Source organism: Mastomys coucha, unplaced genomic scaffold (assembly GCF_008632895.1).
Source record: "Mastomys coucha isolate ucsf_1 unplaced genomic scaffold, UCSF_Mcou_1 pScaffold16, whole genome shotgun sequence".
NCBI classification, from domain to species: Eukaryota; Metazoa; Chordata; class Mammalia; order Rodentia; family Muridae; genus Mastomys; species Mastomys coucha.
The window spans coordinates 57,327,296-57,388,439 of NW_022196898.1; the positions used below are offsets into that span (position 1 = coordinate 57,327,296).

The following is a 61,144-nucleotide window of genomic DNA, read 5'->3' on the forward strand; positions in this document are numbered from 1 at the left end:
CCTTAGTCAGTTTGGAGGTATGGAACTCTGAACATATGCTCATATTCTTAACTGCATTTTTGTCCTAAAGCCAATTTTTAATTATCCTTTTTTGTGCTCCAACTTCCTCAATGTTTCATTTTGAACTGAGCTCTTTGGAGTTGAGAAACATTTGCCCTCTGCATTGTATGAAGTCTTGAAATTGTGGACCCTACTTTCTCTCTTTCCTATGAAAGGATCAAATATTCTAAACTCATTTCAGCCCTCTGGCTCCTTGTTGGAAGCAGCCAGCCGTAACAAAAACATACAACTAACATTTTGTTTTCTGAACTCTTCACTAAGGCATATCCATTCACTTGACAGGTGATCTGCCTTCCAGGTTACTATAGTGACAGCTTTACCCAGTGCTTCCCATTGTGTAAAATGGATGACCATTTCAGCCTCTGAGTATAGTTTCTCTTTTGATAGCCAAGAAAGTGCCACATCTTCTGGGATTCTTGTTGCAACAGAATCCCACTTCTGGGACCAATTTTTGTGTCCACCAAAGTCAACCTAGGTTGTATGAAAGGGTCACATTCTTTCAAAAATTTGATGGTTTAAACACACTGTCACGGGTTCCTTCAAGGTCATCATTTTTCCACGCTAAGAATTTCTCTGATCATAGCAAAGGAAAAACTATGGATATCCTGGTCATTTGCCTAATTGACATGAACTTATCTTTATCCCTTCTCTTCCTTATTGTACAATGCAAGAAGTGGATATCAGTAACCTTGTTTCTAAGTTCCTAGTCAGCTGACTACTTGGGCTGCTAGTGGGAGGCACTGGAGGAAAATCAGGGCAAATCTTTAAGATTGGAAATGATGGGGACAAGTGTAGTACAGCAGCAGTTGTACCAGGCTTGACTGTCCCAAGGCTTTCTCTCCGCCCCTCCAGGTGTCCTCAGGGTCACTTTCCAAGTCCCGCTTGAGTAGGTCTTCTTTTGGTGGTGTTGAGTATTTGTCAACTTTTTTTTTTTAAAGAAGCTCAAATACAATTTTATTAGCATTTAAAAGAAAAAAAAAAAAGAAAACCTTGTAACGCAGGAAAATTGTAAATTTCAGCAGCTTCCAGGAAGATGGGAATGGAGAACAGAAGAAAAGAAATCTATTTAAGTGGACATGGAGGTCAGACAATCGGCAGACAAGCAGCCACATGATGGGATGGGAAACTTCAGAGAAAGAGTAAAGAGACAAAAGTACCAAAGAAAGCATCCCGAGGTTCGGGCCAGTGTCCGGAAGACAGACGGAAGCACTTTAGGTTGTTGGCTTGGATTTTCAGGATAAATTTGGGAGTTTCGGTAACTCCACCCCACTGCCATCACTCTCCTCAAGTCCTTGGAGAGACATCACACTTTATTTGTGAAATCCTGGGTCACAGAGTTTGAGTGAATTTAGATTTTGATCCTCCGTGTCTGTGAGATCTCAGGAGAGACTCGATTTCCTCTCTGTATCAGCGGCAGGTACAGGCACATGGTCTCTTTCTGCAGAGAGGGAGGCATTTGTTCCTCATCTCCTTTATTCTGAGCATGGTTGAGATTTCCTTAGTGTGCAGGGCTCTCCATGTGATTCTCTGTGTCGTGAAGGATCTGGGGTTTGCTATTCTTTCCTGGGAATTGTGAGTTTTACGACATTTGTCTCCAGGGTATTGCAAACTTCCTGCAGGGTTTGCTCTCTGCTTCCCTTGGCAGATTCTTGTTCTCAGCTCAGTTTTGAATTTCCTTTGTACCATCTCTGGCATGGATTCATAGCAGTTCATAGCAGTTCTTTAGAACTGCGTGTTTCATTTTGCGTTCTAGATGATTCATTTGGGAAGGTTGTTTAAGGTGACTAATGCTGAGATGACACATGGAAACCCACATCTCATTTCTCTTTTTGTAGCAGAGGAAATAAAAAACACACTCAGAAAATGGTATTCATTTTAAAATGCCCAGCATGGAGAGGATTGTGACTATCAGTCACATAGAGGCAGTGCCCTCAAGCCCTTCCACGTGCAGATGAGGCATCCCTAACATCTCAGACCAAGCCAATAGGAAGAATCTGCTGTCAGACTCCACCCCACCCTAAATCTGCATATAACATCCTTTCCAGAAGGAATAAAGGTGTGTGAGAATTACTCCATCACCCGGGAGCATCTGCCCTATAAGACTGTAACACTGCCTGGGAAGAGAACGTTCTCCTGAAGCTTTCACCACTAGAAGTTCCCCTGCACCCCTCTTGCTAGCCTAGCCCTCTGTGCTGGCTCTTGCCTTTTCCTCTTCCCTTGAAGGTTCAGCCAGGCTGAGCCAGAGTTCTCTGTGGATAGCGCTCCTCGATCCTCGCATTCCCTCCCACATTAACTCTGCTTACTTTTCTGTCCCACAGCATCAATGATGACAGCATTCCTCTGAGAGAGTAAAATACGTCTTCCCAGTTCTAGAAAAAGGTTAGGAATAGCATATGCTGCTGTCTGTCCTGTAGAGTGTAGATCTGAAGAAAGCCACACTACTTACTGAGGGTGATCCTGGGGCCAATGGCTCTCTGTATATTTGGATTAAGAAATCTCTCTTAGTTGGAGGGGAGGGCGGGGCGGGGCTGAAAGACCTTATGTAAGTTGAGGAGGAAGCTCAATCCTTATTGCTCAGTTTTGTTTATCATTTAATTATGAGTGAAACTTCCTTCCCTTTTAACTAAATCAATAAGAAAATGAAATATTGAAGATAGAACAAATTGCATTTCAGCACAAGGAAATTGTCAATAGCCACAGAGTAATGGCAAGTTGAGTTGAAAGTGACCCAGAAATAACTTAATCTAATGTGTCATTCATTCTTAAGAGAGTGGATCTCTCACCAAACAGCCCAGCAGGTGGAAGCATTAGTACTCCTAGAAAATTCCAGCTTCACTCCCCAGGCACTCTCAGGTTCGGGATGTGATACTTTGCAGAAAAATATATTACGGAACTATTCTATAAAATCTTCCCTTTGTGAAGAGCCACGGTGTACATTAGAACACTGAAAGATCTATAAAAATCCAGAGGAGGAAAAAAAAACCCAGAGGAGGAAAACATTTTTTATTTGTTTAATCCAGAATGTTCATTGCTCACAGAGGTTGTTCTTAGGATATATTTCTTAGGAGGGGGTGGGAAGAATTGCAATTATTTTTTTGAGTATTTTTTAGATTTTATTTTATTTATTTATTTTTATTACACCATTTAGTCTAACCAATCCAGGCCATAAAGGAAGATGACAGATAGCTTGCTGTCTGATGGTCCCCTTAGGACTGATGAAGTGTGGATTGGAATTAAGAAGTCACAAGGGAGAGAGAAACTTGTTAGCCCAGTAATTTGTCTTTCTGTCAGGCTTGATGCCTAAAATCTGCCCTAACTACAGCGCTTGCTCAGAGAATGGCCTTTCAAATCTGGTCAAATCAGAATAAAATCTGTGCTCTCAGAATCTTAGCACTCCCCATCATGAAATGTACAAATTCAAACTTTCTGAGGTGGTATTGATCAATAGATGATGAGGCCTTAAATAGATGGCATGGAAATAGAAAAAAATGAACAAGAAGAATATTAAAGAAATATATAGGTGATTAAGTGAACAGGACTTTGTCAACTGATCAAATCCTCTAGCTGTGTGGAACCATCTTGTAGGAAGTGTTCCATTAAATGGAGCTGTTCTTGGGGCTTTGAGTGGCCCTGATTCTTTGATTAATTGACCCGTCACTTTGTGCTCCAGATGGTTCATAAAAAGATAAGACTCAGACAGGCTAGGAGCATAATCTTTGCTTTGCTAGAGTTTCAAATGCTCAGTTAGAACACCCATGCACTTTACAACAGACTGTTGAAGAAGAATGAGAATGACTGTACAAGATCAACCCAGAATTTCAATCAAAGTTGAATGAACATTGTTCTTTTGATGATTACATGAAGATTAAAAGCATCCATGCAGGTGACAAAATTCTGAAGTCCTCAATATAAGATGATGGTTTATGATGTTGGCATCAGTAAATAACAATAAAGTAGAAAGAATAGAATATAGTACAATTGATGTGTCCATGACAGGGCAAAGGCTTAGAGATGATGGAAGAAGGGATATCGATAATGTAATTGACAGAAACTGTTCTGAGGAATATGAGGCATGGGAGATAAATGGGAAGAGAATGGAAAAAAATGAGTATGTGATGGATGTGGAAGAGATGCAATAGAGAATAGATAGTTACTTGTATATAAGGAATGAGAAATGTGGCACTGTTGCTCCATTATGTAGTGCATTGTTAATATGCCTGAGAAACTGGGTTATTGTCCCACCACCAGAAACAAAAAAATTAGTGTGAGAAGCAGTGATTGATTTACAGGGTACTTGAAATGGGTGGGAATCATTCCATACTGTCCATCCCATCCCACCAGGCAAACCAGGATTGTAGATACTGTCATATGTCTATACTAGACTAGGCTAGACTAGATATGGGCGACTGAGATAGAAAGAATAGTAGATGCTTCTTGTTAGCAAAGAGTGATTTGATAGGTGTTTTTTCTTTCCTTTTATTTATTTTTTCTTTTTCACGTCTTAGAGAACTTTCCCAGTGAGTGAAGGATTGTACAATGATTATCTCTCAGAGAGTTACGTGTACTGAGGAGGCTAGGAGCTATTTTGCTCCTTTAAGGGTTCTTCCTGGTTGTTGTCATGCCAATTTTTTTTTTTAAGATTTATTTATTATTATATGTAAGTATACTGTAGCCGACTTTAGATGCACCAGAAGAGGGTGTCAGATTTCATTATGGGTGGTTGTGAGCCACCATGTAGGTGTTGGGATTTGAACTCATGACCTTTGGAAGAACAGTTAGTGCTCCTAACCACTGAGCCATCTCACCAGCTCCCATACCAATTGTTGAATTGTTAACTGTCATCACAGTGTGATGGTGCCATTTAGCAGCAGGCAAGGTTATAATGAAGCTATCGGTCACCTGCTGTCTCTCTGGTAGCTGTCTTGCATCTAGTCAGTTTTGGCCAGCCTACTTGTTTAAAAGCAAGCAAGCAAACAACAACAAAACCTTTTGGCCTCATAGGTGTCCTGTCCTCAAAAATAGACAAGCGTGGGATAAGTATGATTCATCTAGGTCATCTAGGCAGTGTAAGATTAGAGGGGGGCAGCAAGTCTCCCATTTTTAAATTTTACTTCTTGTTTTTGAATGATGTTGAAGGGAGGTGTAACTTCTTAAGGAAGAATTTAGGTGCCACGAAGGAATCCACAGAGGAGTTAGAAAATTCTCAGGATTCCTTTCCTCCTTCTCTTAATCCTATCCATCAGAAATTAAAGCTGATGTCAACTTTGAGTGAGGCCACCTTCAAGGCTTTGTTAGCACTCATGACTACAGATGCTGCTATTTTGTAGGTGTTCAAAGACGATTCTTTAATACCTTCCTTTTGCTGCATTTTTAAAGTACTTTTATTACTTATTTCTAATGTGTGTGTATCTATGTATGTGTCTGTGTGCATGTGTTTACATGTGTGTATGTGTGTGTGGGTTCATGTGTGTGCACATGCATGTGAAAGCCAGAGGTCAACCTTGGCTGTTGCTCTTCAGGTACCGTCCATCTTGTTCCTTGAGTCAGGGTCTTCCAGTGGCCTGCAAACTACCAAGTAGGTTAGTCTGGCTGGCCAGTAAGCCTCCTGGGTACCGGGGTTTAAATGTACAGTATCACATCTGGCTTTTTTATATGGGACATGAGGATTGAATACAGTTCCTTATGCTTGTACAGCAAGTACCTTACAGAGAAGACATCTCCTCCGGCCCCACTGTCCTTCTGTTGGTAGGTATGTGATGCAGAGGACTTGGAGGGAAGAAGAGGAAGAATTCAGATAGAGAGCCAGCTTAGAATGAATTTATATGTGAATGTTAGACGTCTCTGCTTCTCTGACCTTCCAGTTTTCTTTCCAGGTCACTGCACAAAGGAGAGAGGTCATTGTTACTTTTAGTCCTGAAAAGAGACTGGATTTCATTTCGGTCTCGAACTCTCTTCCTAAATGCTCTCATATTTCCTTAAGGCCAAATGTTTTAATTAGAAAATAGAATGAAAGGTTTTTTTCATTAGTTAATTAGTTTTGCCCTAGTTGATCTTTTGAAACTCCTCAATCTCAAATTTCAGTAGATAGAGACGAATGCAGAGTATAAGGGAAGAGTATATAGCACTATTGCCCCCAATGATAGCAGGGCTCACGCTGGTTACACACTAGATTTCTATACGCTGCATCCATTTGGTGGCTTGTCATCAGGCTGATGTTCTCAGAGCTAAAACAGCTCTGTAGAGTCTCATTTGTTGACTCAAACTTTGGGCCTTGCTGGTTTTCATGAACTCAATGCATGGATTTTTTAATGTTGAAACCACACATCTTTCTATACAAACCTCATACTGGGTCATCATGTCTATACATCTGAATGTGCTGGTGTCCAAAATAGTCCATCCATGCTAGGCTAAGTAAATCCACAGGTATTTCATCACAATATACCCTCTCCTTGTAACAGGCCCGAGATATTCCTCTGTAATATTGGCTTTCAAATGTTGTTTATTATGGTCCAATGAGGATGATATCAATCTTTCAGAATAAGAACATTCCTGCATTCAGATCATACAAAGTGGAGGTTTGAGTGTACTTTAATGTACTTTAAGAGGGTTTGTAATGGTGTCGGGTAGGGGACTGAACACCAGAGTTGTAGCACTGCCCATTCATTTAACAGTCACTTAACTCTAACACCCTTTACTCCATTTCTGGATAAATTTTCTAACTGTCAATACTGAGTTGACTAAATGTCAGCTCAAAGGGTCTTTTTCTTTATGTGCCAGTGCTTCTTCACTCAGGGACTGTGATGTTTGGGTTTTGTCAGCTCCACACAAATCTAGGCCTATCTGGGAAGAGGGGATCTTAACTGAGAAAATGCCTCCATAAGATTGGCCTATGGGCAAGTCTGTAGCGTTACCTTGATATGGAGGGGTCCTACCCATTGTGGTGGGTTATACCGTCCCTGCCAGACAGTCCAAGATGGTATAAAAAAGCAGGATGAGCAAGCCACGAGGAGCCAGTAAACAGCATTCCTCCTTGGCCTCTGCGTTGGTTCTTGCCTCTGGGTTGCAGCCTTGAGTTCCTGCCCTGACTTCTCTGAATGATAGGCTATGGTCTGTAGGATGAAACAAATCCTTTCCTCCCTAAGTTGCTTTTGGTCATGGTGTTTATCACAGCAGTAGAAACTAATTAACAGAGGTAGGTAGTCAACCTTTCCCTAACACATGTGATGCTAGCCCATTTAGACGAGGAGAAAGCCACATTATAGAATCTGTGCAATATTGATTGTTAAATCTGTTTTACAGAGGATGATCCTTCTAAATTGTTTTGATAGAAATTTATGAATAAAACTTATTCTGAAATGTATGAATTATCATATGTAAAGATGAGAACGTTGGTTCTACATAGCTCCCAACTCTATTTGCAGGACCATCCCTTGTACCTGTTAGTCTTCATCCTTTTGCTTGGTATATTTTTAGTTACAAAAAACAGTACACATCTATCTTCTAGTTTGTCTTTGTTTTGGCAATAGGAGATAAAAGGAGTGATTGTAATCAAAACAGAAGTCTTTTGAATATAATTGTATCTAAAAACATCATTCATAAAGTCACACAACTTGGCAGAAAAAGAAAGAAAACATGATCTTGCTTGTGGAGTCTGCATTATCAAGCTACATTAGCAAGATATTTTTATCCAACATGTCATTATGTGTGTGTGTGTGTGTGTGTGTGTGTGTGTGTGAGTGTGAGTGAGTGAGTGTGATGTCTTGCTGGCTCTAAGGAGCCCGGCTGCAGCAGCTTTGGCTAACTTGTCCTCTCTGCTCTCTGCTCTCTTCCCTGCTTTGCCAGCTACTAATTTCTTAGGGACCAAATGACTAGCCAGGCCCGGACAGGTGTTTCCCTGCAGCTGATGTCAGTCTGTATCATTGTTAAGCCAAGGCCCTTCATATGCCAATATCCCCTAGGAGGCCACGGTTTATCTAGTCTAAGACGAAGTAGAGAGGCTCTGTTCATGACTGTGGAAACGTATGAGTCTTAAAGTAACTTTAGGATTCGATCTTCCCTTTGTGTTTGTAAAAAGGACCTGCTCACCTTGAACTTGCAGGGTGTTCTGTCATCCTCCAGCAACAGAATATTGACATTGGCGATGTGTTAATACAGCGAGGAGTTACCAGCGACCCCAGAGAAGCACCTGGCAAACACACTACTTAATCCTTTGGCAGCAGGAAGTTTATACTTGGTGATTGCATCAAGCTTTGGTCTTAAATAGATCATTTGCTGACAACCCAGGCTTGCTCTCCTTTAAGGATTCTAGACAGAGCACAGTTCCCAGTCCAGAGAGCTAGCAAGAGAGTACAGAACAAAGGTTTGAGAGGAAGATGTGCCAGCAGGCACACATTTCGAAGTGTTTCGAGCATTTGAGTGCTTACTCACAAAGCTCTCTCTGATGGGCTTTGCAGAATGGCTAGGGTGGTGGGAATCTCCAGGAGCTCCTGTTCTAGAGAGACTCCTTTTGTTTGCCTTTTAGCAAGAATGCCATGACTTGCCTTGACTCCTTCCTCAAGCCCTTGAACTTCGAGGAGGTTGTGGATTGTTGATGGAACTGGGCTGACAGTGATGGTACTGATGCTGCACTCCTTACGTAATCCTGGAAAGATTATGTGCTTCATTTTTGGAAAAGCGAGCCCTCATTAGGGTGAGGAAACAGACACACACAGCGGACACAGAGGAAACCCTCTGCAAGGCAGAGGGGCGACTTGGGAAGCTGTAGACTGTCCCTTTCCTTGATGGCTGAGGTTTATAAAAGAAGTCTTTGAGGGGTCTTCTTCCCATAGTTTAGGGACGGTCAGTTTGAGGGAAGTCAGGGTGGCCCATATTCTGTATAACAATTATGATCTGGCTTTGAGTCTCTTGAGTCACAAAGGACCTGTGTTAGTACCTGTCAAGATGAAAAGGGACTATGTTTCCAAATATTAACATAAACATTGGGTCAAATAAATAAAATGCCCATTTATATAATTTACATTATAAATCAGTTTACCCTCAACTTTTAAAAATTAATTATCTTCAAGGTCCCTTGGACCATGCTTTTAAGTTGGACCCTTACAAAATGGAGGTGTAGCACCACACTTTTTCTTTAGCACCTTGGTTAATTCTACACATTGGATAATACTCCATCTTAAAAAAGTCATTAAAAAAAAAACCTGAAAAAAGAAAAGAAAAGAAAAGAAAAAAACCCTGGACCTTGAGCATTTAGTCTGGTATTTACTAGGCCTGTTTAAAGAAAATTTACTTAAGTGTATTTATTCAGAGGATTGTAGTTCATGTTACATTTAAATCTTATTCTGCTTTTCTGTATAATCCAGTAAGAGCCTGTGGAGCTATAGGACATAGTAACAATTACATCATTAAAGCCGTATGACTTGTCTGGGGCAGTCCTAATGTTATGTCTATTATTTGGTATAAATATTAACAGGCCCTCTTTGATGTTCAAGTTATCATGGTTTAGATAAGAAAGGATATGGTCACCCTGGGAAGGATGATGTTAACCACTCATTCCAGTCAGATATTAACTTTATGCATGGCTCTCTTTCTGTGGTTCCACTTTCTGGGGAGCGCTTCTGGCCTCCCTGTCTTTATTCTCTTAGCCCGAACACAGATGGTGTCACCCAGGAAGGACAGGACATTACTCCTCGCTTGGTTTGCTCTCTATCTCATTCTTCCACTCTTAGGGTCAAAAAGCCCTTTCAACAAGTAATTATCTCAGTCTCAAACACTCCAGGGGAGGACACCCCTTCTGCCTTTTGGCACTCTCTGCACATAGGACAAGGATGAGAAAAATCCAGAGGGCATCCAAGTCTCTCACTTAGGGTCTTAGACAGGAACTTGTGATGGGCTGTGGCTGTCCCCTGTTAGGGAGGACAGAGAGTATCCCCTCTGTAAGGCTTGGAGCCCTTGCAGATCTCCAAGCAACCGTGTAGTTGTTGCTGTAACCCCTTCTTGCTCATCCCTATAGCACCATCAGGTCACTCCAACTCCACATGCACCCAAAGTAAAGAGAGGCGCTGGATGTGGGCACAGAATCCCGACCCCCAGAGTTAGTGAAGAGCATGGTTTAAGTGGTTATTATAGGATGACTCTAGAACCATGATCACGTCTCACAGCTAAGCATTCCAAATAACTAACTCCTACCTGTTTTCCTCAAAGAGCTAAATTTTCTTTCTTATTTCTTTTGAGCGTCTCATGAGTAAAATGTGAAAATAGTTTTAATGTCCTTTATGATTAGTTTCACTGAAGTCTACTAGTCACTGTTTGATCCGCACCTGTTTTCTTACAATACCGGGATATGGTATTGTCCCCGAAGTCACATCATTTCTTGGACATAGTAGTTATTCTCACAGCAAATGTACACTGGACAAATTAGTCATTCTGGAAGGCCAGCCTGCCTACTTCCAGCTACAGGTTCTCAGACAAGTTATTCTCATACGGATACTCAGGTTAGATTGACTCTTGAACATTGCTAGTAATTAATTAACAGGGAATCTAGCTTCCTCAACATGTTTATTCCCCAGGATCTTAGAGAATTATAGAACGGACTTGCTTGACCCAAGCATGAACTTTTTTTATTTGTAGGTAGCATAGAACCTGAAGTCTCCCTTTGAGGCCATTACTGAACAAACTTCAGATCTGGCTGCTAATGGAGAACAGCTCTGAAGGTGGCAGAAAAAAGACAAATGGTTTTGCTTGTTAACTGAGAGATCCAAATGCCAGTGAATACCAGTCACTCAGTTAGTCATGAATTTTCTGGGAACAGAATGGAGTCTCTAAGTGAGGTTGTTCATGCCAGTCTCATAAATGTCACCACTGATCCTGTGGAGGGTCTGTCAGCCCCTCTTGGATTCATCTCCACTGGACTATTGCCACATTCCTTTATTCAATACTACTAAGGCAGAGAGAGGCTTTTGTGGTATCTCCTCTCCAAGAAGGAGCTAGAGGTCAAAGTTTTTCTGATACAAACCCATCCCCACGTAGTTGAGTTTGGAAGAGCTAGGAGGAAAACCTGTACTGACCTAGACTCATGATCACCTTTGATCCTTTCTTTGTCGCCCTGGCCAATCTATTGCTCATCATTCCTTCAACCCACATTGTGAATTACTTTTCAGAGTTTTCGAAAATTCAAACTCAGTCAACACTCTCACTCTCAATCCATCAGACAGTTCACAAACACTTTGGAGTCAGAAGAAGGGGTTTAGGTTTTTAGGAAGTCTTTCCTCATTTATAAATTATGAATATGCGGTGGTCATGGGCAGGGACCAAATCAATCTCAGGTCTTACTGTGAATGGATATACTTGAAGGCACACGATGATGTAGGCCAACACTTGCCTAGCCAACTATGTTGTCATATATGAACTAATAATTTAAAAGTAGACCATGTATCAGAATATTCTCCTTTCTATCCCTATGTTTTTACCTAGCACAATGAACAGTAGTTTATAATAATATATGTGCCTTAGCAGTGTTTTTTGAAGGTGTGTGTATGTGTATGTGAGTGTCTGTGCACACATGCATGCATGCGTGTGTGTGTGTGTGTATGTGTGTGTGTGTATGTGTGTGTGTGTGTGAGAGAGAGAGAGAGAGAGAGAGAGAGAGAGAGAGAGAGAAAGAGAGAAAAAGAGAGAGAGGGATTTATTCACCGCTCCCGCACACTTATGGATTGACCATCCAATGTACTTTGAGTACACTGATTAATTTCTTGAAATCATTTCCTAGAAGTGGTACTTTCTGAGTGAAATGGTCACATTGATATCAACAGTATCTGGGCTATTCTGCAAGGCTGCACTGGCTCCCTTTAGCAAATGAGAATATCATCTTCCAGGTTTGCCTTTAAATGGTCTCTAATGACACATAACCAAGGCTCAAAACTGTTGAAGCATGTTTCTGAGTTCCAGAGCGTCAAACGAGATAGGACAGCAAACTGTTTGTAGCTCCAACTACAGTTTTTGAATTTGCTTTTCAGCAAAGCACAATACCAGCTGTGTCTCAGTAATGACCAGGAAGGGCTGTCCTTAGTGTTCTGTGTATTTGTAGGTCAAAGGAAGAGCTTTCATTTTTTTTTTTTTTCAAAAGGATGGATGATATAGTTGAGTGAGGGTGGGGACATGGTGGCATTCAAAAGACTTCCTGTTTTGAAGAAGATGACCGGGGAGAGGTTAAAGTATTGACTGGTTGCCGGGTGGGTGCATTATTTCCCAACCACTATTGTTGTGTAAGTAACCAATGCCCTCCATGGTGATATTAGTCCTCTTGGCTTTTAGCTTGTCACAGGGGATCCTCCCCTTGACCTTCTTACGGCATCCACTGATACTGCAGTTTGAGACTTGTGACATATGTCTTTTTTTTCCTCTACATAAATTGTACAGACCCACTGCATTTACTCTCTCAGTGGGTGGGAGACACAGAGAAGCCATTACTATTCTCCTCATCCCAGGTCTTTCTGTCAAGAAGTCTGTGCTAAATCGCGTCCCTGCAAATGTGGAAATGTGGCAGTTCCACAGCCACAGAGCCTGTCAGGGCTCGACACTGTCCCCAGGAACTTCAGACTTCATTCATAGAGCAGCAACATGGGGACAGATGTGAGCACCAGTTATTTGACCTGTTGCACTCTTTCTCTTCAAGTTCTACCTACTAGAGATGCACACTGAGATTCAAGGCTGAAGAGGCAGAGGTGGCCACAAACATGATGGAGAGGTAACTCCATCAGCTGATCTGAGCTGGTCAGCAACCTGATCTAAGGTTACAGCCATCCCCTAGGCACCATAGTGAGAGGGAGGTGAATCAGAGGTACATAGTCTCACGGCTCAGGACACAGATGCTGTAGTGAGTGGCTCTGTATTGGCGAGCTTAGCTACACTGAAAACATGTTTCCAAAAGTTCTTTTCCCTGTTAGGTTTTGAGTAAGGATTAGCCTTAAAATGTATTTCTACAAGCTGGGAGCAACGGCATGTGCTTTTAATCTCAGTACTCAGGAGGCAGAGGCAGGCCTGGTCTACATACTGAGTTCCAGGATAGTCAAGACTACATGGTAACTGCCTCCCTCTACCTCACAATTGGGAGGGAGACATGAATGGCCAGTAATGTTCATGTGGAAAGCTGGTATAGCACACATTCCTAGTCAGGGATGTGCTGGTTCTTAGCACAAGGGAGCATCTGGGGTTCAGAAACCTCTTCAGCTTCTCCAACTCCTGAGCCAGATAAGGGTTTAGACTGCGGATGGAGGGCGTCGGCTCCTGTCGTAGGTCACCCACACTGTGGAAGCTGACAGCTTGGTGGTGGCAACAGACTGATGCTCATTCTGGCTGGTCCTCTTGAGTTCCAACTTACTCACATGAGGTTAAGCCTGTCCTCCATCTCCACTTCCTGCCCATCTTTCCTTCTTAACTGCCCACCCTGCTGACTTGAAGCCAGCACCACGTGAAGAAGCAACAGCTGAACACAGACCAGCTAACACCTCCCACAGTTGCATGAGGTCAATCTCTACTCTGAAATTCTGGTCACTCAGTGGGTCTGCTTTTCTGATTGGACTCTGTCAGATATTGGCTATGGAGACAGTAAAAGCAAAATTGCAACTTCCTGTTTATCATATTATCTCCAGAATCTAGAACCATACTTGGGAGTTAGAAAAAGTACTAAATAGGTGTCTTTGAAGAGGAAGTTTTCAAAAGGGGGAGTTAATGGGACTTGGTGATTGCTCTGATGTAAAAGAGGAAGGATCAACTTATGGATATGTATATATATACATATCCATATATATCCATATATGTGTATATCCAGATATATTGTTATTATGAGAAAAAATAAATGTATCACTAGGGTAAAAACAGTGTTTATACCTAGATAGGGAATCTAAGAAGGGAGTTATTTTGGGAGTGCACTCCAAACAAGGCTCTGTTCAGATGATTCTGAGCAGAGTGGTCACATGGTAGCTTTTGTTCATTCATGTTGGTGTTCTTAGTTAATGCTTTTTTTCCTCATTTCTATATTACATGATGTGTATGCATGTTTGCATGTGTGTCCATGCACATGTGTGTTTGCATGGAGTGCGTGTGTAGCCATGAAGTTGATCCTGGATGGTCTTCCTTGATCTCTTTCTACTTTGTTTAATGAGGCAGGGCATGTTGATGAATGTCTCTGCAGTCTAGCCAGCCAGCTTGCCTTGGAGATCCCCTGCTTCAGTCTAATCAGTCTTGGGATTACAGAAAACTATCCTGCCTGCCCAGCTTTTCTGTGGGTTCTGTGGATCAGAACTCTGGTTCTCACTTGCAGGGCAAGCAGGCCAGTCCCTGAATCACTTTCCAAGCCTATGAGGAGTTCTTAAACTCACAAGTTGGAGCCTGAGTCAGATAACTTTGCAGAAGAATACCATTACTATGAGGTTATATTTTGAATGTATTAGATTTGAGAGGACTATGACGTATTAAATTCACCTCATACCTCAGGTTAAAGGTCTGGTATGAAGACTTAGTTTTGAATATTATCTGCTAAGAACAATACTTGAGGCAATAAGCAGGGTTGCAACACTTTAAATGCAAGCAAGGGTGTGAACCTCCTTCAATTGAGCTCTGATTCTTCAGATCTTGTCTTGCCACAGACAACCACGCCTCTCTGCCTGGGTCCTGCTAATTGCCACGCCTCTCTCCAAGTTCTAGTTTCGCCGGAAGTCCCGCCTCCAGAGATTGAAGGAGAAGTTGCTGATTGGGCCAAGATGCTGATAAACTTGGGGGAAGGGTTTTGCCTTACCTATTTTACCTGATTTTTGTTTGTAACAACGTGTATTGAATGAAAGATGGCTGATTGAGACACATCTGTGTTGGCTAATTTTTACGAATCACTCCACGCGGTTCCGGTACCACAAAATGGCTTTCCAGGTCCTTGACCCCATTCCAGAAAACCCATTCATACTTGTGGCTGCTGGCCGGCTACACAAGGGAACAGGCTGGAGCCTTAGAGCATGACAATTTAAGTCCGGTGGCAGGGGAGGAGTCTGCAAGGGACACCGAAAAACAGTGGTCAGTGGCATGAGAGGCAAGCTATGGGAGTGTGGCTGGGAGAGGAGATGACTTCAAGAAAGTCACACTGGGAAGTATGACAATGGTCAAAGATTAGAGATATCCCAGGCAAGGTAAAGCCTGTGACACACTGGTGAGGAAGTAGAGTACTGTGTGAGTTGTGGAGTAGACAGGAGATGTCAGAATGATGCTGGGGAATGAAAGTGGGTCTAAAGGTGTAGCTGTGAAAGAGAGAGATAAAGGGAAGGAGGGGGAAGAGTGCAAGCTGCAGAGGATGGGTGGAAAGAGACTGTGGTGAAAAGATCTAAGGAAGGACCTCCTAGGTGTTAATAAAGTTCGAATGTGGACTTGAGAGTGGCAAGTGAGTACCTGAGGGGAGTGGTCACTGGTTAAGCTAAGGAAGAAGTGGAAGCCACTAGGTAGAAACAGTCTGTGAATGCATTCCATGTCTATCAGGTAGCGACAAAAACAAAGAAAAACCCAACACTCATTGTGAAGGATGAAAAGGAGAGGTTGTCTTTCTCCAAAGATGAGCATCTTAAGGGAATCTAGGATCATGCATTCATTCAACATTCAATAGCAGATGCCTATACCAATAGCCTGGAGGATTAGTGGGCTATGACTAGGGAAGCCATCTACGGACCTGGAATTCTCAGTTGTTTGTCTCTTTGCTGTAACCAAGTTCTGGACAAGAAGTAGCTTGGGGAAGAAGAATTTATTTTAACTCACAGTCTCATGGAGGAGGAGTCACAGTGGCTAGGGCTCTGGCTGTGCTAGTAGGAACTGTTTGTCTAATTTTGGCATTTCCTGGAAGCACAGGCTGTCAGGAAGTAGGTTAGCTATAAATTTCACAACCTTCCAGTGACCCGCTTCCTTTATTGAGACTCTATCTCTGAAGGTTCCATAAATTCTCTGAATACCATCACCACCGGTGTTTAACCATAACAGCTTGTGGGGGCTAGTTTACATTTAAATCATAGTATCGTGAGAGAAAAAATATGTTTAATGGATAAGCATACTGTCCGGATGAGTCTGTATTTGCTCAGTGTTTTCAGTCTTGATGGCACATGAGGATTTTTGTTGTCTGCTTTCTTAAAGTACCATGCTAGTCCAAGCCAGTCTGATTCTATCTGAGCCTCTGTGGATACCACATGGGTACTCGTGGTTATCAGAATTCCTCAGGGATCCCTAATATACAGTCAAGTGGATAAAGTACAAATGAGCATGGAGTTGTTGGCATGGGGGATTGCTTTACTGATGATGACAAGATGGGTGGATGCTATTTTGGTGGGTATTCATGGCATCTGCTCTTGGCATCAGGGACCTCATAAGGCAGAATAATGCTTGGGAAGGCTACAAGATCTAGAGCAGTGGGTCTCAATCTACCCAATGCTATGGCCATTTAATACAGCCTCTCATGTTGTGGTGACTCCAAACCATAAAATTACTTCACTAGTACTTTGTAACTGTAATTTTGTACTGTTAAGGATTATAATGTAAACGTCCAATTTGTAGGATATCTGATAAGCAATCCCCAAAGGGGTCAAGACCCACAGGTTGGGAACTACTGGTCTAGAGTGTTTGCAACTGAAACCGTTTGCAGTTGAAACTCTTGGCTGGAAGGCAGGAATTAAGGCAGGGCCTGGGATGGAGCATCTTAGCATTGTCTGCAACTGGACACATACGTAAGAGGGTAATGCACAGGACAGGAGGCAGCCTGGTATGATTTTCCACTGAGTGGTTACCATAACTTTCTGAGTCTTCAGTGTGCCTTGAAGAACTGGACCTATCTTGAGTGGGAAACAGGAAAGTGGTTGAGTTTAGGAAAGCATGCCATGTTAAGAATGAAGGAAGGAACTAGGACCTGGAGGATGGAAAAGTTTCGGGTGACCTTGATACTTGTCATAAAGTAGCTAAAAGACTGTTGGGTAAAATAGCTTCAAGGCTTACTTTGCTTAGTTCCAGCATATAGACCAAAGGCTTGCTATTTAAGAGATTTCCTCTCCCCTGAAGGAAGACATCTTTGAAAACCCATGTCTACCAAGCATTTGAAGTAGGACATATGTACTTTTAGAGATGATCAAAGGAGCAAATAGAAAGATTCTCAAATGCTCTTATAAAATTATATTTGCAACTTATATAATAATATGATTATATTTAAGATTCTCTAGTTAAAATTTCTAGAAAAATTCTTTGATGTAACCACTAGGAAAATTAAATAAAAGAAAACTAAGGGTTCCCTTCATATGCGTTAACTATTTCTGGCAAAATGAACTCTTAAATTTTGTTTTAAAAATCTAGTATTACATAGGGAAATATAGATAGCAATATTAAAGTATTCAAGCTGGCATTTTATACATAAAAATTGAGGACTTGCTTCTTTCAATGTGTATATTTATAGCTTAGCACATTAATAAAAATGTTTATGGGCCCTGACATTTTCAGAATAATCTATTAGACAATACTCCCTGTGTTTTATAGAAGTGGGTCAGTATTTTTACCAAAAGATGAATTTAGGCGTAAAGAAATCTTTGGACTTGAAGAAGGTCATAGCTGAAGTCATTACTGCAGCCAAGAATAACCAGCTGTCAAAAGTAGACAAGGATGCATTGCTCACAGCTACCGCAACCCAGAGCCAGGTATGAACAAGTATGCCTTTCTTCCCAGCAGTTGGATGTAAAGGTAGGGGGATCATAAGTTCAAGATTATTCTCAGCTATATAGTGAGTTCAAGACCATCTTGGGATACAGGAGGTTCTGTTTGGAAAAACCAAACCGAACAAAACAAACAAAATCAACAACAAAGAGGTGACTATAAGAAGGTTGCAAGAAGGATAATCACTAGATAACTGCATGGAATTAAGTAGGAAAATGCTGATAATCCTCTCTTCCCAGAGCTGCAAAGAGTGCATGATGGTAACTGAGAGAGTTTGGTTGCCAATAATGCTGATCTTCAACTGGAAGCAAGTAGAGAAAAGGCAGTTCATGGCACGTATAGGTACATAAAAATGCATAACATATCTGGCCCATGGTTGTGATGGTGATAATGATGATGATGATTGTCTAATCTAAACGTTCAGAGTAAATAAAAAAGCAACAAAAAGATAAGAGAGCTACCCTTGCCCCTGATGAGGACCTGGATGCCACTGCTATTGCTGTTACTGGTGCAGAGAGTAGAGGAGGCAATGGACCCTTACTCTATGAAAGTGATAGTGTGCTTTGAAGCTCTTGACAATAGGAATTGATAAATCTCCAGGAAGAATGAGAGGCACATACCCCAAGTCATCTAAAGTTTGAGAAATAGAAAATTTCTTCTTACAATAAAAAGTAGACACAGAAATGATAACAAGGGCCATTGAGGAAAGGTAGATTTTTTTTGGTGTACAGTTATTTATTTGTTTTGTTCATAAGTATAAGCCTAATCTAAACTGAGTCTCCTGTACTGTATAAGTAGACTCCCACCTTCATTTTTTTCTTTTTCTTTTTCTTTTCTTTTTTGCTTTATAGAACTTTATTTTTTATTAGATATTTTCTTTATTTACATTTCAAATGATAACATCTTTCCCGGTTTCCCCTCTGAAAAAAAAAGAAATACCCCGTTCCGTCCCCCATCCCCCTGCTCTCCAACCCACCCTCTCCTGCTTCCTGGCCCTGGCAGTCCCCTACACTGGAGCATAGAACCTTCACAGGATCAAGGACCTCTCCTCCCATTGATGACCGACTAGGCCATCCTCTGCTGCATATGCAGCTGGAGCCATGAGTCCCACCATGTGTACTCTTTGGTTGGTAGTTTAGTCCCTGGGAGCTCTGAGGGTACTAGTTAGTTCATATTGTTTGTCCTAAGGGGCTGCAAACCTTTCAGCTCCTTGGGTCCTTTCTCTAGCTCCTTCATCAGGGAACCTGTGCTCAGTCCAATGGATGGCTGTGAGCCTCTACTGTATTAGTGAGGCATTGTCAGAGACTCTCAGGAGACAGCTGTATCAGGCTCCTGTCAGCCAGCACTTGCTGGCATCCACAATAGAGTCTGGGTTTGGTGATTGAATATGGGAAGGATTCCCAAGTGGAGCAGTCTCTGGATTGTCCTTCCTTCAGTCTCTGCTCCATAGTCAGTCTCTACAACTTCTTCCATGGGTAATTTGTTCCCCCTTCTAAGAAGGATTGAAGTATCCACACATTGGTCTTCCTTCTTGAATTTCTTGTGGTATGTGGATTGTATTTTGAGTATTCTGAGCTTCTGGGCTAATATCCACTTATCAGTGAGTGCATACCATGTGTGTCCTTTTCTGATTGGGTTACTTCACTCAGGATGATATCCTCCAGATCCATCCATTTGCCTAAGAATTTCATAAATTCATTGTTTTTTATAGCTGAGTAGTACTCCATTGTGTCATACAGACTTTTCACTTGTTTGGTTAGAGTTACCCCAAGGTATTTTATATTATTTGTGGTTATTGTGAAGGGGGTTGTTTCTCTAATTTCTTTCTCAGCCTGTTTATCATTTGTATAAAGGATACTGATTTATTTGAATTAATTTTATATCCAGCCACTTTGGTGAAGTTGTTTATCAGCTTGAATAAGTTCTCTGGTAGAATTTTTGGGGTTGTTTATATATACTAGAATATCATATGCAAATAGTTACACCTTTATTTCTTCTTTATCAATTTGTATGCCCTTGATCTCTTTTTGTTGTCTTATTGTTCTAGCTATCAATTCGAGTACTATATTGAATAGGTATGTGGAGAGTGGGCATCCTTGTCTTGTCCTCAATTTCAGTGGGATTGCTTCATGTATCTCTCCATTTAATTTGATATTGGCTGTTGGTTTGCAGTAATTTGCTTTATTTTGTTTACGTATGGGTCTTGAATTCCTGATCTCTCCAATACTTTTAACATGAAGGGGTATTGTATTTTGTCAAATGCTTTTTCTGCATCTAAGGAGATGATCATGTGACTTTTTTCTTTGAGTTTGTTTATATAGTAGATTACATTAATGGATTTCCATATATTGAACCAACCTTGCATCCCTGGGATAAAGCCTACTTGATCATGGTGAATGATGGTTTTGATGTGTTCTTGGATGCGGTTTGCAAGAATTTTGTTGAGTATTTTTGCATCGATATTTATAAGGGAAATTGGTCTGAAGTTCTCTTTGTTTTGTTGGGTCCTTGTGTGGTTTAGGTATTAGAGTAATTGTGGCATCATTCTATGAAGCATTCCTTCTGTTTCTATTTTATGGAATAGTTTGAGGAATATTGGTATCAGGTCTTCTTTGAAGGTCTGGTAGAATTCTACACTAAATCCATCTAGCCCTGGGCTTTTTTTGGTTGGGAGGTTTTTAATGACTTCTTTTATTTCCTTATGGGACATGGGCCTGTTTTGATAGTTTATGTGCTTGATTTAACTTTAGTATGTTGTATCTGTCTAGAAAACCACCCATTTCATCTTAGATTTTTCCAGTTTTGTTGAGTATAGGCTTTTGTAGTAGGATCTGATGAATTTTTGAATTTCCTCCATTTCTGTTCTTATGTCTCCCTTTTCATTTCTGATTTTGTTAATTTGGATACTGCCTCTGGGTCCTTTAGTTAGTTTGGCTAGGGGTTTATATATCTTGTTGATTCTCTCAAAGAACCAGCTTTTGGTTTTGTTGATTCTTTATATTGTTCTCTTTGTTTCTATTTGGTTGATTTCAGCCCTAAGTTTGATTATTTCCTGTTTTCTACTTCTCTTGGGTGTGCTTGCTTCTTTTTCTTCTAGAGCTCTCAGGTGTGCTGTTAAGTTGTTAGTATCAGATCTCTCCACTTTCTTTATCAGATCACTTAGTGCTATGAATTAGCACTGCTTTCATAAAACCCAGAATAGTGAAAACAATTCTTAACAATAAAAGAATGCCTGGGGGGAATCACCATCCCTGACCTCAAGTGTTACTACACAGCAACAGTGATAAAAACTGCATGGTATTAGCACAGAGACAGACAGGTTGATCAATGGAATAGAATTGAAGACCCAGAAATAAAACCACACATTTATGCACACTTGATCTTTGACAAAAAAGCCAAAAATGTACAATGGAAAAAAAGAAAGCATCTTCAATAAATGATGCTGGTCTAACTGGCTGTCTGCATGTAGAAAAATGAAAATAGACCCATATTTGTCACTTTTCACAAAGCTCAAGTCCAAGTAGATCAAGGGCCTCAACATAAAACCAGATATACTCAATCTAATAGAAAAAAAAGTGGGAAAGAGCCTTGAACTCATTGGCACAGGGGGAAATTTCCTATACAGAAGTCCAATGACTCCTACTCTTCTTAAGGGTTGATAAATGGGACCTTATGAAACTGAAAGCTTCTGTAAGGCAGATGACATAGTCAATAAGACAAACTGACAACCTACAGATTGGGAAAAAAAATCATCATTAACCCCGCATCTGATAGAGGGCTAATATCCAAAATATATAAAGAACTCAAGAAGCTAACTACCAAAAAACCAAACAACCCAATCAAAAAATAGGGTTTAGAGCTAAACTGAGAATTCACAACAGACAAATCTTGAATGGCTGAGAAACACCTAAAGAAAAAGTCTTTGTTGATCAGAGAAATGCAAGTCAAAACGACCCTGAGATTCCACCTTATACCAATCAGAATGGCTAAGATCAAAACCCCAGGTGACAACACATGTTATTGAGGATGTGGAGAAAAAGGAACACTCCTCCATTGCTGGTTGAATTACAAACTGGTACAACCACTATGGAAATCAATCTGGAGGTTCCTCAAAAAATTGGAAATGATCTACCTGAAGAACCAGCAATACCACTCTTGGGAATATACCCAAAAGATGCCCCATAATGCCATAGGGGCATGTGTTCTATTATGTTCATAGTGGCCTTGTTTGTGATAGTCAGGAGCTGGAAACAACCCTGGTGTCCCAGGACAGAAGAATGGATACAGAAAATGGAGTTCATTTACACAATGGAATATTACTCAGCTATTAGGAATGAGAACATCCTGAGTTTTGCAGGCAAATGGATGGAACTAGAAAATATCATCCTGAGTGAGGTAACTCAGACCTAAAAGGACATGCATGGTACGTACTCACTAATAAGTGGGTATTAGCCTCCCCCAAAAAAAGAAAGAAAAAAAAGAAAAAAGAAAAAAGTACAGCATACCTAAGATACAGTCCACAGAACTCCAGGGGTCAACAAACTGAAGGGCCCAAGTCAGGATGCCTCAGTCCCACTTGGGAGGGAGAAGAAAGTAACCACAAGGGGGAGGGCGGGAGGATCTGAAAGGGATGGGGGCCAGTGGGTGAGAAGAGAATGTGATGTGGTATTGGGTGGAGGAAAAGGACTGAAGCCCTGAGGGCCAGCAAAGAGAATGGAAACTGGCAACCTCGGGAGGTAGGAGATTGGGGGCACCCTCCAGAATATACCAGAGAGAGACTGTCTGGTGAGAGACTCTCAGGACTCAAAGGGAAGGACCTTACTTGAAATGTCCTACAGGGTGCAGAAGGAACTTGTAGATCCCACCTACAGCAGAAAAACAGGATATCAAGAGAAGGATGGGGTTGCCATCCCACAGTCAAAACTTTGACCCATAATTGTTCCTGTCTGAAAGAATTGCAAGGATGTAAATGGAGAAAAGCCTGAGGAAAAGAAGGTCCAGCAACAGGCCCAAAGCAGGATCCAGATCAAGGGGAGGTCCCAAGGCCTGACACTATTAGTGAGGCTATGGAACACTCACAAAAAGGGACCTATCATGATTGTCCTGCGAAAGATCCAACAAGCAGCTGAAAGTCAGATTTAGATATTTGCATCCAATCAATGAATAGAAGCTGGTGACCCTTGTGGTTGAATTAGGAAAAAGCTGGAAGAAGATGAGGAGGAGGGTGACCATGAAGGAGGATCAGAAGTCTCAATTAACCTAGACCCCCGAGAATTCTCAGACTCTGGACCACCAACCAGGCAACATACACCAGCTGATATGAGGCCCCCAACACATATACAACAGAGGACTGCCTGGTCTGGTTTCAGTCATAGAAGATGCACCTAACCCTCAACAGACTGGAGGCCCTAGGGAGTTTAAAGGTCTAATGGGGTGGGAGTAGGGTGGGGTGGGAATCTCCTTGTGAAGACAGGAGGTGCAGGGAGGAGGTATGGGATGAAGAACAGTCAGAGGGTGGACTGGGAGGGGAATAAAATCTAGAATGTAAAATTAAAACAAAAAATAATAATAATTATAAAAGAAGTAATTCTTTTGGGGTGATTCTAATCTTCATTACCAGGATATCGGCAGTCTAGTCCAATAGCAAACACAAAACATGAATCTGTAGCAGTGGCTCAATCCAGAAAAATCTCAATGCTCCCCCAATCTGCACAAGCCCACGGAAGCAGCTAGGATACCATGAGAAACTCTTTGGTGCTTTTCTCTCTATGAAGTCATGACAAGCTAGGATCAGCAAAGTATTGCAAGGTGAACCAATGCAAGAGCATTGTTCACTATTTATTGGGTTTTCTTATACTGTTTCCTAGCATCACATACCCTCTCAAGTGTCTGCCTCACCAAAACATCCTCTCACATGTCTGCTTCAGCAAAATATTCTTTCATAAGGCAGCTTCCAGAAAAACCTCCCATGACAGAACTGAGTCTTTGAAGAAGCCAGAGGTTTCCACTTCAGCCCAGGATCCTGTGGTAGGAATTGAATGGTTAAGTAAAGGTGAGAAACAAGAGACGATGCATCTAGAAGCATCTTTCCACCAAGTCTGGTTTTCAGAAGGACTGTTAAAAAGCAGACTTGTACCCAGACCTACCAAATATAATATACACAAAGGAGCTTTTGTGTAGATGCTGTATTGGGGAATATTGCAAATCAAAGTGATGAGATATGACTATGCATTAGAAGCTAAGGTATTTTAAAAAGCAAACTGGAGAATGCTAAATGCTGATGAAAATGCAGAACAACAGTGACTTTTTACTGGTCCCTACTGAGAACTAAAAATGGCTGGAATGATGTTTCACAGATTAAAAGCACTGAATGCTTTCCCAGAGGGCCTGGTTTCAAATGCAGCACCCATATGGAGGCCCAAAACTGTCTGTTACTCCAATCTAAGTGTACCTGACATTTTTCTGGCCTTCTGAGGTACTTTACACACCTGGTGTATAGATGTATATGCAGACAAAATACTTATACACATAAAAATATAGAACTACTGGGCAATCCAGTTGTCCCACTCCTGAGTATTTATCCAAAGGAAATGAAATCAGTAAATCAGAGAGACATGTGTGCTCTCATGTTTGTTGTAACAGTATTCTGAAAACCAGGAAACATATGTGACCTATATGTTCATCAATGACCTAATGGGTGGGTAAAGAAAATGTGGTACATATACACAGTGAAAATGTGTACCACATGAAAATGAATGGAAACCTGCCATTTGTGACAATGTGGATGGAACTTGAGATTATTGTGTGAAGTGAAGTAAATCAGGCATAGAAAGACAAGTACCATGGGATCTTACAAAGTCATGTATATGTGGAATATGAAATGTTGATCTCATAGGTCTGAGTAGAAGAGTGATGGTCACCAGTGGCTGGGTGAATAGAGGGGAAGGGGAAATGCTAATCAATGGGTACTGAGTTTTAGTTGGATAGGAATAGGGAGCACTACAAAGCTATTGTACAAAAAGGTTTCATAGATAAACATTGTGTAACATACATCTCAAAAGCTAGAAGAAAGGAGGTTAAATGTTTCCTGTCCAATACCCCAACCAGAATGGCTAGGTTCAAGAAACGAGATGGTAAAATTCTGTGTGGATGTTACTTATTGTTGGTGGGAATGTAAACTAATGCAGACACGATGGAAATCAGAGTGGAGGCTTCTTTAAGAAGTAAAAATAGGATCCAGTTGTACTACTCAACACCAGCCCAAAGAGCTTTGTATCCTGCTACAGAGACAACTGCATGTCCACACTTGCGGATGCTCTTCTCACGACAGCAAGGATGTAGAATCAGCCTACACATCCACCAACAGATGAATGGGTCACAAAAATGTGGTACGTTTAGTAACCTAATCACCTTTTAGGATGTTTGGGATCCCAAAGCCTTGCCTTGTCAGTTTGCTGTATCAATAGCCCTGTGACCTTTTAACGGGAGGAGAGGGATTCTGTCATAGGTGGTAACAATTTCAAATTAGAGGGAAGTCAGCACATTTCCTTGACATTTAGACATGTGGCTGTTTATAAGTTGATGTTTCTGAAATAAAGCTGCTCCTTGCAGTTGCGTATACACTTGGTGTAATGGGTTTCTTTCTCTCCACTGTGCCAAAATGACTTATGGACAACACGTCTTACAATGCAGTTTATGACGGGGAGTTTGGCATGAAGGGAATAGAATGGCCTCTGAGTCTACTGAGGGCAGTAAGGAAGCAATTTTATTTTTTCATTAAGCTTGGAAGATGACAGATAATATTTTGCTGTTATTTAGTTCAAATTGCTTCCAAGCAACTCACTAACGTTGAACCCTGGCCCGGTCTCAGCCAGGTATGTCAGAATCCCTGTGGGACTTAGAGATCAGAAAATTTTAAAAGGAGCAGTGGGATTTTAATGGGCCTCCAGCCAGAGATCTGCTCAGAATGACTGGTCTGTAAGTTGACTTTTAGACCGTTGAGGACAAACTCATGTGTAAGCATTGGCAGGTGATGGACGCCCTTGCCTCAGATCCTTCACTTCCATGGGCACAGCTTTCAAAGTGTCACTTTTCCTAATTCCTTTTCTAATAATGCTCATTTACTCTGGCATCTGTGGAAGTCTGTAGCTGGAATGGTGTGTCCACCTGAGGTTTTCCTTTTCTACCTCTCAAGGACTTGTCAGATTCTCTTTCCTTGTTCCTGTTCATTCAATGAACTTCATTTAAAAATTGTGCAGCATTTTGTTCCCCCTTCTAAGATGGAATGAAGCTTCCACACTTTGGTCTTCCTTCTTGAGTTTCTTGTGGTTTGTGGATTGTACTTTGAGTATTCTGATCTTCTGGGCTAATAACCACTTATCAGTGAGTGCAACCATGTGTGTTCTTTTGTGTTTGGGTCATCTCACTCTGGATGATATTCTCCAGATCCATCCATTTCCCTAAGAACTTCATAACTTCATTGTTTTTAATAGGTGAATAGTACTCCATTGTATAGATGTACCACATTTTCTGTATCCATTCCTCTTTGAGGGACATTTGGGTTGTTTCCAGTTTCTGGCTATTATAAATAAGGCTGCTATGAACATAGTGGAGCATGTGTCCTTATTACATGTTGGAGCAGGAGTTGCAGAGACAAAGTATGGAGCAGAGACTGAAAGAAGGACAATACAGAGACTGCTCTACCTGGGATTCCTTTCCATATTCAATCATCAAACCCAGACATTATGGATGTCAGCAAGTGTTGGTTGACAGGCGCCTGATATAGCTGTCTCCTGAGAGGCTCTGACAGTGCCTGACTAATACAGAAGTAGAGACTCATAACCATCCATTGGATTGAGCATAGGGTCCCCAATGAAGGCGCTAGAGAAAGACCCAAGGAGCTGAAGGGTTTGCAGCCCCTTAGGATAAACAACAATAACTAGTACCCTCAGAGCTCCCAGGGATTAAACCATCAACCAAAGGGCACACATGGCTCCAGCAGCATATGTATAGCAGAGGATGGTCTAGTCAGTCATCAATGGGAAGAGAGGCCCTTGGTCCTGTGAAGGTTTATGCCCCAGTGTAGGGAGATTACAGGGCTAGGAAGTGGGAGAGGGTGGGTTGGTGAGCAGGGGGAATGGGGGAGGAAACAGGGTTTGTTTTTTGTTTTTGTTTTTGATATTTTTTGGAGGGGTAACCAGGAGAGGAGATATCATTTGAAATGTAAATAAAGAAAATATCTAATAAAAAAAGAAGAAAGCTAAAATTTGAAAAAAAAAGTATTCTGATTTGTAGTTGACAAGAAGAAAGGGTACCAGTTATCATAACTTCTACTCTGTATTCTACTGGCAATCGTAGTCAGTGAGATAAGAAAATAAAAACAATTTTATGATTGAAAACATAAGAGTATTGTTACTTATGGATCATACAATTGTTTATGTACAAAAATCAAAATGTGAAAATAAATTACTATAATAATAATAATAATAATAATAATAATAATAATAATAATAATAATTGTACAGCAGATAGAAACAAATACCAAAACCCACAGCCAGAAAGTATGCAGAAAGTGAGAGGCCTTGGAGCACTCATTCCTAAATAACTCCCTCAAATGCCTCCTCTCAGCCTCAGGGAACCCTGTGGATGAGGAGGCAGAGAGGGTGAAAAAGCCAGAGGGCATGGAGGACAACTCATAAACATAGCAGGCCTGAGAAGCATGCGAGACTGAGGCAGCGTGCCCGGGGCCTGCATGGGTCTGCACCAGATGCCGTCCTAGAACTCTAAGGAGAAATGGAAACTTTCCCAGATCCTTAATCCAGAAGCTATCTCCAATTGATAACCACTTACAAATAAAAATTTAGTTTCTTCCAAGGGACTCTCCCTGAGGAAACAAACTACCCTTAAGGGTAGGCCCCCTGCCTAGCAATAGATGGCTAACACAAAATAAACTCAACTTGTTTGGAGTTCTTTATCTGATAATGTTGAATCAGAGTTTTTTTTTCTTTCTATAAGTTATTTTTAAAAAAATATACATTATGGCTTCCAGTTTTGTATTTTCATGGGATTCCTGTGTGTGCAAATGTTTGTGTCCCTAAGACTATATGTGTCTCTTGTGCTTTTTGTCTCTCTTTTTTTTTCTTCTATTTGGTTGTTTTTGTCTTTCTTATTGTATTTTATTTTATTATTATTCCTTAGATGCCTGTTTGTTTTCTAAAGAGAAACAGAAAGGGTGTGGCCCTGACAGGAAGGGAGGTAAAGAGACAAGGGGAGGAGTAGGGGGAGAGGAAATGAAAAATTATATATAAGCTCATACATTTTTCTGCAAAATATTTAACTTCAGTTTTCTTTAAAGTGGACTAGAGTTCATATATATGTATATACATATATATACAACTATATATATATTTATATATACACACATCCATCATCCATTCGTCTGTTGATAGACAACTAGATTGATTTTAATTCTCTGCTGTCGTAACTAAAGCATGAGTAATTATGGGAGGGTAAATATCACTGCAGTAGAGTAGAGTGTTGGTTAGAAGCATCCTATGGCGGTTCTACTTTAAACCTTTGAGTGATCTCCCAGTTCATTTCTCTCTATATCCTCTGCAGATTTGTTGTCGGGTGTGTTGGTGATATCCCTTTAAAAATAAAGTGTATATATAAGCCTTTCTATTTCAAAAACACATAGAAAATGTTGTTATATGCTTAGAATTAATATAACAAATTATTAAAAATTATGCCATCGGGGTACCTCTCTTAAATTCACTTGCTTACTGTCACCACTGGTTATCACTTTAAGTAGAATGACTAGTGGCTATCTTATGCTCATAAAATTTAGGGTGTTGAGGCTGCCAGTTTGAAGCCAGTTTTGTTTGTGGAGTCTGGAACTTGTCAATGTGGCGTTGAGCTAAGCCCCTTCCCCACTTTTCTTTAGAGTTGGGTATTTTAAATCACAGCATAGGGTAAGTAGAAAAGGGTTGGGGTATCAGTGACCTTGAGGCCAGCCTGTGCTACATAGTGATATCTGTTTCACAAAACCCAAAAATCACTTAAAAATGTATTAGTTAAAAAGTCAACTGTAACTAGATATATTAAAAGTTTAAAAAGTCCTTCCAAACAAATTAATGAAAGTATAACAAGCATTCACTGAAAATTATTATATTGTAATATCCAGGGTATTGACTCATGGAATCTTAGAAAGGGGTTTTACCAGCCTGTCATAAATAAATAAATAAATAAATAAATAAATAAATAAATCTCTTTGATGTGTTTCCAATAAGCATATATCTGTCTTTCAAATAGTTCTCATAACTGTAACTTGTGACTGTGTTGTCATTAGTGATTCTTTTCTTCAAAACATTTATTGAAATGTTGACATTCATAATATTGATGCTATATTGAAGGATTAGACAGGTTTAGAGAAAATATGATTTTGTTCCCCATCAAAGGAGAAAGGACAGACAAGAACTCTTAACTTCTGATCAATGCACCCCATACTCTCACAGAGCTTTGGGGGAGTCCTTAAGCAGGCAACTAGAGTTGCTTGTGCCTGGGAGCTGCAGAGATCCAGGGACTGCAGAGGAAATGGCCTGTGAAGGGGTTTTAAAGTGTGAGTAGGTTTTCAGGCTGCAGAGAGACAGGGAAGGTGGGACATTCAACAGGACTGCTCAGCTGCAGCTCCACCTTCAGCCCTGGCAGCCCTAGCAGTCTCTCTTACTTCCTAAGACAAAGAACTTTATCCAGCATTGTTACCCACGGTATGACTGATTCATGCTCCAGCCAGCAGCCTTCCGATCACTTGGCAGCATGAAAGAAATATAACATTTCTACCCTGTCTAGTGATGTGTGCTTCAAACAAGGCCTCCAGGCAGTCATAGGAACATTAAGTTACAGCTTGCATCCTTATTTTCTCACCCTCCAATAATTTTGAAGATTAATTATTGAACTCTCTATTTAGCTGGTGCACATGGGCAGTTTAAATAGATAATTCTACAAGGCTCACAACAAAAACTGGCACTCACCTTTTCTAACTTTTCCCATTTCCATTAATAATGCCTCAGTTAAATATTTTATTAACTTTTAGCTATCCTAGTATGTACCTCCATCTCTGAAATACAAATTATCTTATTACTTTGTAGAGATTTATCTACTTTTGAACAAATCTATACCTTTTATCACAACAGCACAAACTTTATTTTCTTATATTACCACCTTGACCTGTCTTACTCCCTTTTCAGTATAATTATAATAAACATTTGATAAACATTTGATTAAGCTAGATTTAGTGTTATGACTATAATATTATCACTAACCAAGCAATGTGCTCTTTATTTCTCCTGGAGTTAATGATTGCCTTGTTGTTTGATTTTTGCATATTGGTGCTTATCCCTAACTCTTATTTGTCTTTCCAAGAGCTCCTTTGGATCAAAATCCTCTCAAGGCAGGTAGGGTGGTAGCCACTTGAGTTCTGTGTGTCTTATCTTCCTTCCCACCATCCTCTCTTCTAACCCGGACTGGCTACTCTACGAACACCTGGCACAGCAGGATTTCATTTTTGTCATCATTTTGGAAAATTCCTTTTTTCCTCTTGTGTTTTGAGCTCTTAGTGTTTAGGAGTTCATGATCTCCTTTTCTTTTATTTAATCCTTTCATGCTCCAGCCAGCAGCCTTCCGATCACTTAGCAGCATGAAAGAAATATAACATTTCTACCCTGTCTAGTAGACATTTCCATTTTCATGGAAGCTATTTCCAGTAATTTCTGGAAATAAATGCATGTATGTCTGTTCACTTCATGAACCTCCTCCTGTGTGAGACAGGCTGGAAGACTAAGGATGCAGCTCTCAGGATCCTTGGCCAGCAGTGTGCTTATTTGGAGTAGGACAAGGAAAGGCACTCAGAGGGGGTTTAGGAGGAAGTGAAATAGGGATTGATCTTCTTCCATCGGAAGTAGTGACAGGCTAACATGGACTTCTCCAGCTCTCTCATGTCACCGACTTATCACAAGCAGCTGAAGCTTTATGGCCACCTGTATGGTTTCCTGATTTCTGGGTATGACCTTTCTAGCAATTTTAACAATTTCACACCAGTGCATGAAGTAATTTCCTGCTGGGAAAGATCACCTAGAATAGATTCTAATGTGACTAACCCTTACAAAGAGTGCTTAACAAAGTCTTAGAGTTTGAATGAAGGCTAAGCTGTTGGGGAGGAAAAGAGCTAAAGTACAGATGATTTCTGAAGTGTTAGTTAGCAGCTCATGGCAAAACAGTTATAAAATTATTACTTAACTGAAAGGAAGTGTTAGAGAGACGGAGAGACTGCTTTGACATTAGGATACTGTTGTAGTGAAATCTACAGGGACTGGGGGTGGGATGGATATTTCTGAGTGAATTAGAAATATTGGAGAAAGGAAAAATGACCTCAGAGCTTGGACACGTTTGTCTAAAAACACTATCAAAAAGCCACAGAGTTTCTGTGACTGACTTCAAAATATTACCTTTTGGAGAAACAGAACTCTAAATACCTCTAAGTACCAAATGTAACTAAATATGTGACCAAAATAATGGATCTCCCACACCGGAGAACTATAAAGCAGGAGAATTTACTATACTGTCAGTGAAAGTCAAGCTGTTATCTAAGAAACACTATTATAAACTGAGTGTCCTTCCCAGATTTATATTTTGAATCCCCAATCTTCAATGTGGCTTTATGTGAAGACATCGCCTTTAAAGGTAATTAAATTAAAGGTCATTAACTTGATTTAAATAGCTTCTAACTAAAGGTGGAACCTTGTTCTAACAGTCTTGGTGGTGGAAGAGGGAAAGATACCAGGACTTCCATACAGAGGGACCACATGGAGACGTAATGAGAGCCATCCATTTGTCAGCCAAGGAGTGGGGCCTCAGAAGAAAGAAATCACGTTATAATTTGATTTCTAGATCTGGGAACTGTAATCATGAAGGTAAATCTCTGTTTTAGCTCATTGTGATTTACAGCAGTCCTAGAAAACAATACACTCTTTTTCTGTCTTATAAAGTTTCAGAGGATATTAAGTATTCTTATTCTAAGACCTCCAAATCAAAAATACTCCAGAATCCAAAAAAAATTTTAGCACAAAAATGAGTCCTAGTGGAGAATTCCACAATTGATCCCACATGTTGGGTTATGTCAAAATTAAGTTTCACTAGAAATACATAAAATTATGTCTGGTTTAGTTGTATAAGGTGCCCACAGAACATAAACGAATGTTGTGTTCAGACTTCATCCCATAATCCAGTTAGTTCATTGTGCATTTGCAAATATTCCATATCCTACATCCCAAACTCTCTGGATTCAAGTATTTGGGATATGGGATACTCGACCCAGACAACCTTTATTACACTTGCAATCACACCAGACAGGGCTCCAGTGTCTTATTGGGAAGGGTCAGCAGCCGCAGATGTTGCTACATAAATGAGCTCCTCAGTGTAAACATGGCTGGTGGGTTTCAGAGTGACAGAGGGGAGGTGACAGCAGTCGCTGACAAAGTGACACTAATTAGTGGTAATCAGAAGAGCCTGACAGCAGCTATTTCTTATGACAATTAATAGATCACAACACCCTCAAGTCATTTATACAACAAATAAATAGGAATCTTCTAGGCCTGTGAACAGACTTAATCATAGATGGGCTTTACACTATTCCATTTCCAGACTTGATCCTGATCTTAATATCAGGAACCCTTGACTGGAAGGAAAGGCTTGCCTTCTGAGAGACGAACCCTTTGGCATTCTGATAGCTGTGCATTGTAAGCCCGCTACAAATATATATATATATTTTCAGATTTTTCTGTAAGTACTATAACTGTCCCCAAGCTGACATTAATTCCTTAGTCACTGTGGTCCACTCGTCAGGAGACAAGGTAGTTGAACTTTATTTCAGTTTGCCAGATCCTCCATTTGATGAAATGATTTTGTTACACCACATTAGCCACTGCTTTGGCTATTGTAGCTGATGATAAGTGGGTGGATCAGGAGTGTAATATGTCACCCGGGAAGGAGCCTTGAGATGCTGCATTCTTGATGGTTCTTTTCCATAAGATCATACTGTCCCCATGGAAGCAGCAGCCTGAATCCTGGAGTGAAGGCAGTGCTGGCTGCTGTCATACTCAGTCTGTGATAAACATGCAATGTGAATGGGAAGCAGTCTTTGTTTTGGTAAGATGCTGATATTTGGAGTTGATAAAGCTGTATAACATAGACCATCTTGGTTAATAGACACTAGACACCTTCAGAGCCCCATCATGGCGAGCTTAATGAGGCCACCGATCTAAGTAGAGTGTCTGAAGAAATCTATTGAGCAATCAGCAAAATATTCAGTTGGACCTGTGGTTTATTCTTTATTGTGGTAGGAAAGACAATTTTATGAGCCAGAAACAATACCAAACACCAAGAGAATAGCAAAGATTAATGTTATCATTAAAGACCGGAAGGATATTTCTTTCTTTTTTGTCATTTATCTTGTCTTTTTGCTCTGTGCTGGAGACAGATGGAGCTGAGATGACAAGGGTCATCATAAACCTCACAAGCTGGTGTCTCTAATTGAGTCTGTCATTGTTAGTGTTTTCTCTTTGCCGTATTCAATCAATCCAGCCAGTCACACATGCTATCAGTCTGGGAAATGGAATTTTATCTTCCACGCTGAATACCAAAGCCCAGTGAAACAGTTTGATCTTACCTGACAGTGTCTGCAGTGTACCACACTGTCCTAATTACTGGCAGTGCTCCACCCAATGGTGCTTCTGCTACATGCTGCTCTTAAGTTTGCTTCTTAAGAAAGAATGGCCTCAGGCTTTGGGATCATTTCCTTTGTTCCTGAATTATTATTATTATTATTGTTATTAATTATTTTGTTTATTTATTATTATTTAGAAGGAGACAGAGTAGAATGAAAGGGAACTGAAAAACATATAGACAGGGAAGAAAAGAGGAAAGAAGTGGTGGAGAGAGGAGGAGAAGGGGTCAGGGGAAGGAAAAGAGGAGGGAATCGATTGCCTGAAGGCAGAGAATGCAGATGGTGATGGGAAAGAGGCCATCATGGGCCCAGGTGAACTGTACTCCCAACCTTACCAGAAGGTTTTCAATGAGCAAGCACCATTTTGAAGCTATAAAGTAGGGCCCAGGTATTCACTTGGACTATATTTTTAGACACTTTATTTTAGTGGGATCTAGGGGAGACATTGGCATGTATGTGCTGGTCCATTTTCCTGAACCAGTTTTGAGTCCAAACTCTCATTTGGCTCAGTGATAGAACAGAGGCCCTGGGTTCTGTGTTCCGTTCCTGGTTCAGAAAACAAAAGACAGAACAACAAAACACCTCCAAACCAAATCAACCAACGAAACAAACACATGCCAGGAAAACCGAAAACCTCTCCTCTGGCTCTGGCCTCCTTTTCATCATGTGAACTCGCTCACCCCAAGCTTCATGTTTCATTCTTTATGATGGAAACTCTGGAAGCAGAAGCCGAGCATCTGTTTCTGTCACTTACTGAGATGATGCTAACTTGTGCCACATAACAATGTGTCCACATTCTGAGCAGTAATCAATACAGCATAGAAACACCACTTAGATGAGCATGAATTGCCCTTAGAATTGTGGAGGAACTTTGAAAAGTTTGATTTCCTGATATAATTTTTACAGAATTCAGAAAAACATGTGCCATTCGTATTCTCTCAAGCCTATACTTTTGGTATTGATTCTTGATTTTGTGCATCTCTCTCTTTCCCTCTTCTTCCTTCCTTTCCTTCTTTACTGGGAACTTTTAAGTCTAAGGTAATGTAGGGCTTTTGTGAAATATCACTGATTCCTTCAAATGCTTCTCCACATATCTTGCCATAAATAGAATTTCATACTTTAAAAACCCGTGAAACCTTCAGTTCTGAAGTTTTCTTCAGAACATCCGGCCATGTTTAACTTTTCTCTGAAATAACGAATCCTACACTTGGGTGGCCAGTAGTGCTTCACAGGTTTCTTTCTTCTGCTGCAGACTCCAACGGACACAGTCACTTCCTGTGACATCCGATCACCAACCACATTCTTGCTTTTCAGAGTCAGGCTCAGGACTTCAGTCCTCTTGCGGTTTCCTGTACCTCTGAAAGATGAAGTCACTAGGAGGAAGGGGAAGAATGGGCTGGACCCTTAGTGTTTAGCAGAAGGAAGTGTGTAATGGCTGCTGATGTTATTGGAAAGATCCAACTCTACCGTACGTTTTTCAGCATCCATCAGGAAGCTAGGGGCAGTCACCCGGTTTAGTGCACACACATGGTGCAGCCGTTTCCTTTGCATTCTTAGCATCTTTAATCCAGCCCAACATGTTAACTTTCCGCAGGTTCTTAGGATTATGAGATCACAGGTTGAGCCTTACCAGCAGATTCTGGAATCTTGCCATTTCTCTGTCTCCCTTCTTGAACTTGGTTGTGTGTTAATGAGGCACATCCTTTGAGTCCTGGATCATTAAGTGTCATCTTTCTGAGTCTCACACCACATTCGCTGCACTCTGTTACAATTGTTTGGCTTGTATGCTATTTGTTCCCCATGCTTTGAAATGTACCACTTGAGTGTGCTTGAGAACTATTAAGATATGATTAACCATTAGATTGAAAGATGTATGCTTGCATTACTTAGGCAAATAATGCTAGCTACTGTAATCAGATATACCACCAAATCCCAGTTATTAAATACTATTTACTTATAGTATAGTATAATATTATAAATATATACTCGTATTTAATTAAACAGAAGGTTAGTTCTTGTTCCTACAGAGCCCATCAAAGGAGTTTGTACTCAGCTGAAAGCTTTCTGTGTTGTTTTTGGAGATGTCATGTCTGTCTTGTGCTTCTCCCTTTGTTATATTCTTTTTTTTCTAGTCAGCTTTTTGAATAGGAAAGACACAGAGAGTGGAGAAAATCATGAAGGTTTGAATGGACCAGATATAGGCTGGATTATGTTATATTTGCCCTTATTCCATAAGCCAAAACTCAGTCACATGGTGCTATTGAAGTAAAAAGTAGCTGTGAACCTAGGAGGAAGGAGAGGGAGCATTGACAAGTAGCCAGCTAGTCTCTGATGTGGTGATTGAGTGACCATAGTTACAGAAAACACAAAACTTGTTCAGAGTTCTCTGGTGGCCTTTTGTATCTTCTCTCCATTCATGAGCTATGGTGAGTTCAAGACCAAACCTTTCTGATAATATTTCTGTAGACACACTTGGTGAAACTGTGGAGTACAGACAGAATACAAGAATACCTCAGAATACTGTATTGTGGCTGTCTGTGTCTTCTCATTGCCTCGCATTCCCAGATTTCTCCTTGCCTTTGTCTTACTGATCCAGTATTTTCTATTAATCCCTCTGCATACCAGAGCCAAATGCATAGGTGGCGGCATTTGGACTGGGATCTAACTTTGGTTTCCACAAGGGCGCAGTCTGCTTCCTCAATCCCAATCCCAGAACAGGGAAGTGGTAGGTATCTTCAGCACTAGCTCCTTTAGACTCAGACTGTGGACTGCTTCCTGAAGGCCGAGCAGGCCCTGCAAAGGCCCTTTGCTTAGGCAGAGTCTTTGGTCGTTAGAGTCCTTGTTGCTTCTCTGGACTCGTTCCTACCCAGGCCCATACCTAACTGTGATACCTTAGCATCTCATTATTTGGTTGTTGGAGTAAACTGAGTTGAAAGAAAACATTTGGTTGGTTAATCTTTGATACATGACTAACTATTCTAAACCTTAGTGACCGAAGCAGCACAGGTATAGACACATATGGATGCAAAGAAGTGGAGGGGAGCAACCTTTTAAAATGTCTTGACTGCAGCTCAAATTGTCTAATACAGATTCCTCTTTCTTTACTTACCCATATCAGCATCTCCTGTGTTTGGAGGCAGAAGGATGACAGAGCAGGGGAAAGGGAAGAAGATCCTGGAACCTGGCCTAGGGGTAGGGAGTGTTGGCATGGAGGGGTACAGAGAGGAGAGACACCCAGTGTGGGTCAGAAGTCAGGTGTGAGACAGTGTTAGGACAGAATCAGGTGCTGGGACCAGTGAGCGTCCTCCCCTCTCCCCTCTTCAACGTGTGCTCACACAGGAGTTTGCAGCCTCCTCACGTCGCATGCATCTTGCTTCTGCAACTGAAACTTCCTTTGCTTCAGATACTTGTAGTTGTTTCCTGGTCTTTACTCTTGACCAAATCCCAGCTTTACTTGGGACATTAATTCAGATATTGCAGCTTCCTCCAGGATATCCATCTATGTGACACAGTGTTGGCTGACTTCCTGGAGATGTCTAGCAGGTTTCACCTTTATGATGAAAGTTATAGCATGTCCTCTTTGGTGTCCTCCTTCCTTCCATTCTTTCCCCCTTTTTTTCTACTGAATGTAAACAATGTTAAACTGGAGATGAAGCAACTATCTTGTGACTTTGGGCAATCCTAAGACTGAGAGGCACATGCTAAAGAAGAAGTTAATAACCTGTGACCATGTAAACATTCCCAATTATACTCAGTATCTTAAACACATGCGTGCATGCAGAAACGTACACCTAAACATACAGACACACACAAACACACATACATACATACATACATATACTCTCACACACAAATACATACACATAGACTCACTCACACATATAAACACACTCACACACATAACACATACATTAACATATGTACTCATCCACGTTCATCTGCACACGCATACTTGTACACACACTCACATGCACACACCATACATACACGTGCATATACACATGCATGCATACATCCACTCACTCACATTCACACACACTCATACACACATACACACTCACAAACACAGACACACTTATACACATAAACTAACACAGACACTCACATACACACACACGTATATACATACATACACACTTATTCACACATATATGCAGGCATGTACATACACACATACATGCACATGCACGCGCACACACGTGCACACAAACAGCCATTAGAGCAGGAGGGAAGATGAGTTTTAACAGGAGAGGGAAGGAGACGAGAGAAGATAATGGGAGCCAAAGCAATGAAAATTCATTTTATATATATACATACAACTGTATATTATGAATTTGCCAAAACATAAAACATTCAATTATAATGGTATAAAAGGAGGGACATGTGAAAGTGCTCTGTGGTTAAAAGGGCTTCTTACTCTTACAGAGGACTGGAGTTCAGTTTCCAGTGCCAGGCGGCTCACAGTCTCCTGCTACCCCAGTGCTAGAGGCTCTGGGGCCTTTTCAGACCTCCATAGACACCTGCATGTGTGAACAAATACAATACAAATGTAATATAAATAATAATATAGTATAAACACACAGTATAAATAACAAATACAATAAATAAAATTTTAATGGAAAAGGAACAGAAAGAGCTGATGGTACTGTACAGTCATTACTCCAGTCTGACCTCCATCCTTTGTGGTATGAGAACAAAAAGCAACTTTGTTAATTACTGAGATAGCTTATAACATACAAAGGCAGTTTCTGACTGTTAGACTTTTCAGGAACCAGCCCCACAGAGTTCCATCTGCTTAGTGAACATTGATTATTCTCCTTCCTTCCTGATATTACTTAGATGCTATATATCTTTTAGTCCTGTGGTAACATATTACTCCACATGTAATGGCTTAAAACAAGTCTTTATTTTATAGCAGTGGTTCTCAACCTGTGGGTCCCAACCTTTCTGGAGGTTGAATGGATCCTTCACAGGGGTTGCATACAAGATATTTTACATATCAGATATTTACACAATGACTCATAATAGCAAAATTATAAGTAGCAATAAAAATAACTTAATGGTTGGGGGAGTCACCATAGCATGAGGAACTGCATTAAAGGGTTGCAGTGTTAGGAAGATTGAGAACCACTGCTTTATAGACTTACAAGTCTAAAATAGCTCACCAGGGCTGTGTAGCCTGTAGAAGCTACAGGGAAACCCCATTTCTTTGATTTTTCTAGAGACTTCTTATATGCGTGGCTTGTAGCCCCACACCAGAACAGCTCTCCTCTGGCATTTTATCTTTTCTAATACTGCTTTCCTCTTCTAACTCTCCCTTAGAGTGCCATGAGCATGCTGGGATAAGTAATCCAAGGGACTTCTTCAATCTAAAGAGTCTTAATCATGTTTACAAAAATGTAATTTGTCAAGGAAAGTGTCTTAGTTAGGATTTTATTGCTGTGAAGAGACACCATGTCCAAGGCAACTCTTATAAAGGACAATGTTTAATTAAGGCTGGCTTACAGATTCAGAAGTTTGGTTCATTATCATCACGGCGGGAAGTAAGGCAGTGTTCAGGTAGGCAGACATAGTGCTGGAGAGTTCTATTTCAATCTAAAAGCAGCCAGGAAGAAACTATCTTCTACATGGAGCAGAGCTTTAGCATATATATAAGATCTCAAAGCCCACCTTCACAGTGACACACTTCCTCCAACAAGGCTACACCCAAGTCAGTAAGGCCACACCTTCTAATGGAGCCACTCCCATTGACCAAGCATTCAAACACATGAGTCTTTGGGGGCAAAATCTACTCAAACCACCACAGAAGGTAGCATAGTTACAGATTCTGAGCATGAGTACTTGGACACCTTGGGGTTACCACTATTCTACTGACTGAATAGTCTTTAGGGTACTTATGGGCATTTAATTTAGCTTTGTAGCTTACACAATTATAATTTTTGTAGATATATTTTAAGCACTGCTTTTTTTTTTCAAATATAAATCTCCTGGACACATTCATGAGATCTAGGCAGACATCAGCTGCTTCTAGAATTTTATTCACAAATATTGACTATTTGGGATAAACATGAACATGAGGTGTTTTTGTTTACTTGACTACAATGAAGATGTATTCATGTCTCTTATTTTTCAGGTTTCTTTACTTGTCAACAAGAGGTGAAAATATATAGACCAAAGACAGATCAGTCGCATTGTTGACTTTCAGCCAAGTGTTAGGAAGACCCTAGTGACACAGGTAACCTTTGGCACCAGCCGATGGGTACTAAATTTGTTAGTCTCCATACATTTTGATTTCAAGTGAATTTCATTTATTAATGAACTTTAGACTTTATCACAAAATTTTTCAACATACAGAAAGGTGGAGTTTGTTTAGTGAATACTTATGTACTGAAAACAGTGGTTCTCAAGTGGGCTACTCAAAGGGCCACAAAAGTATGCCCTTTGATATAGTTCCTCATGTTGTGATTAGCTCTAACCATAAAATTATTTTCATTGCTACTTCATAACTGTAAGTTTGCTATTGTTATGAATTGTAATATAAGTACCAGTGTTTTCTGACAGTCTTAGGTGATCTCTGTAAAAGGGTCACTTGACAACTCCCCCAAAGGGTTGCAACCCACAGGTTGAGAACCATTTTCTGCCAAATTATTTTATTATTTTAATCTCTCTTTCTTCCTCACTCTCTGGTGTCTCTCTCCCTCTCCCTCTTTCCCTTATTCCCTACTTCCCAACCCCCTCTTGGTGTGTGTGTGTGTGTGTGTGTGTGTGTGTGTGTGTGTGCAGATGCACATGTACCAGGCAACTTGGGATGCTGGTGCTTACCTTCTGCCCTTTTGATGTGTCTTTTGGCTCCCTGTGTAAGCCAGAGTCTCCAAGCTTACTCGGACTCTCCAGTCTTTGTCTACTACTTTGCAGTAGGAGCATGGGGGTTCTAGACACAGTACAGCACCTGACCTTGTGTGGGTTCTGGGGACTGAGCTCAGTACCTTATGACCATGTGTCAAGCTTTCTACTCAATGAGCCATCACCCCAGCCTTGCCAACTTACTTTTAAATAAATTACAGTTAAACGATTTTTAATCAGGGCTACAAAAGTCAGAATTTATGTACACTTTCTGTTTATTGAGATTCTTCAAAGGATGGTTGAAGTTGAAAGCATCCAATTGTGTCATAGGTTTGCCTTTCAAAACATCTGACTGAGTCACACAGGCTATATTCTTTCACCCACTAAAACATCTGTGAGCAATTTCTCTTCTCTTTTAAACACATGATCAACTTGGACTACATTTTTAAACTAGCCATGTTGTTCTGATTCTTCTTAATTACTTAGTTAGTTTTGTGGAGAAAAGGTCACTCCATTTCTGTTTTGTTTGGTGTTGAATCTTATTCCAACACACCCCTGATGCTTTCTACTGTCACAAGAGCTCTACTTTGGGGCTGCTTCATTTGTATGATTTAATGTGCACTCATTCATTGACTCTGCTCTTTTCTTTCTGCTAAGCTTTTTCCCCCTAACATCAAGAACTTTTGGCATTATTAGAACTACCTAGTGCCAGCATTATGAATGGAGAAAGTAGAGTTGTGTAAGTGATGAATGCTGGGAACTTTTACTTTACTCTCCCATCTTAAATAGCAACAAATTATCTCTCAAACATGGAAATGTAAATTCACTTGGAAATGTAAATTCACTCTGTGCCTCAGAGGGTTGGGCAGGCTGACTTTTATTATGTTTGGTGGTTGTTAACAGAAATTTAATCTTAACAAATAAAAGCACACCTCTTAGGAAAATATTAGGGGGACAGAACAGAGTCAACATTCTTCCTCTTTCTGGTTTTTAAAATTTTGATTGTTACACATGCTTCTAGCAAAAAAGGTTATTATTTAATTATGATTCTTGATGCCAAGCATGGCTGAAAACTTATTCTGTTATTTGAATATTTGTCTTTCTGGATATAAAATCTTTTTATGTTTTCATCAAATACATTATTCACATCCATTCCCCCTTTCCTCCAAAGACATGAAAGTTCTTTCTAACCAACGATTATGTAAAAATCCCATCAGAGGTTGTTATTTCTGTAAAAAGTTCAGGCATGTCGTATTGTCTCAAGGCATCCTTTCTCTTTTCACCAGTTTCTGGTTTTGCTTAGTCTAAACCAGCCTGTTGATTCTTCCTAAAATATTTGTCCTCACATGTTATTCCAATGCGTCCTTTTTACCCTTAGGAAAAAAATTACCCCAGGATGGATCTGGGAAAGAGCTGTGGTCACTAAAAGGTGCAGGATCATTTTAAGGCTTTTGTTCCCTCTGTAAGTCATGTTGAGTCCAGACTATCAAAACTTCGTAAGTTCATTCCAGCACTCAAATTCACCTTGCCAAAGTTCAAGGGTCATTTTTTGGCAGGAAGTAGATCCAGATTGCTTAATAAAAACTGAGAATTTTGTTTAGGCCTAGTCTTCTTTTCAGCTGTTGGGACTTTTGATTTGTGAGGGATGTGGGAAATGAGAAAGAGAAGAAGACAGGACTGGAGTTTGGGATGGAACTCTTCTTTTGATGGTCTCCTGTGTTGAGATGGGAGGCTGAGATAGCCCACGGTATATCATGGACCCTTCCATATTGTAATTGGAGAGAATTACCATTTGGGTATTGAATGTACCTCAATGACCCATATGTTGTCTGTTTGGTCTGTATAGTGTTGCACTATTGGTAAGTGATAGTACAGATAGTAACAAAAGCAAGGCCATTGAGGGCACAAGCCTGAGGGGATATTGGTATGTGGCCTACTCTTTCATTTCTCTTTTGCTACTGACTTCCGTGAGATAAGTGTCTTCCTTTGCCACTGCCTCACTGTAGACCAGAGGACCCTAGACCAAAGACTAACAGTCTATGGACAGAAACCATGAGCCAAAACAGGCCTCTCCTTTTTGTTGAAAGGTTTAATTCATTTTGCTAGTTGAAAACTGACCACACAGAGAGGTGGAACACAAACATTCTCTAGTGATTGGGTAGAAGGATTTGGTGGAAGAAGACAGCTTTCTATATGGTGAATCAACATATGTTCATGTGTTTAGAGGAAGGCTCAAGCACAGATTTAGTACAATTATTGCAGTTTATGTGAAGAAGTGGTTTTATGCTGATGATAATTCTAAGACATGGCAGCCTGGGATATCAACCTAGGATCTCTTTGCATATTGACATCTGGTGTGGATAGAAAAGTTGGACAACTTTCTTTTTTGCATGCATGAATTAATTTCTTCTAATTCATTAAATAAACATTTGCAAAGGAGAATTAGACATGCTAGGAGCCTGGTAGAAAGAAGCTGTCATTTAAAAGTAGATGGTCTAATAGTTATTGAGGAAACTCTATTTTAAAACAAAAGGCAAAAGTTTTGTTCACCTTATGAATCTTACTTATGACCAGGCAACTTATTTTCCTTGTCTATAAATTAAAATATTTTGTCTAGAGGAGTTTTGCCTTTTTCTGGCTCTAGAATTCGAGGATCCTGTTGCTTCTACTGTGATTTCTGTTCCCGGAGAATGCGGATCATATATTGTTCATAGCTCTGGGTTGGACTCCTCACTGAGTGGCTCTTACAAGGCAGAGAAACCTGGCTTTCTGGGGATGGTGCTGGGTTTTAAGGTGCTGAGGTTACCAGTAACGCCCAGTCATATCTTCTTTATTCTTTTGGTGTGTGTGGTATATGTGAGATCCGTGCATCTTTGTGCACGTACAAACGCTCATAGCAATGCAGGCAAATGTGTTGGACAGAGGAAGACATTGGTGCTCTTAGTAAGGCTAGACCTTACTCAAGGACAGCACAGCTTCTCACGGAACCTAGAGCTCACTGCTTTGGGCAAGATTGGCTGGCAAATAAGACCCTAAGCTCCTGAGCTCGCTGTAACTGCCCCTCAGCTCTAGGGTTATAGGCATGCATGGCTAAGCCAGGCTTCTCTGTGGGGGCCAGGGGAATTTTGTCCATTTTTTGCAAGTCATCGAAGGGTGCGGGTTAAAGGATATCTTTCTTCCCCTTTCCCAAAATATTTGTATATTCCATGAACCACAAGGGCCACTTTAGAGATGTATTCCTGTTGCTTAAGCCCTGTCCTCCATATATCCTTTAGTGAAGAATGAATAACAGACTAAAAGTTGAGTTTTTCTCTAAATAATTGAATATTGAGCTAACATATAACTTCCCCATTAAATAATTTAGTCCCTCATTATGGACAAGGATAAGCTAATTGCACGCCAGGTCAGCTTTGTTCATAGATTTTTGGCTCTACCTTCAAGAACACAAAAAGTTGTAGCAGTTACAAGGATTGTATCCTTCAAAGTCAATATTCAAAGTTTGACAAGGTAGTTCCTCTCATGTCCTTGTGTTAGTCAGCTTCCGTTACTATGACAAATACCTGACAGAATCCATTCATAAAGAGAACAAGGGTCTATAGTCACAGTGCGCTCATCCGTGCTTATAAGCCCCTGGTCAGGGTACTGGATGGTAATGTTGAAAGATATATAACAGAACAATTGTCCCATCCTGTGGCTAGGATGCAAAAGACAGCAAGAGGAGAAGGTTTGGGACTTACTGTCTCTTTCCAGGGTATACCTTTAATGACCTGAAGACACATTGGGTTCTATCTCTTAAAGACAGGTTTTATATCTCCCTTTCATAGTGGAGAAACTTTGATACAAGGACCTCTGGGGGATATTAAAGATCTAGCATCACACATTTCTTTTTTATTAGAGAGAAAACCTTTCCTTGAGGCCCCCTCCCAGCAGTCCTCCTTTTGTTGGTAGTACCGTCTCTATAACCCTAAGCCCATGCCAGCCTGAACATCCTATTAGCCAAAGTGCATGGATAGCAGACAAGAGGCAGTCTGTCACACCTGCCTCCTCCTCTGTTCTGTCCCCAACTAGGCAGCTCTCACCGCATGGGAAGGAGTGGGTGGTATTTTGTTCACACGAACACATGGAGGGTTCCTTTCTCTTCCTACTCTAGTCTACTACACTGACATTTGGGGGTCCTTAAGATAGCCACTGGTAAAGGGGAGCTTGACATAAAGGCAAAGGACAGAACTGTGTGGAAAGGATGACATGCTGACAGCTGAAGGCTCAGGTGTGCACTGACTGAGAGGCTGAGACGTGAGTGGGAACTGTGTGGTCCCTCTGGGCATCCGGGAGATTTGTAAGAGATTCCTGTGATAACTTGCACCAAGGGGTAAAACTGACATGTTACACATATGTGGACGGTTTCAACTCAGCTAATTATCCAGATAGCATATAATTATCTCAAGTCTCTGACCGATTGCCTAGGGATGGATGGTCTTGATACGAATAATGGGCTCTTGGTTTCCGCTGTTGAAGTTGGCCCTCTTGGGATAAGAGATTGACAGACTGGGTGCTATACTATTTTAGGGTGTATTTTGTCATCCTCATAATGACATATAATTAACTTGCTCATATCATTTGTTCAAGCTCAGTCAAGATTTTCATGTAGCGTCCTAGTGGGTGCATGAAGGGGAAGCCAGGCTTTAGGAGTGGAGGTCTGGAAGGAGTGCGTGAGATGCAGAAGGGGCGGCCTGCAGTTTCCTGACACATACTGGACACCTGTAAGTACTGGCTTCCTTCCCTTAGCTTACCTAATTATTATTTCCCAAAGTTTTTTTTTTTTTAGCAGAATAGTTCTTCTTTTCCTTTGGAACACCCCTTAATCCCACTCTAGAGGAGAAAGCAGAGTAACCAGAATTTCAAGTTGAAGCCAAAGAAACAGAAAGGCATTCTGTATGTGTGATGCACATGCTTGAGGTTCCAAGGGGAGTAACTGCTCCTGTGCGAATGAGGTTACTGTGTGTGGAGAGAGCTGATGTAAGGACAGAAACCATACAGAGATTGTATGAGTGCTTAGAGGGTGTGTGCTGTTGGGCAGAACAGAAAGAGTGTTGGGTAGCCTTTTTGGGGATGGCTTCCATCTTTGAGGCATGTCCCTCATCCTTGTTGCAGTGCAGTTCCCTGGACTCTGCTAATCTTAAGGTGGGCTGGCATAGAAGATATCTTTTTTTCCCTCAGAAGTCTTAAAAAGATTCAAAGAACTGCTATACTCATATACTTATAGTTTTTTTTTTAAGGCAGATAAATATCAAAAAGATTTTCAGGATTACCCCCATCCTTATTATATGAGTCCCTGAATTTTCTGGAAATAGTTGGCAAAGTCATTCTACATAGATTGATACCTTAGAGAAACAGAAAACATCTTACCAGTGTATTGTTCCATTCTGCCTCATTGTTGTTTGTTAGCATATTTAGTCGATAATGTTTTCCAAATTAAGTTTAGGTTCATGTCCTTTGATGAGTCTACTCATCAATTTGGACCTAAAGAGCAGGGAGATCTGGGAAGCCTTGGGAAGAATTCAACCTAAAACTCAGCTTTAAAATGAATAAATTATGTTTGTGGGCAAGTTCTAGAATATCTGGTGACTGCAGGAGCATAAATTCTGTGTGTCTCACTTATGTAAAGAGCTAGTGTCTGATAAATGACAGAAGGGTGAGGAACTGGTAGCACCTGCCACCCTGCACTGGGGCAGAGAGCCCATTCCAGGCCAAAGTTCTGTCTGCATCCATAAGCCCATTTAGTTTTCTACCTTCCATCCCTGTCATACTTGGCCACCACTAACCCCCAAATGAAAGCCAAGTGAGCTCACATCCTTCTGTGGACTCTCACTCCCAGGTTGTTTCCTCCATTTCTGCCCCTGACTCATCCTCCCACTTCTGCACTCTCTGCCAGCCATTCCAGCAGGTCCTCTGGAATCCCCATCCAGGAGACCCACCCTCTCCCACTCTTGTGTGTCACAGATCATTTGTTCCACTTCCTTGCCCCACTGAAACCCAGCTCTCCCCTAGAGACAAGATTCTCTTTCTCCCAAGTCCCCCAAATCAAAGGCTTCTGAAGGTTTGGAGTTTTAAAGAGACTTTGGATTTTTAGTGACTGACGTTTTAAAGTGTTTGAATGTGTAAAGATTATAGGACTTTTAAATCTGTAACGTGTTTTCTATTTGTGATATTTATTAATATGAAATCTTGGAGGTGAACATAAAAAGGAAGTTACTGAAACAATGGTGTGTTGCTTTGTTATGTCAAGTGTTCTGGCTAGTTCTATGTCAACTTAATACAAGCTTGAGTCATTTTGGAAGAGGGACTCTCAACTGAGAAAATTGTCTGTGGGCAAGGCTGTGTAAGGGCCCAGCTCACTGGGCAGTGACACCCCTGGACATCCAGTGGTCCTGGACACTATAAGAAAGCAGGCCGGGCAAACCATGGGGTGGCACGTCAGTAAGAACACGACTCCAGGGCCTTTGTATCAGCTCCTGTCTCCAAGTTCCTGCCCTGATTGAGTTCCTGCTTTGGAGTTCCTAAGTGGACTGTGACCCTGGGTATGTGAACTAAATCAATGCTTTCCTCCCCAGTCTGCTTTGGTCCTGGTGTTCTATCACAGCCATAGAAACCTAACTAAGATGAGAGGCAACAGGATCATTCTCTCCCTTCCCCTTTGCTACTTTACATTTCCCATTTATAAAACCCTCTATCACATAGCCTCACAATAAAGTAAAAATTAAATCTTAATTGCTGGAACACATAGTTTCAACTCTAGGACTGCCTTGGAAGCATAGAGATACATGAAAGGGAAGTGTCTCATTATGTTAAATGGATCTGCCCCTCATTTACGTAGACTACACGGCAGAAGTTCCACAATGGTGAATTTATCCAGTTGCCTGTTCCACCCTTTGTGGCCATTTAGTCTCAACTTCTCAAAGGTGTATTAGAGAAAATGAATGAAATCCTGCTTACAGAGAGCTCAGAACAGTGCTTGGAGCATGAGCAACCCTCAGAGTGGCTGTCACTCACTGTACTGGCTGGTTTTGTTTGCCAACTTGACCCAGGCTGGAGTTATCACAGAGAAGGGAGCTTCAGTTGGGGAAGTGCCTCCATGAGATCCAGCTGTGGGGCATTTTCTCAATTAGTGATCAAGGGGGGTTGGGCCCCTTGTGGGTGGTGCCATCCCTGGGCTGGAAGTCTTGGGTTCTATAAGAGAGCAGGCTGAGCAAGCCAGGGGAAGCAAGCCAGTAAGGAACATCTCTCCATGGCCTCTGCCTCAGCTCCTGCTTCCTGACCTGCTTGAGTTCCAGTCCTGACTTCCTCTGGTGATAAACAGCAATGTGGAAGTAAACTGAATAAACCCTTTCCTCCCCTACTTGCTTCTTGGTCATGATGTTTGTGCAGGAATAGAAACCCTGACTAAGACACTCACTTTTAATTTTGCTGTGCCACAACTGGTCTCACTCAATACTTTGGCTCCCCCCTCCTCCCACTTAGAGAAGAGAGTATGCCATCTCCTCATCTCCTGCTTAAGGCTTTCTGTCCACCACGGCTCCTCCATCACATGGAGGACAATATCAAATCCAAGACACCAGAATGATGCCAGCTTTGCACCAGGAGGCCCTGCAGAGTTTGGCCCTGCCTAGGTCTGACAGCCCCTCCTCAGTGCTCTTTGTGCTCCTCCCCTGCTGGCAGCCCCTCCTCAGTGCTCTTTGTGCTCCTCTTCTGCTGGCAGCCCCTCCTCAGTGCTCTTTGTGCTCCTCCCCTGCTGGCCTCCTTGCTGATCCTTGGACTTCCTACTGCCTCGTAGCGTTTGAACTTGTTCCCCACTAAGAATGTTCATCGTCCTGCATGTCCTCAGTCTCCCCTCTATATCTGGTCCAACAGATCTGCCCTGAAGTCGTGAAGTGTGTTACCTTCTTTACTTCCTTTAAGACACTTTCCTTCTGGTCACTTGCTTGATTTCATGTCTCTGGTTCACCTCCCTCAACAGGGTCCTAATCTCCCCAAGAGTGGAACTTTGGTGTCTTCCTCCACACTAGAGATTATCATCCTTGGCACTCAGAGCAGAAAGCCCAACTTGGTTTAAGAATACTAGAAGTATCTGAGCAGTGAGGAAATGCATGGCCAGGAATGCCGTTCAAAGACATACCACTTTCCACCCAGATGCTGCCACCCTCCCACCATTCTGCTTAAAAGAACCCCTGGAGTACCAGTTAGAATGTAGAATTGTTAGGCTCTGTAATTTTCAAACCTCTGAGCTGATTTTCTCTATACAAAAGAGATCATAAGTTAGCTTCAACTTCTCCCATGCCTGTGGGTCATCAAACAAGCATCCAAACAAACCTCAAAGGGACCATAGGTTAGGGGGACATCAACCTTGATTGGGGTGGTGTGTGGATGATGGTTGGGGACACTGGAAGAGACAAGAGTGATACAGGGACTGTGTTGATTCTTCCTCTGTACCTTGCTACTAGAGAAAGCCACACTTGCAAGTCACCAGGAAACCAGGCTCTCCAGGAGCCTTAATTCTGGCTTCCTGACAGCCAGTACTTTTTCTTCTCAAATTCAATTAAATCAGTCCTAATGAGTGGGTCTACAGAATGGGAGCTCCTGTTTGCAGAGCCCAGGGAATAATAACAAGCCAGTGTTAATGAGGATGGTCACTGAAAATGAGAAAACTTGATTCTCCTGCCCAGGCAGCAGGTAGATTTCTGCTTTCAGGCATCAAGGTTCAAGCTTGCAGCTCGTAGTCCCTCTTGCAGTGGGAGACATTGAGCAATAGAACTGCTGGGCTCTTCCTGTGTCCTGACTCCTCTCTGTTCAGCCATGCCTGAGCCGTGATTCCTCTGCCTGTTGTCACTACAGAAGTTTCTCGATAAACAGAAGCAACCACATTTTAACGGAGATGGTAAAATACCTTTTCTGATTCCATAGGCACGGGTCGAGGGCAGGAGTCAGAGGGTCTGACAAGCAGCTCATGTTTGCCCTTTGATCATGTGTCATTTTTGTTAGAAGACAGCATATGCCATCCTTTGCTGTGTTTTTAAAATAGATTCAGAGGAAGTGTGGAATTAATCTTAACCTTAAACACATTGAGCCCAGTACTTCCTATCCAACTGGAGAATGCACTATCTAGTTTCCTACACCTCCCCCTTGCTAAGTTTAGGCCCTTTGGGTCAGCTGTTAAGAAGGAAAAGAAGTGGGAGGAGGCAGGGCTTCAGGAGGATAAGGCCTAGCACAGCCCTGAGCATCCAACTTACTTCCTCACAACCCCCTCCTGCACTGTAACATAATCAGGCCAGATAGGAGGGAAGGGCCCTTGTGATTTTCAGTGTTTCACAGAGAGGTTGGGACATTTCTCTTTTTCATTATGTTCCATTTTATTGAACACATATGTCTATGAGCGCTGAAAATCAGCCCATTAACAGCACACATCTTGATGGCCCTATTCTTCCCTAGAAAGCACAGCTTAGTCTTGCTTTTTAAAAACTGGCTCTAAGAATAAAGTAAACACATAAAGTCTCCATTTTACCTGCTCTCCATGGCAGAGGGAGGTGTGGTGCTGAGCAACAATGCTTGAAGAATTTGTCTTTTTAGATTCATCCATTTATTTATTTATTCACTTACTACTTTATATCCAGTTGTAGCCCCCTCCCTCCTGTTCTCCTACTCCTACCCCCTCAAAACCCCTCTCCACAATTACCACCTCTCCATCTCCTCAGAGATGGAAGCTCCCCTTGGGTACCACCCAACCCTGGAACATCTGGTCACAGCAAAACTAGGCACATCCTATCCCACTGAAGCCCAACAAGGCATGCTAGCTAGGGGAAGAGAACCCAATAGCAGGCAACAGAGTCAGAGATAGCTCCGACTCCAATTGTTAGGAGACCCACATGAAGACCAAGCTACACAAATTTGTAGGGGGCCTAGATCTTTGGTTGGTGGTTCTTGGGCCCAGGTTAGTTGACTATGTTATCTTGTGGTGTTCTTGACCCCTCTAGCTCACTCAGTCCTACCCCCTACCCTTCTATATGACTCCCGAGCTCTGCTTGATGTTTGGCTGTGGATCTCTAGTTTCTTCACTTAGTTAAAGTTGTTGAAAAGACTCAGTTGTAGCCAAGTCATTCAACAGTTTTCCATGTTTAAGATATTTATACTTTAACTCAGGAAGATGGCACTCAGAGGCTGTTGTGTCTTCCGATTTTCCCAGAGCTGAGCCCTGTGCTGTGGCTTCAGCTGGGTGTTCAACTGATGCTACTTGGAGGGATACTGTTGTTAGAGCCTGCTGCTTTGGGCTCTGGGTACCCTTTGGGTACTAGGAGCCATCTAGTGCAGGTGAGCTGATTCCATGTGGATCCAGTACCATGTTTCAGTGGAGGGTGGGACTTCATAGTTTTTCTCTCTTTCAGCTGTCCCTTGTTTCCCAGGCCCCAGCCTGGATGCCACCATCCCACCACCCTTCCTCTCAGAGACCAGGCACCCACTTTTCACAGAAGCATAGAAAATCAGAGAGAGGAGGTTCTAGCTTCCCAGACCAAGAGCTTCAAGGCAACCTGGAGAGGAGTTTGCAATAACGGCAGAGGGAGGAGCAAAACCTGCCATGAGTGAGAGCAACATGACCTGTTTGGTGGAAATTTTAAAAACACATAGTTAAAATTTTAGGGAGACTAGACCATGAGCTCTTATGGGTCTGTCATCCAACTTCCATAACCACCAGCTCTCTGCTAGCTCGCTTATGAACACCCCTTCCTCATGTGTGTTTTGTGTGTGTATACCCGGTAGAATTTTACCTTCATAGCAGGTGAGCCTTACGTACTCCCATATCAAGTAGACAAAAATAATATTTCATAAGTGAATACTTGTTGAGTTTTTCGTTGAGATCCCTTCCCACTTTTTCCAAAGGCCCTGGGACAGAAGATTGCAGAATGTGCCCATTAAATGCTAGTAAATGCAGAAAATGACCCCTCCCCCGGGGTCCTCATGGCCTTCTCTGCAGTGGCCTTCAGCCACTTCCTTCTGTCTGGTTGGATTCTTAAAAGTGTCCCTGGTGGGCTGCTAGTGACATCTGTGCTTGTTTGTGGGTCTGTCTGCCTCTGGCACCCACACACTTCAAGGACAAGCTTCCTCTGGGCATTTGAGACCACTGGGCCTCAAACTTTTCTTAATTGCTATATTTTCATTGAATGCCCTTTTGTGGAGGTGCAATGACCCATTTTTTTTTTCAACCACAGGGCTGATGGAATCTGATGAGCTGCCAAGTCACATTGGTGGGATGTGACTCAGAGAAGGGAGCCACACACGTGACAGCTTGGTGGCATTTGTCTTGATGAAATGCTTACACTTGATAGACTGTTGGATTACCACTGTTACTGCAAAAGATGAGCTAATGGCACTCGCTTTGATTCATACTATACAAAAACAGGAAAAAAAATAAAACAAATCTATAAAATCATATGACTATTTCGTTCAAGTACTTCTTGGCCAGATACCACTCTTGGTTCTAAGGCATAAGCAATGAAATTTGAATGAATCAGGAGAGAGTGTCGTACACATGTTCTTGTCCCTGTAAATGGCTTTAATTTGTCATTCTTCTCTCACCCCACCCCCACTTAAATCGGAATACGTGTAGGAGAGAGATGCATATACATTATAAAGGCTTTGAAAATAGAACTGAGAAAAATGGGCTTTGTGAATGTGAACATGCTAGATTCAACAGCACGCTAAAGGGGACCCAGTGGGCAGAGCCCATTTGCCTGGACCCTGTCCTGATCCTTCTCCTGCTTTCCAGCCGGTTGACTTCCTGTTGGCTTCAGGTAATGGAAAGATTATGGAGTGGGAGGGGAGGATAAGCTTGATATGTTGGTTTCCTGTGGCTAGTGTTGCAAATTGCTACACACACACACACACACACACACACACACACACACACCCCTAGTGGCATAAGCTACACAAAGTTATCATTTAATGGCTTGGGAGACCAAAAGTCAGAAATGTATCTTCAGAGACTAAACCCAGCAGGGCTACCCTCATGCAGGCTTTAGAGACACCCCAACCCCCCACCCCGTTTTTAGGGCATACCCACATTCTTCAACTTATGACCACACAACTCTCGTACTACCTTGACTGAGCTCCCTGCCTCTCTGTTATCAGGTCCACTGTGATGACAGTGGGCTTCCGGAAAAACTGCACAGCTACCAGGATGGTTCATCAGCCTCTTGTCACATGTCATTTCTTTCTCAGCCTCTTTAGTAGCAGATTCCCTCCTTGTTACTGCTTGACAAGCTAAAGTGGTTTTCTGGTTTTTGGAAGAAGGGAAGTGATGGTGCTTGGGTAGTCTTTGTGGGGACAGGACAGGGAGATGCAGAAATGTCTTCCGCCCTTGGCTAATTATGACCAGAGGCTTAGTTTTCCATTTGCTAATAGTTTTGTCCCTTCCCTTTTCGGGCAAACATGCGTGAATGGAGAGGCACCATCTGGAGGACAGCAGTAGTTCCATAGTAGAGGCAGACATACTGGGCCTGTGACTCAGAGCCGTTCAGTTTCTGGGTGCAGCTAGAGGATGCTCCTGACAGAGGTTTCAAACAATACAGGATTACTGAGGAGGTTGACCAAAGCACCTGTGAGAAGGGGCTTGCTCTCCAGCTGGGCTTCTTAGCCTTCAATTTCCCCATTCACCCTCTTTAAGATCTTCAACAAATTGCTGTGCTCTCCAGCATGTGCCTGTGAAAGTGGGGCAAGGTCACACAACATTAAGGCTGGCATCAAGGCTAAATGAGGTAATGCTGAGAAAAGTATTAAATACGTGTGTATCTTCAATTCAATAAAGAGTTCTAGAAATCCTGAGAACCCCTATCCATGGGCTGCTTACTGTCCTAAGTCATTGCTCTCTTAGATCTTTTAGCCTACAGGAATATAGAGACACCAGAGTGTACGTAATTACAAACTTGGCTTAGAAAGAAAACCAGGGATGGGGAGACAAAAGGCACAAGGTTTTCTAGGGTGGATGGCACGGGTTATGCTAAAAGGACTGACATTAAGCTGATGTGTCTGGACTCAAAAGAGCAAGGAGGCAGCAGAAGATGAGGCTGAGGAGGCCGGGAGGGCCAGACACATAGGGCTTGATAAGGACTTTAGGTTTTATGCTAGGAGTCTGGGGAGGCTGCTGAGGGATTTTTGGCATCAAGCAAGTATGTGTGGGATGAAGATGCAGAAAGCACCACTGTTACTGGCTCATGGAGACCAGATTGGAGAGGTACCTGGTGAGGTGGTAAGAGAAAGGCCTATACTGCTTTGGTAAAAGCTCACATGGGTGCGTGGAGCAGAGATTGTATAGTGAGGGAGAAGCTGGGGTCCAAGAGGGCAGAGAGCACTGGGGAGAACCTGGATTGATTGACCAGGGAACAATTGCAACTTGTCCCTTTGTGTGTGGGACACAGAGGGACAGAGGAGCTTTGGAGACATCTCAGAAAAGATGTTTACAGCCCCTTGGGAGAGGTCTGCCATGGAGCTAGAAATGTCGAACACACTAACTCATAAATAAGGAAACTCTCTGACCGGACAAGCTAACACATATCAAAGTGTTAGTGTGCACCAGACGAGGCTCTGTTACTACCATACTAACTCCCTTAATATCTGGAATAGCCTTGAGAGATGATTTCTTCACTTTACAAAAGAGGAAACAGAGGCACCGGAGCTATCCTAGACCTTGCTCAAGGTCCAGCAATTACCAAGGCTTAGAACCAGAATCCAAACCCAGGTCGGCCCTGGCGCAGTGTTTCTGACCACTTCAGCACATCATCTCTTGGTGAGTGAATTGGCACATTTTTCAGGACCTACCTTGGTTCTATGACAGGACTGGGCTCTACCACTTGGTCTTGGCTGTCCTGCTAAAGCTACCCCATCAGTTTTCAGGGTACAGGAAATGTTAGTGTTTCTGGTTGCCATGGTTTGCATAATCTGCATTCCTCACCTGCCAGAATCTCCTGCGCTGAGCAGCAGCTGCTGATGGCTGCAGAGTGACACATGCCAGAGCCCCAGAGAAGCGCATGCAGGAGAGGCTGCGGCAGACAGCCGCAGGCAGTGATTATCTTTTCAAGCAAAAACATGTTTGAAATGTTGGGGTTACAGCAGGGCTCTGCCTCTTTCAACAGGCAGAAGGCTGATCCTCACCCTAAACAAGGCAACCACTGCCTGTAGTAAAACCTTGGTTATTGTTTGTAAGCCAGAAAAACTTGGCTCCGCCCATCCTCATTGCACCCAGAAAGTGCAAAAGATGCGTTGCCATGGCAAAAGGTCTACTGACTTCCTCTGCAACCCCAGCAGTGGCTTAGCCTGGCAGGATGCCTCTGTGAGCAATCCCCTCCTGCTGAGTGGGTGCTGTCCCAGTGCCTAGAGTGGGTGGAGCCCCCGGGGTAAATTATATAAACTTCCAATCAGAGATATGTGTAGACAGCTCTGTCTATTCTCTTGTGTTTTATTACAGCAAGGATCATGTCCTTTCCTGGAGCGTTGTCACAGCTGGTAACTGCTTCAGCCCAGTAGCTTAAAGCCCCATAAAATGATTAAATAAGTATGAAGGTGGGATCAGGTTTGCCAGTCTGGTGGCACAGCTGAAGCACATGAAAGGCAGTGAGCATGCAGGCAGAGGGAGGAAGTATCCCTCGTATTCATCACCTCCTGCCAACCAAGAGCTGCTCAGCCCCTTCACAGGAAAGAAAAGGGTGCCTTTAGCAATCTTTATCCCTTGCATGTCCTATCACTTCTGAAGCCCTTTTACTGTTCACAGCTGAGCCACTTGATGAAAAATGATGTCAGATGCTGGGGCATGGCTCAGTTGATGAAGTGATTTCTAGCATGCTTAAAAACCCTAGGGTAGATCCACAGCATGGTATAAAACTGGGTATGGTAGTGCACTCCTGTCAGAGGTAGAGGTGTGAGGACCAACAGTTCTACATCAGGCTTAGTTAGTGATTTTGGATCTGGCTTGGGCTACATGAGTCCCTATCTCAAAAGAACAAATTGACAGATGAAAAGCAGCAGGGAAAAGAAAGAAGAAAGTCGGGGTTCAGAGGGTATATGGAACAACTTTTTCAGTATAACAGTTGAACATTTATGTGTGCTCAATTCGAGGGTAGCTTCAAAGAAAAGGGAAGTACACAGCCTTCCCAGCCATTCCTCAGGAGGATTATAGTGATAAATCCAGGCAAACTAACTGGAGACACAGCATACTGAGCTGCTGGGCTGTAATGAACTTCCAGAAAATCTGGTAGAGGTCAGAGAGAGCTGTAAATGGAGAGAGAGGAAGACATAAGATTGGTAATCATAGCTCTCCACCTAGGGTCTGATTTCCAAAGATCCTTCCAGGTAACCCAAGTTGTCTCCAGAAGGAGCAAGACTTCAATAGGGCCGGGTAGTGGTGGCACACACCTTTAATCCCAGCACTTGGGGGGCAGAAGCAGGTGGATTTCTGAGTTCGAGACCAGTCTGGTCTACAGAGTGAGTTCCAGGACAGCCAGGGCTACACAGAGAAATCCTGTATTGAAAAACCAAAACCTTTTCTTGCTGAAAGGTTTTATTTTTCAAACTCTTAAAGTAGTCTTTCCCCTCCCTCTCTCCCCCATCTCTCCCTCTCCCTGTCTCTCTCTCTCTCACACACACAAACACATGCGCACACATGCAACTATAGCTTACTAAGCAGTTGCTTAGTAAAAGATATGCAAAGATAATTTGATTCTAAGTTTTCTGTGTTGGGGGACTCGATGCTGAGCATCCTCTAAATATAGCATTGTATAAAATTGCCACTTTTCATAATAATACTAATAGAAGTGAAAGGAGGGCAATGGGGGACAAGTGTGAGAAAGTACAAGATACAAACAAAACGTCAGAAAATGTGGGCCAGACTGCATGCTACACACAGTTAGATGGAACTTTTTAAATGTATATTTTCCTTTTTAAAATTCTTTAAAATGTCTTTATGGGCATGCTCTTATTGCACATGGTATGGGTTTCATAAGAATTTATTCCAGATGTTTACCTCCACATCCGTCCTTTTCCTTCCTCCCCTCCTAACACCCACCAGCCTTTTCCCTCCTCCTGCTTCACTTCAGCTTCCACATCATACATATGTTAATGGCTTAATATCATCCTATAATATCTAGGGTCTATGAATGATATTTGTTTTCCTGAGTCTGGTTCTGGATTATTTTACTTAATATGATGATTTCAAGTTAAACCTATTTCCCTGAAAATAATATGATTTTTCTTCATTATTGAATAAAATAACATTACCCATATATACTTTTTAAAAAATGTTTTTAATTGAAATATAATGATTCCATTTCTCATCTTCCTTTCTTCTTTCTAGCCCCTTCCAGGTACCCTCCCTAGAACACCTTCTATTCTAAAGTTGATAGCCTCTTTTTCTTTATTATTGTTATATACATGTATTTATATGTAATTTATGTGCACACACACACACACACACACACACACACACACACACACACATATATATATATATATATATATACAACTAGCTAAATCCATTTTGCCATTGGTGTGTATATGATCTCAGGGATGAACATTCTGCATTAGACAACCCAAGGCTCATCCCTGGGAAAAGGTAATCCTCCATCTTTCTTAGTCAAGAGTTGCCTGTGGTTCATTGTTTAGATGAAGGACCCCATGGGATTTTTGCCAATTCACATGAAATCCATTGATACTGCCACTGAACAGGTCCTGTCTATGCAGCCATTTCTAGGAGAGGCTATTTCATGGGAGAGTTCCTGCTATCTGGCTTTCACAATCTTTCCACTCCTTTCTGCAGTGTTCTCTGAGACAGATACAAGAGCTGCAGCATAGGAGTATCTACTAGGGTTAGGCTCTCACAATCTGTTGATCTCTGCATTTATCCAGCTATGATTGTGTGTGTGTGTGTGTGTGGGGGGGGTGGTAGCTACATTTATCTTTGGTTATAAGATAGAAGGGGAAAGACTGCTGGTCTTCCTATGAGGTCTCCTTTCCCTTCAGCTTCTTCAATCCTTCCCCTAATTCAACTGAAGTCAGGGCTATGACTTCAATTCAGTGGTCTAAGTATCTCCTTCTATCTCAGTCAGTGGCTGGTAGGGCCTCTCAGAGGATAGCCATGCCAGGCTCCTGTCTATAAGCACATCATAGCATAGCGCCATGGGGAGCCTAACCCTAGTAGATACTCCTATGCTGCAGCTCTTGTATCTGTCTCAGAGAACACTGCAGAAAGGAGTGGAAAGATTGTGAAAGCCAGATAGCAGGAACTCTCCCATGAAATAGCCTCTCCTAGAAATGGCTGCATAGACAGGACCTGTTCAGTGGCAGTATCAATGGATTTCATGTGAATTGGCAAAAATCCCATGGGGGCAGAAGAAAGGAGGGACCTGGGTGGGAGAGGAGGGGGGAGGAAGAAAGGGAAACAGGATCATGTATGGGAGGGGGACCAGGAGAGAAGCCCAGAGGGCCAGGAGAATGAATGGAAATATGCGGCCTTGGGGCAGTGGTCGGTAGGGGGACCCTCTAGAAAGTACCAGAGACCCAGGAGCTGACTCTCAAGACTCAATGGGGGTGACCTTAGCCAAAATGCTTAACAATGGCAAGAGGGAACTTGAAGAGTTGGCCTCCAGGAGATAGACATGGCCTCAGGTGGAGGGAATGGGTTACTAACCACAGTCAAAATTCCTGACCCAGAACTGTTTCTGTTTAAAAGAACTACAGGGACAAAAATGGAGACGAGACTGAAGGAAAGGCGCTATGCTACGATGTGCTTATAGACAGGAGCCTGGCATGGCTATCCTCTGAGAGGCCCTACCAGCCACTGACTGAGATAGAAGGAGATACTTAGACCACTGAATTGAAGTCATAGCCCTGACTTCAGTTGAATTAGGGGAAGGATTGAAGAAGCTGAAGGGAAAGGAGACCTCATAGGAAGACCAGCAGTCTCAACTAACTTGACCCCAGGGAACTCCCAGATACTGAGCCACCAACCTAGAGCATATACAGGCTGGTCTGAGGCCTAGATATAGCCTAAAACTGCCTGGTCTGGCCTCAGTGGGAGAAGATGTGCCTAATCCTTGAAAGACTTGAGACCCCAGGGAAGTGGGAGGTCTGGATGGGGAGGAGGAACACCCTCTCGGTGGCAAGGAGGAAAAGGAATAGCATGAGGAACTGTGGGAGGGGGGACTGGGAGGAGGGCAACAGCTGGAATGTAAATAAATAAAATAATTTTAAAAAATAAAGAAAACAATGTAAACAAAGAAAAAAGAATAAGATTAGAACGTATTAAGAGATTATGTTAGTTTAGCAAAGTGAGAGTAATAGATCCTACAGACCAATACCCTTGGTGAACATAGATGCAAAAATCCTCAATAAAATGCTAGCAAACTGGATACAAGCTCATACCAAGGAAAATCCATGGTCTCTTCCAGCTGCAACATCTATGAACTACAACAATTACCAGTATAGCAAGATATTCCTAATAATACAGTACTCGCACACTGTTGGCCACCAACAACTTGATAATTTGACTTTGGGCCCATCCAACAGGAGGGAAATCAATCATGCCTGGTACTTACTGGAAACCTTGCCAATTTCCCAGGACTAGTGAAGTTCTGGGAACCTTAGAAAAATGTTGTTTATTTTTAAGATCTTAGTTCAAGCTAAAATTCATATATCCCAAGCCAATCTGCTTCCTACCTCTGTCCTTCAATTCTTCAGTATGTATCTCCTAAAGGAACCACTGCTACCAATGGCTTACATATGCCTCCAGAAAGAGAAACACATAAAGACGTGTATGTGTGTACATGCACACACAAGCACATGTGTGTGTCAAGTGATGCTTTACACAGTGTTCTAAAAATGTTATCATTGCTTAATTAAATGTAATACTACCATAATATTGATATACAACATTCTTATCCATACTATACATTGTACATGGATACATATATAAGTACATATAATTTATAGAGATACTACACTTTCAGTACATGCTACATATGTGTGATACTAGGTTATATTAGGATATATTATTCTCTGGATACTTAAATTATAAATGAATTATTTCAATAATTTATTTAAGCTCAGACTGGTTTAATTTGAAGCCACTCTCATTTTCTTTTTTCTGTCAGAAGGTAAAACCCACTAGGGACAAGAACTGTGTTTTCAGCACAACCCACAGCATTTAGATCACCAGTGTGCTGGACAGTTTTTATGTCAACTTGACACAAGCTGGTGTTATCTGAGAGGAGGCAACCTCAATTGAGAAAGTGCCTTCATAAGACTGGGCTGTAGGTGAGTCTGCAGGGGACTTTCTTAAATAGTGATTGATGGGAGAAGGCCCATCCCATTGTGGGTGGTGCCATCCCTGCGCTGAGGGCCTGGGTTCCTTAGGAAAGCAAGCTGAGGAGCAAGCCCATAAGAAGCAGTCTTCCATGACCTCTGCATCATGCTCCTGTTTCCAGGTTCCAGCCCTATTTGAGTTCCTACCTTGACTTCCTTTAAGGATGAAGAGTGCTATGGAAGTGGAAGCCAAGCAAACCCTTTCCTCCCTACATTGCTTTGGTCATGCTGTTTCACTATAGCAATAGTAATCCTGACTAAAACAGACACATGCCAAGTGCTCAAGAAATATTTGATGACTGAATGACTACATATTTATGGGGAAATTCTAAAAACTTATTTAAAATCCCTTATTTACGATAAAAAAATTACATTAGTTTCCATGATAACAGCAATTCACACAAGCACACACTTCAAGCAGGAAAACAGAACATGGGGTGTCACAGCTGCTCCGTATAGCAAAACACCCACACTAGGTGTTTTGTTATCTTTCCTCTATACATATTTTAATGTACTTACGATTTACTTTCCCATAATTTTTTTGTCCTGTTTTCTTTTCAGAAAACCATTTTTCCAAATGAAAAATGGAAGAAGTTTGTAAGCATAACCTTAATTCTCTGATCCTCTTGCCCCCATCAACCAAATGCTGAAATCGCAGGCACGCATCACCAGAGTTGGCTTTTATGTATGGCTGGCTACTGAACCAAGGACTTCCCATTTCAGGCAAGCACTCTACCAATTGAGCTACAGCTCCAGTACCTCATAAGCATATTTTATAATGTTGTTCTGAAATGTAAATAAATTCTTTAAATTATTTTTTTATTATTTTTATTTTTTATTAGATATTTTCTTTATTTACATGTAAATTTCTCCTTTCCCAGTTTCCCCTCCAAAAAACAAAGAAACAAACAAAAACAACAAGAACAAACCCCTGTTGCCTCCCCCCTCCCCATGCCTGCCACCCCACCCTCTCCCACTTATTGGCCCTGGCATTCCCCTACACTGGGGCACAGAACCTTCACAGGACTGAGGTCCTCTCCTCCTATTGAAGATCGAATTTGCAATTCTCTACTATACATGTGCTGCCAGAACAATCAGATCCACCATGTGCAGTCCTTGGTTGGTGGTTGAGAGCCTGGGAGCTCTGAGGGTACTACTTAGTTAATATTGTTGTTCGTCCTAAGGGGCTGCAAACCCCTCAGCTCCATAGGTCCTTTCTCTAACTCCTTCATTGGGGACCGTGTACTCAGTTCAATGGATGGCTGTGAGCGTCTACATCTGTATTAGTAGGTACTGTCAGAGCCTCTCAGGAGATAGCTATATTTAGGCTGGCTTGCCCTTCCTTCAGTCTCTTCT

The 61,144-nt window shown here is 41.8% G+C and overlaps 1 long non-coding RNA gene across 1 annotated transcript; it reads left to right on the top strand.

Annotated features, from left to right (window-relative positions):
* Positions 1–35,924: 35,924 nt before the first annotated feature.
* On the top strand, positions 35,925–51,869 carry LOC116094256. Its single transcript, XR_004120013.1, has 4 exons — positions 35,925–35,979; positions 39,687–39,788; positions 45,023–45,156; positions 51,652–51,869. It is a non-coding gene; the product is annotated as an uncharacterized LOC116094256 (long non-coding RNA).
* The last annotated feature ends 9,275 nt before the right edge of the window (positions 51,870–61,144 follow it).